This window comes from Manis pentadactyla, chromosome 11 (assembly GCF_030020395.1).
Source record: "Manis pentadactyla isolate mManPen7 chromosome 11, mManPen7.hap1, whole genome shotgun sequence".
NCBI classification, from domain to species: domain Eukaryota; kingdom Metazoa; phylum Chordata; class Mammalia; order Pholidota; family Manidae; genus Manis; species Manis pentadactyla.
The window spans coordinates 31,009,532-31,074,939 of record NC_080029.1 but is presented as its reverse complement, the minus strand read 5'-3'; the positions used below and the strand labels follow the sequence as shown (position 1 = coordinate 31,074,939).

Genomic DNA, 65,408 nt, shown 5'->3' with positions numbered 1-65,408 from the left:
AATTTATATAAGCTCATTTATGAAATATTTATTGGTAGGAAGAAATTTTCTGGATTCATGTTCCGTTTCTGGCCAGATAAAGCGACTCTTTTCTTCATAGATCTCTTTCCTTGTATATGGCTTTATGTGAACCTGCCATATGATGTGAGCTAATTCCTTACTTTCCTGTAAGTGCTCAAGTGTAAGATTCATTGTCATTTCACAGATCGAGATTAAAAGAAGATTAAAATTCACTAATAGCCAAATAAAACTTAAAAACAGAAAAAGGTTTGAAATGATAAACTTGTAATATTTTGTTATTTTCATGTCACCAATCCATACCATAAGACATTCCCAAATTATATGCAAATGAAGAGTATCAATGTATACACTATTTGGATACACAGTACACCTGTGTGAAATGTAAAACCATACTCTATGTGCACTAGAATTCAGGGCTTAGTTTTTTAATATGCTATATTCAAACTGAAGAATATTGTAATTCACTGACAAATCACTCATTTGCCTTCTCAGTATTCATGTTTTCACGCAGCAGTCCGTTGTGCTTGGGTACAGAATGACCATGTAAACCAATATTGTAATATGCAAAGTGAAAAGTGATATAATAAATGTTATAAGTATACAGAAGACAATTTAACTGTAAAGCTCTTGAGAAACTGTAGAATAACAGGGGAAGGCTTCATCCTTAATGTGTTTAAACTTGTATTTTTAGATAAATTAGACACAGATGTATACACTCAAAGATGAAACAAGTAATTCATAATTAATATTTGCTGCAAATTCTATTACCCCTCTCACCAGAAAACCGTGTTTACATATAAGAGTTTGTCAGGACTCAAAAGCTAGCTTAGAAATCACAATGATATCTGTGGCATTTTGATATAGAACAGAAGTAAATTTGATTTTGGTGTGGTATTAAAATTGAGATAATTCAAATTTGAACTAGAATGATTAAGTCCAAAGTGGTATTAAAAATCATACTTGTATGTGTAAAAGTATTTTTCTTCCTATGGACATACTGAACAAAGGTAGAAAGATTTTACAAAGGTAGAGTCTTTAAATTATTTGGTATGTTATTTTTGTTTACTATTAATGCTAAACACTAAAAATACCTGACTGGTCTCCAAGAATCCCCAAATACTAAAGCTTGATCATGGCTTAATAATTCTTGATAGAATTACACTTATAAGCATCACAATTACATGGAAGTTCACTATAACTTGCTCAACTATACTGCATGAGATATAGCTATGGTAAATATTAAGGAATAAATGAACTAGAGTTGGTAATGACTTTTGCCTTTGGTCATTCAATTCACCTAGGCATAAAAGCTAATTAAACCAAAAATATAACCAAGTTAAAATATAATTAAGTTGGAGAAAATGTCAGCAAAAATAGAAATAATAGTTAACATTTATTTATTAAGGTCTTATAATAGGCCAGGCAGTGTGCTAAGCACTTTTAAAAGATTACTGCATTAAATCCTCCCAATAACCTCTTGTGGTAGTTACTATTAAATCTCCAACTCACAGAACTAGAGAGTAGAAGTGATTGCCAGGAGCTGAGGGAAATGGGGAGATGTTGGTTGAAGGGTACAAACTTTCAGTCATAAGAATAATAAGTTCTGGGATTAAAGATGGCAGCGTGAGAGGAGAGACAGAGGCTTCCTCCTAAAACTGGATACAATTAGAAATTTTAATTGGCACAACTAATCTTGAGAGAGCAACAGGAGAGAGGACGGTGTACACACCTGGAGAAAAGAGCAAACCTCACCGAATGGGGTAACGTACCAGAGCTGTGGCTCCGCGGGATCCGAGCCCCTCCCCCACCCCAGCTCACCCGGCGGGAGGAAGAGAAATGGAACAGGGAGGGAGTGGAAGGCCTGGGACTGCTGAATACCTAGCTCCGGAGATCTGCGCTGGAAGCACAAACCTACATTTCATGGTGCTTTTATGAGACTCGCATGACTACCGGGTTGGAAAGTTAATACAGGCGGAGTTCCTGGGGAGACTGGGATTCTGGCTGCTTGTGGAAAGCAGGGATCCATATCTGGCTGCTCTGGGACAAAAACTTATACCTGTGTGACCGGCCCACGGGCTCAGGCAGTGGAGACAGGCACAGCAGCCAGGAGGCGGGGAACAGCTCTTTCCTACCCCCAGTACCGCTCCCCTGCGACCCCTGACATTGCTTCAGGGGCTCAGCAGCTCCAGAATAGAGCTTCTGGACACTAGAGGGCGCCATATACAAACATGAAACTCCAAAGGAACCTTGTCCAGAGTAAAATTGTTAATACAACTCCAGAGAAAGATTTAAATGATATGGACCTTGTGACTCTTCCTGAAAGGGAGTTCAAAATAAAAATCATCAACATTCTAATGGAGGTATGGAAAGACATCCAAGAACTCAGGAATGAATTCAGGTCAGAGATCCTATCGTTGAAGAACATGATGGAGGGTATTAAAAGCAGGTTGGATACGGTGGAGGAGACAATAAATGAAATAGAAACTAGAGAAGAGGAATAGAAAGAAGCTGAGGCACAGAGAGAAAAAAGAATCTCTAAAAATGAAAGAATATTGAGAGAACTCTGTGACCAGTCCAAGTGGAACAATATTCGCATTATAGGGATACCAGAAGAAGAAGAGAGAGAAAGGGATAGAAAGTGTCTTTGAGGAGGTAGTTGCTGAAAACTTCCCCAATCTGGGGAAGGAGATAGTCTCTCAGGCCATGGAGATCCACAGATCCCCCTACACAAGGGACCCAAGGAAGACAACACCAAGACACATAGTAATTAAAATGGGAAAGATCAAGGATAAGGACAGACTGTTAAAAGCAGTCAGAGAGAGAAATAAGATCACATACAAAGGAAAGCCCATCAGACTAACAACAGACTTCTCAGCAGAAACCTTACAGGCCAGAAGGGAGTGGCATGATGTATTTAATGCCATGAAGCAGAAGGGCCTGGAACCAAGATTACTTTATCTGGTGAGATTATCATTTAAATTTGAAGGAGGGATTAAACAACTTCCAGATAAGCAAAAGCTGAGAGAGTTTACCTCCCACAAACCATCTCTGCAGTCTATTTTGGAGGGACTGCTATAGATGGAAGTGTTCCTAGGGGTGGATAGCTGTCACCAGAGATAGTAAAACATGCTAGGGAAGATGGAGCAGCTGATTATGAGGCAAATACAAAATTAAATTGACTATCCCCAAACTCAATCAAGGGATAGACAAAAAGTACAGAATTTGATACCTAATATATAAAGAATGAAGGAGTAAGAAAAAGGAGGAGAAATAGAAAAGAACCTTTAGATTATGTTTGTAACAGCATACTAAGTGAGTTAAGTTAGACTCTTAGATAGTAAGAAAAGTAACCTGGAACCTTTGGTAACCACTAATCTAAATCCTGAAATGACAATAAGTACATACCTATCGATAATCACCCTAAATGTAAATGGACTGAATGCACCAATCAAAAGACATAGAGTCACTGAATGGATAAAAAAACAAGACCCATCTATATGTTGCTTACAAGAGACTCACCTCAAACCCAAAGACATGCACAGACTGAAAGTCAAGGGATGGAAAAAGATATTTCATGCAAACAATAGGGAGAAAAAAGCAGGTGTTGCAGTATTAGTATCAGACAAAATAGACATCAAAACAAAGAAAGTAACAAGAGACAAAGAAGGACATTACATAATGATAAAGGGCTCAGTCCAACAAGAGGATATAACCATTATAAATATATATGCACCCAACACAGGAGCACCAGCATATGTGAAACAAATACTAACAGAACTAAAGGAGGAAATAGAATGCAATTCATTCATTTTAGGAGACTTCAACACACCATTCACTCCAAAGGCCAGATCCACCAGACAGAAAATAAGTAAGGACACAGAGGCACTGAACAACACACTAGAACAGATGGACCTAATAGACATTTATAGAACCCTACGCCCAAAAGCAACAGGATACACATTCTTCTCAAGTGCACATGGAACATTCTCCAGAATAGACCACATACTAGGCCACAAAAAGAGTATCACTAAATTCAAGAAGACTGAAATTCTACCAACCAACTTTTCAGACCACAAAGGTATAAAACTAGAAATAAATTGTACAAAGAAAGCAAAAAGGCTCACAAACACATGGAGGCCTAACAACACACTTCTAAATAGTCAATGGATTAATGACCAAATTAAAATGGAGATCCAGCAATATATGGAAATAAATGACAACAACAATACAAAGCCCCAACTTCTGTGGGACGCAGCAAAAGCAGTCTTAAGAGGAAAGTATATAGCAATCCAGGCATATTTAAAGAAGGAAGAACAAACTCAATGAATAGTCTAAAATCACAATTATCAAAATTGGAAAAAAAAAGAACAAATGAGGCCTAAAGTCAGCAGAAGGAGGGACATAAAAAAGATCAGAGAAGAAATAAACAAAATTGAGAAGAATAAAACAATAGAAAAAAATCAATGAAACCAAGAGCTGGTTCTTTGACAAAATAAACAAAATAGAGAAGCCTCTAGCCAGACTTATCAAGAGAAAAAGAGAATCAACACACATCAACAGAATTAGAAACGAGAAAAAAAACATCACAACGGACCCAACAGAAATACAAAGAATTATTAGAGACTACTATGAAAACCTATACGCTAAGAAGCTGGAAAACCTAGAAGAAATGGACAACTTCCTAGAAAAATACAACCTTCCAAGACTGACCAAGGAAGAAACACAAAATCTAAACAAACCAATTACCAGCAAAGAAATTGAAGTGGTAATCAAAAAACTACCCAAGAAAAAAAACCCCAGGCCAGATGGATTTACCTCGGAATTTTATCAGACATACAGGGAAGACATAATACCCATTCTCCTTAAAGTTTTCCAAAAAATAGTAGAGGAGGGAATACTCCCAAACTCATTCTATGAAGCCAACATCACCCTAATTCCAAAACCAGGCAGAGACCCCACCAAAAAAGAAAATTACAGACCAATATCCCTGATGAACATAGATGCAAAAATACTCAACAAAATATTAGCAAACCGAATTAAAAAATATATCAAAAGGATCATACACCACGACCAAGTGGGATTCATCCCAGGGATGCAAGGATGGTACAACATTCGAAAATCCATCAACATCATCCACCACATCAACAAAAAAAAAAGAAAAAAACCACATGATCATCTCCATAGACACTGAAAAAGCATTCAACAAAATTCAACATCCATTCATGATAAAAACTCTCAGCAAAATGGGTATAGAGGGCAAGTACCTCAACATAATAAAGGCCATATATGATAAACCCACAGCCAACATTATACTGAACAGTGAGAAGCTGAAAGCTTTTCCTCTGAGATCGGGAACAAGACAGGGCTGCCCACTCTCCCCACTGTTATTTAACATAGTACTGGAGGTCCTAGCCATGGCAATTAGACAAAACAAAGAAATACAAGGAATCCAGATTGGTAAAGAAGAAGTTAAACTGTCACTATTTGCAGATGACATGATATTGTACATAAAAAACCCTAAAGACTCCACTCCAAAACTACTAGAACTGATATCAGAGTACAGCAAAGTTTCAGGATACAAAATTAACACAGATATCTATGTCTTCCCTATACACTAACAATGAACCAATAGAAAGAGTAATCAGGAAAACAATTCCATTCACAATAGCATCAAAAAGAATAAAATACCTAGGAATAAACCTAACCAAAGAAGTGAAAGACCTATACTCTGAAAAATATAAGACACTCTTAAGAGAAGTTAAAGAGGACACTAACAAATGGAAACTCATCCCATGCTCTTGGCTAGGAAGAATTAATATCGTCAAAATGGCCATCCTGCCCAAAGCAATATACAGATTTGATGCAATCCCTATCAAATTACCAACAACATTCTTCAACAAACTGGAACAAATAGTTCAAAAATTCATATGGAAACACCAAAGATCCCAAATAGCCAAAGCAATCCTGAGAAAGAAGAATAAAGTAGGGGGACCTCACTCCCCAACTTCAAGCTCTACTATAAAGCCATAGTAATCAAGACAATTTGGTACTGGCACAAGAACAGAGCCACAAACCAGTGGAACAGATTAGAGACTCCAGACATTAACCCAAACATATATAGTCAATTAATATTCAATAAAGGAGCTATGGACATACAATGGGGAAACGACAGTCTCTTCAATAGATGGTGCTGGCAAAACTGGACAGCTACATGTAAGAAAATGAAACTGGATAATTGTCTAACCCCATACGCAAAAGTAAATTTAAAATGGATCGAATACCTGAATGTAAGTCATGAAACCATAAAACTCTTAGAAAAAAACATAGGCAAAAATCTCTTGGACATAAACATTAGCGACTTCTTCATGAACATATCTCCCCGGGCAAGGAAAACAACAGCAAAAATAAACAAGTGGGACTATATCAAGCTGAAAATCTTCTGTACAGCAAAGGACACCATCAATAGAACAAAAAGGTACCCTACAGTATGGGAGAATATATTCATAAATGACAGATCTGATAAAGGCTTGACATCCAAAATATATAAAGAGCTCACACACCTCAACAAACAAAAAGCAAATAATCCAATTAAAAAATGGCAGAGGAGCTGAACAGACAGTTCTCCAAAGAAGAAATTCAGATGGATGGCCAACAGACACATGAAAAGATGCTCCACATCACTAGTTATCAGAGAAATGCAAATTAAAACCACAATGAGATATCACCTCACACCAGTAAGGATCGCCACCATCCAAAAGACAAACAACAGCAAATGTTGGCGGGGTTGTGGAGAAAGGGGAACCCTCCTACACTGCTGGTGGGAATGTAAATTAGTTCAACCATTGTGGAAAACAATATGGAGGTTCCTCAAAATGATCAAAATAGACTTACCATTTGACCCAGGAATTCCACTTCTAGGAATTTACCCTAAGGATGCAGCACTCCAGTCTGAAAAAGACAGATGCACCCCTATGTTTATCACAGCACTATTTACAATAGCCAAGAGATGGAAGCAACCTAAGTGTCCATCAGTAGATGAATGGATAAAGAAGATGTGGTATATATACACAATGGAATATTTTTCAGCCATAAGAAGAAAACAAATCCTACAATTTGCAACAGCATGGATGGAGCTAGAGGGTATTATGCTCAGTGAAATAAGCCAAGCGGAGAAAGACAAATACCAAATGATTTCACTCATCTGTGGAGTGTAAGAACAAAAGACAAACTGAAGGAACAAAACAGCAGCAGAATCACAGAACCCAAGAATGGACTAACAGTTACCAAAGGGAAAGACACTGGAGAGAATGGGAGGGTAGGGAGGGATAAGGGTAGGGAAGAAGAAAGGGGGTATTAGGATTAGCATGTATAATATGGGGGTTGGGGGAAAGGGGAGGGCTTTGCAACACAGAGAAGACAAGTAGTGATTCTACAACATCTTAGTATGCTGATGGACAGTGACTGTTATGGGGTTTGTCGGGGGGACTTGGGGTAGGGGAAAACCTAGTAAACATAATGTTTTTCATGTAATTGTAGATTAATGATAACAACAAAAAAAAGAATAAGTTCTGGGAATCTAATGTACAGCATGGTTATTATAGCTTATAATATTGTATTACATGCTTGAAATTTCTAAGAGAATCCATCTTAGATGATCTTATCACACACATACACAAATGGTAACTATGTGAGGTGATGGATGTGTTAATTAACTTGATTGTGGTTATCATTTCACAGTGTACATGTATATTAAACCATGGCATTATACAGCCTAAATATATACCGTTTTTATTTGTCAATCATACTTCAGTAAAGCTGGGAGGAAAAAGTCATGAACTGACACATGAGGAAACAGAAGCTCAGGGAAGTTAAACAAGTCACTCTAAGTTACAGTGATCACTGGTGGAGCCCAAGTCTCTAGTGCCCTTACTCTTTCACATTTTGCTCTTCTGCCTTTAACATATTGAACACAGTAACTGAAATTTGAACTAGTATCAAAAGATGAACATGATTTTTCCTAGAAGAGGAAAGAGAATGGGCACTTTGCTCTGGGTGGGAAAAGAGCTGGTGCAAGGTCACAGAATTACTTTAAATCCACCGATGGGGTTTTGTTCAAAGGAGAGCAGGTGTATGGTGCCTTGAGCATACACATGATGATGTCGGAAGATGAGAGTGGAAGGGACACATGGGCACAATTTATTTCTGATCATATTTGCCCAGGAATGTTGACTTGATCCTAAAGGCATTGGCTACTCAATGGAGGCTTGTATTTGATAACAGGAACTCAGATATCAGTGTGCAGGGCGAATTGTGCATACTAGTAATAGTTTCTAACAATCCAGACAAGAGTTGATGGTGGACTAAACTAAGGCAGGAGCTATCAAAGTAAGAGAGAAAGAGACTTTGGAGGGGTAAAATAAATTTGTTCTTGTCCTTCCCCAGGCCTACAGGTACAAGCACTTCAATTGGTGGTGGGGGAAGTGCAAAAATGGGAATCGTCAACAAGAGAGGCTGTCCTGAGTTTTTCACACACCAATAATATTTCCTGTTGTGGGTTCTTCTTTATGAATCCAGATGGGGAATAATCACTTGTGGAATTCAGAGGAAAGCATAATTATAAAATTCATTAGGTTTCCTGAATGAAGAAGTGTAATGTCTTCCAAGAAAATAATTAAACCACCATCGGCAAAAAGCCTTATCTGTATCATTTAAACCTATGCAGTAGGTCATTGTTTAGTGTCTCAAATCTAGTCTACATGTAGCTAACTCATAATCATGCTCCATCTGGCAAAAATTAGTCACATTATTCTGTAGGCCAAGCAAAAATATTTTTTTTGTTTTAGAGGTTCCAATATTCTACCTGATGTAGTCTAATGTGCATCTGGATTATCCACTCTCCTTTTCTCAGTATATTTGAATCCTGCTAGAGCAAAGAAAAAGTAGAATATATGGCATATATAATAATAATAATAATAATAAACAACTTTTGTTTCAAAAGCCCAGAACCCTTATTAGAAGGGATTTGGGATGGAATATTCTTCTACTTATTTGAAAGACAGGAAAGCCAAACAGATGTGTGCCAAGCTGCCAGGTGTTGAGGTGGTCGATTAGGATAACAAGCCAAAAACGAAAGTAACCATCAAATCTCTTTATTCACTTACTGTGACTGTGCAGGCAAGAGGCAAAGGGAAGGGCACCAGCTCACTGGGGTTCCATTCCTCCCCGCAGACAGGCACCAGGCAAGGACCAAATGGAAGCACAGATGGGGGTATCATCTCTCTGCCAAGAAGCCTGGAACAAAAAGCTTCTGCTTTTTGTTACCTGTGGGGTCACAGGAAGGAAGAGGGAAAAGGGCCTAGTAAGAAAAGGCGCTGAGACAGAGTGGAGAAAATTGCCTCAGCCAAGGGCCCCAATAACAAGGTCTTGGTGGAAATGCTTGGAAAGTGTCTGCCAAAGCCCCAGTAAAGAGGCCTCCAAATGGCGGTGCCTGGGCTGGGGATGCAGATGTACGTGTGAGCACGGCTGGTCCAAGGGGGCCTGAGTCCTTGACTGCAACTCCCTTCAGGAGACTGTAACACACTGGCTGCATACCGTGTCTGGTGTGGGGAGGGCCAGGTTCCCCCAGGAGGCATTCCCTTTTCCTGATTCTGCCTTGTAACCAGGCATAGGATTCTGTTCTGGAGCTACACTCCTCCATGTGAATTCAGGACACTTCGGTTCTGCTAACAAACTGATTTTCAGATCTGGTAATAAAGTGCATTTAGGTGTCTAGCATGTCAGTCTGCCAAAAGCCATGAATTGGGAATAGAGGGCATAAAGGAAGCTTTGTGGTCTTATGTCATACAATTACTATTACTAAGGGGAGCTGGCAGTTTGGGTTTTATATATTGTATCGGAAAAGCCCAAGACCAAAGACTAGACCCAGGGCTTGGGTAGGAAGAGGAGAAACTAGAGTTTTCCTTCCCTTTTCCTGACTCTGCTGATTTCTCATCCATCTGTACCTCAGACTTTGAGATGAGAAGGGGAGGGAGAAAGGAGTGGTGCTCTGAATATATTTGACCTTCCTCAGTCCTGTGAGCATTCAACGTATCAGCCTTCACCATAGGGAAAGCAGACATCAGCACATACCATGTAATTTCAGAGCACTGGCAAGAGTCTCCCCACCTGGCCTGGATGCAACTCATATCTCAGAGTCTCTTAAATTTGTTCCCTAATTTCCATTCTCACTGCCTCTCACTTAGATTATTATAATAGACTTCTGATTACTGTCCCTGCCTCTGGTTTATTTTTCCCACTGGAATATCTGGTAAGCAATATGAGATACATAATCAGAGCTTCTTTGAAAGTGAGAATTAGAAGTGGAGATGGTAATTGAAGCCCATGAGAATGAACAAGTTCTCCTAGACACTGACAGAGCATTAGAAACAACCACCAAACTCTTCTGCTAATGAACTAAAGGAAAAGCATACACCCTTTTTTCATTTACTCAGTAAATAATTATTATGAATATTTATTATTATACTGCTACTACACTCTAGGGATTAAGAATTATTCCCAGGAAATAATGGGGGCAATGGGGATAGAGTTTTCAGCAAAGATTTCATAAAGGAGATGAAGTTTGAGCTGACTTGAAAGATGAGGATGTTACTCCAGATGGGACAGGAAGGAGAGAGAGTGGGGAGAAGGGAAGAGAAAGGAAGGGAAACAAATATGCAGACATGAAGCATCCTGGCGTATTCAAAGTTTTGCAGATATTTCCCAATGTCTGGATATTGGAGGTAAGGTAGATAGTGAGTGAGAGTATAAGATATGGCAAGAGGCAAATTGAAGCCCAATAACCAGATGGCTTATATTCTCTGATACGTAATTTGAGCTTTATTCTGTAGGCAAGGGGGAACCACTGAAGAATTTTTTACTTAAAATAATAAGAAGGTCAGACTTTTGTTTTCAAAAGGTCCAATCTGGCAATTATATAAAAGATGGGTTGAAGGGTACAAGTGACTAGAGACACAACTGCCTGTAATCTAAGTAAAAAATAATATGGACCTGAATAGGGAAAATAGCAATGGAATGAAGAGAATGAATGGATGCACTAAGCATCAAGAAAGTAGAATTCAAAGGACTTAGTAACTGAACACAAGAGGATGTGAAAAAATCCAGGGTGACTCTCAGTTATTTGGCTTGGGGTGAATGGGTGGATCTCATTAACTGAGATAGGAAATAATGGAGGAGAAGGGGAGTTTTAACATATAGAGCTTGAGAGGACTACAGAACACATAAATAGTGAAATCCAGAGGCAAACGGAATGAGAGCTAGAGGTCAGGGGAAAGCTGTGGATTAGAGTATGCACCTAGGCAAGGTTTGAAGCAGAGAATTCACCTTTCCTCTCCGTAGTCCCGCCAATGACTTGTTCATGACCTAATAGTTTCTCTTTTGGACCATTAAAATAACCTCCTAATTGATCTTCAGTCTCTACCCTCTCTTGTTCATTCTTCACATTCCCATCAGAGTGATATTTCTAAAATACAATTATATACGTCCTGTCACTTAAAACTTCTAGTGGCTACCTACAAATCTGCAAAGAGAAAAACCTGTACTTCTTGCTTTGGTTTTTTTGGCAGTTAGAGAATAGAGAAGCATCACTAAAGACACCCATTTTTATATCATACATTATAAGGACATGACACTTCACAGTTACTTCAAGGATATCTTGGAAAAGCAGTTCCCAAATCCAAATGTAAGTCAATTACTCTCTGGAAAGATGAGGACAGATAGCCAAGACCCCCATATTCTTAACAACTTGTCTTCTACTATCACCATAAGGTCCCAGGCACCAAGAAAATAGTTGCTTTTTATTACCATCTATGACTTTGACTCCAATACCAAGGTATTATTCTGGAGAACTTGAATGGACCATATAAGAACCACCGAGAATAGGCTATCCTCAAAATTCTAGATAAAACACAGGTGGAGAGGCTTCCTTGGCCCCTCACTCCTAAACCTATTCCCTAATCATTACTCTCAAATATTTGTCATCCTCGTGACAATAAAAAAAACAACTAAAAATGACCCAAGGAAATAGAAGTTTCTCATTGCCCCTAAATCTCTAAAATATGAACCAAGATTTTCCACTGGCAGCAGCTAGGCCAAATTCTATTTGTAAATATCTTTTGTTAGCCAACACAGTGGTGCCTACACAATGTTTAAAAAAAAATCTTCATCCCTTCCCTTCTATCAAAACATGAAAATTTGCATTGGGGGTGGGGTGTTCTGTACATTTTGGCATCCACCAGTCAACTGGAGCTAGAACAGTATTCCTCTTTGGATGGGGTATCTGGTTTCCAGTTCATCTCCTCTGGCCCTGTTCCTTCATGTGGGTTAGGCCAGTGCTTCTCAGTCATTAATATGAATGCCAGGCACCTGTGGAGTCATGTTAAAATTTAGGTTGTGATTCAGTAGGTCTTGGGTAAGGCCCAAGATTTGCACCCAGGTAATACTGATGCTGTTGGTCCAAAAACCACACTCTGGGTGACTAAGGGAATAGGTTGACAGCATAGTAGTTAAGGGCTTTTCTGTGAAGCCAGCAGTCTGGTTTTGGATTCTAGTTCAGCACTTACCAGCTGAACCACCCAGGGAAGAGTTCCTGCATTAACTTTGCCTCAGCCTCCTCATTGACAAAATGGCACTAAAATAGTTCTTAATCCAAAGGATTCCAGAAAAGATTGTGTCATTGTATGTGACAGTCAAGACAGTACCTGGCACACAATAAGAAATCAATAGTATTTTTTATTCATTATAGAAGTTACAGTATGTTACACCCTTGCTTAAAATTATGGACTTGTTTTTCATTGTTCTAGGATGAAGCCCCAACTCCTTGGCATGGATTACAATGTCCTTTATGACTTGTCCTCTATTTTCCTTTCCAGCATCATCTGTCTACCTTTTGTCCCTAGCGATGCACTTTAATCTCTCTCATCTTGATCCCTCTGCCTATGGACTTCTCTCCACCTAGAACACCCTTCCCTTTCTTTACCAGACCAACTCCTAGAGATCTGCCAACACTTGTCGAGACAACTCAAGTTAACTGATTTGGAAATCTTCCCAGATCCTCCCCATCACCACTGTGAATTAGGTAGCTCTCTTACATGCCCCCATAGCATCCAGAGAACATCTCTGTCACAACACTTTCCACATTATATTCAAAGAGTCAAACTGTCTGTCTCTCTTCTTTGGGGGAACTCCTGTGGTTGCAAGCTTTCAATAAATGTCCCTTGTGGAATAGAAATGAATAGATGACTGAATATGTTTCTTGGAGCTACTATAGATCTCTACTGGCCTAAATCCTTTTATAAGACCTCTTCTTTTATGAGTCATAGATCTTTGACATTTAAGGATCCAGCCAGGCTATAGCCCCATTCCCCATTCCAGGGATGCATACACACATACTCAGCAATGCCAAGCCCCTGCCAAGTAACTGACCTCACGAAAGCCCTGTGGGTAAACATAACACAGAGAATGCAGCTCTTGCATTTCCAAATTCAAGAATATGGCTAATCAAAGTACGGATGTGGGACTCAATCATCAACTAAGCTACTAACCCAGCCCAGTAGTTTTAAACCTAGATTCAGCAGACTCAATTCAAATTCATGCTAGGGGCTTTCCACAAACCATATTCATTTAACTTTCTTAGCTCATTTTCATGGTCTATGAGACTCTTATGACCTAGCTCAAATCTGCCTCTCTAACCAGGTCTCCCTCCCTCACCGTGCTCCAGTTACACTGGCCTGCTTTTAGTTCCTGGAACAGGCAGCTGCCCTCTGCAGGATCTTCCCACCAGCTTGTTCCTTGGCTGAGATGCACCCTCATCCTACCCACCATGCCTGTACACACACACAGACTCCACACTGGCTCCATCTCATTTTAACTCTCAGAATGCAAGCTCCTTGAGGCCACAACTTTGTTTTCACTGCTCTCATTCTAACACCAAGAATAGTGCTTGGCCCATAGGAAAGGCTCAATAGATTTTTGTTGGATGTTGAGTGAATTAGCACCTCCTATCAGGTCTCTGCTTAACTGTAACCACCATGCTTACCCCATCCACGGGAGCCTCCCACCCCCTTTAATTCTCTCTGAGTCCCTTGCCCAGGGGGGTTGGTTTGTGTCTATGGCACTTATCACTGATCATAAATATTTTCATTTGTTTGTTTGCCTTTCTTTCCCCTAGTGTTCTCCCCAACAGATTCTAAGTTCCGTAAGAGAAGAAATGATACTAGTTTTGTTCGATATTGAGCACCTAGTAATTAGCAGATAAATATTTTGTCTCTGGAGCTGTTCAGTGAAAATTAACTGGCCAAAGAATGGTGGCACTATTATTGTATTTTATTTATCTGATATACAAAATCTTACAAAAGCTTCAAGGTCCCTTTGTAGCTTTAAAATAGAAAGAAATGATTAGTATTAACCATAGAAAGTTGGAATAGAAAAAAGCCTTCAGTGTCAAGGGGCCCATTTGCCTCACTTTGGAAATAAATAAATTAGGGCATAGGAAGGGGAAGGACTTGCATAGCTAGTCAGGGGCAGGTTTTGAAGTAAACCCCAGGCTTTCTAACTACATAATTCATCCATCAATGCATAAGAATGTATTAAGTGCCTACCTTGTCAAGAGGACTTTGACCTCATGCTCAAAGAGTGTTTAGGCTGCCATTCTCAGCTCTGGTTGCACGCTGGAACCACCGGGAGAGCTTTAAAAAGTACTGACGCCTGCGGCCCAACCCCAAAGATTTTCATGAATTAGGTTAAAAATCCTGATGTCCAGGCTACAACGCCATCCAAGTAAATCATATCATCATTTTTAAAGCTCCCCATGTGGTTCCATCCCAGGATGGAGAACCACAATTTAAGAGGAAGAATGAAATGTACTATGTTGATTCACTTGGAAATGGAATTCCAGACTCCTGGCTAATATCAGTCTCACCCCTAGACCAAGTTTTCTTCCCTAATTATCAATCCTTGTAAAAGTCATTTGTAAAAACATCCCCAACTTGTCAGAATAGAGCCAACTGGCCTGGTATTCTGGTTCAATCTTGTAAATAAGGACCTCGGAGATGATCTTCATAGTTGTTTGTAATAATCCAAAGTGGGTAGGTGGCAGGCTTGATTTCCTCATGATATTGTCTGCCCAGGAGAAATTTACAATGGTGAAGAGAAACAAAACATATAAACTTATAGGAAGCAAAAACCTATTGAAAAGAAAATCCTCTAAAAAGGGAGATAGATCTACTGGTATTTTGAGACTTATTCAAATGAGGAATAGGAATATTTTTAAAACCTCAGATTACATTGTTTCAAAGAATTTAAGGTACTTATTAGACTACTTCTATCTTTTTCTTTCGACTTCCTTATATTTTCCCAAACTGCTTCCAGAGTCCGAGAGAGTTTTGGTGGCCAGATGCCATCACCTGGGTGACATCTCGAGGTGCCGTGCTGAGAAAGCTGGCAGGACACTAGAAGTTATTCAGTAAGTCTTCAGAGGCAGATGTAGGTAGAAGTTGGAGTCCATAGTGCTACTTCTCAGAATCAGTTCTTTTCCATTACAAAGTCATATTTGGGCTTAGTCAGGAAATTGCATTCACTTCTATCTTATGTTTAAACTCCTGAAGAGTTCACTAGTAGCCAGTTTCTGGGGGTGGTAGGAATAATTAAAACCAATTACACAAAGACCTCATTTTGATAATCATGTATTGTCAACAAATGACTCACTGTTTCAGTATTTGCAGCTGGTTAGGAATCTGTGCAAGAACTAAGTGCCACCTTGAATCATGCTTTCTTAATGGGGGCAATGAAAACTGGTTCTTGAGTGGGGGTGTAAAAAAGTCTTACTTTATGCATAAAATACAGACACATGCAGCACAGAAACAAATATGTAGTATATCTGTCCTATTACATGGGAACAACATAATATGATTCCTTTTATAGGAAATGCCCAGAAAGCAGATCTATAGCATAGAAAGTGATTGTCTAGGGCTGGGTAGAATGAGGGTTGGGGACTGGAGTGTAACTAATGGGTACAGGGCTTACTTTAGAGTTGGTGAAAATGTTCCAAAATGATGGTACAGCTCTGTGAATATACTAAAAGCCATTGATTTGCACTCTTTAAATGCGTGAATTGTATGGTATGTGAATTATATCTCAATAAAGTTGTTAAAAGAAGTTTACCTCCTTAAAAAAATGTCATAACTTGGTGGGAGTGGTTGTTAGGAAAAATTATCTAAAAAAGCTCCTTAAGGGGCCAATATTGAAAAAGAAGAAGACGACAATAACGAGGAGGACGAGGAAAAACAGCTGCAGCAGAAGCAGCACTGCCTTGGACCACAAACCCATGAATTTCATTTTCAATCTCTGTGTTCCTAGTCCAGACGTCCACAGTGACAGGTCACCCCCACTTAGCCTAAAGAGTTCCTGGGTTGATCCTAGCCGAGCGAGGCAGTATCCTACAGACCTCATTTCTACCAGTAGGTGGGATCTGGAATTTGTTTTGCTGCCCAGAGCCTGTTCTCTAAGAGCAGCTGGACTGAGATAAGGGTTTGGGGAGGCATGTTTTACGGGGATCTGGAATCCTCGTGGCTGCCCTGCAGGAGGCAGATTAGAAACTGTCTCCTAAAAACTGGGCTGCTTGAGACCTCTAGAAGCTCCCTGAGCGCTTAACTGTCTCACTCAGTGTTGCAGGGTAAATTCTCAGAGAAACAGACTTGGAGGTGGCTAGCAAGCATGGGTTTTATTATAAGCACTCTTGGAATCAACTCCTGTGGAAAAGAGAGGAAGGAAACAGGAGTCAGCTGAGTTGTGATGCAAGCTTGACAAGGGCTCAGCCTGCCCAAGAGAAGCTCTGGAGCTGAGATAGCCCTTTGAAGTTGTGCCAACAACTGAGCATAAGCCCTTCACCCCTAAAGGGGTAGCTGGGTGGTACATCATAGCATCCGTCACACTCAGCATTTCACAAGGGACAGAACTGGTGAAGATCACCAGCGGAAGCTCAGGAGATATCTTGGGTGCTGTAACTAAAGTAGACTACAGAAAGTGACCTCCCAGATGAATGCATTCTTTCAGTCACAGACTATAGAGAATGAGTTTGTGTAGTATCATAATGAATATGCAACTAACACTAGCGAATATCATAAATCATATTGATTTTATGGCAAAATAGATGAGCCAGCCATCATCAAAGAAGGCATACCATTAATGTAAGGAAATTTAGAAAATGCTGCCAATAATATGCATTTCAATACTACGTATCTATATGTTATCTGGAATGCAATGTATCAGTTATGATACACTATTTCTTTAAGACAGATCACCACATATTGGGACAGATAATGTAAAAAACTACTATACAAATACTTTTGTTTTTTCACATATATTTAAGAATGTATTCATTAAGATTTCCCATGTTCTGTCAGACACAGTTCTGGAAAACCCTGCTCTTATCAAAAGCTGTTCCCATGTCTATGCCCTCCATACTGAGCTACTACCAGGTCTTCTGGCCCCTCGTTTCTATCTCTACAGAGAACTCTTAGAAGGCATGAAGAATCCAGAGTGCTTTGGACAGAAGGGCTTTGGGGAGACTGGGCTCCCTGGAATTGAATGCACCATTGCCTATGTATATTTTTCTATGACAAAAGACCGTAACTTTCATCAAATTTTCAAATGGATCCATTCCTTTGAGTTTTTTAATCATTTATTTTCCATGATGCTCTTTCTACTGCCTTGTTATATTCACTTCATATTTTTGTACTCCATCAAGTGTTATGATTAATTTCCACATCTCTTCAGGGCTTCCACTAAGGTCCCTCTTTTAACACACTCTGAAGTTCCTCTTTAAAAAAAATATCTGCCACTCATCACGGGTGCCTCTTGAACAGATTTACCTTGACTGAAGGCATACATTAATATTCATTCCAATAGTATGCATATCCCAAGTGGGTCCATTTCTATTACACCCAAGAATCTCCTTAAAGTGGTCGGCATGACTGTCCAAGATGATGGCATGTTCAGGGAGTCCCTTTCCTTGCCTCCATTTCCAAATATCCTTCCTGTCTTGCCCCACAGAGAAATCCAACCAGCCTGGTGAATGACATAAGCAAAGCAAAACAAATTTTGGCATTGAATTTTATCTTTCAGTTATAATTTACCTTTTATTAGCACTTCACTGAATATCAGGCACTGTGCTAAGTACTATATATATATAATCTCATTTAACCCTCATAACAAGCCTATGAGATGGATGCTATTGTTATTCCCATTTATAGAGAAGGAATCTGAGGCTTAGCAAGGTTGGAGTGCCCAAAGTCACACAGCTAATGAGCAGTAGAGGCACATTTGACTGCAAAACTGATCAACTCCAAGGCTCACACTCTTAACCACTAAGCTCACCTGCCTCTGAACTATGCAAGACTGGCTTTTTAACCTTGTTTATTGGGGGGGTTATATACAGAAGTGGGATTTCTGGGTCATGGGGTATGCATATATTCAACTTTAGAAAGCGATGATAATTTATTCATCAAAGTGACTACACTCCCACCTGCAGTGTATGAGGTTTCCCACTGTTCTCTTTGATAATGTTTCCTTAAAAGACAGACTGCAGCTTTGCCTTCTCTGAAGAATCTCAAGGCATATTCAGCTGACTACCGTTCTATCTCACACAGGCACACCTAGGATGCTCTGGTTATTGAACTTTCCATTCTTCAGCCACACTCCTTTTCCCACTTACAGTCTCTTGGGAAAGAAAAATACCTCTGAATTCTTACTGCAAAGCTCACAGAAGGAATGGGAAAAAAGACCAACAGCAGAAATTTCCTAGAAAGAAATTCTCTATCAGTTTAACTGTGCTACACAAGTGTCCCAGACACAAGAAGAATTCTCCACTTTTCAGGTTATAAGAAGCCCAATCCATATGCTGACCAAAACACACAAGTCTAACAAAGTCTTTCCCATGGGTGTTACATGACGATCAGTAATGAGGGATTTAGCAGGCTTGGTTTATCAGAGGATTAAGTAAACCTCAAGAATGAAAGCTCCTGAAAGGAATTTTGTCTGATGTTCACAACAGGATCCAGCACATAGTAGGTGCTCGGTGGGTATTTGTTGATTGTTCGATACAAGCGTGCAGCATAATGTACCAAATGTCATTTCTAAGTATTTCAATGAAAAGCCTAGTGACTTTAGAGGTTCTTAAAATCTATAGGGGATGGAAAGTTTCAACATCTCAAGCTGTTATCACAGTCAAAAAACACTCCTGCACCAACCACTTGGCTCCCTACCTCTTTTCTGTAGGCTACATACACTGGACCGAGTGTGGGATGGGATCATGAGTCCCAGTGACAGACTTGCAGGAGACGCAGAGCAAGAGAGAATTTCAGGGTCTTTCAATATCCAATTACATCCAATTACAAATTCAAGTGTGCCTTATTTTACATGAAGAGAATTACAGTATAATAAAGGATGTTTTTGTATTATGATTCATAATTCATTCAAAAACTATTTAGGATGTAACTTCCTGTGCCAATCACCATGCTAGGTGACATAGAAATAACAGTGAATAAGATAGACATGGTCTCAACATCTCAGTATAGTAAGGGATATGAACAAAAAATACCTGATAATTGAAGTACATTGTAATCAGAGCTATGACAGAGGAGGCAGAGCAGTCTGAGAGCATGAAAAGAGGATAGAAAACCCATGAGGGAGATGGGGTAAGATTTTCTAGAGGAAGAGATGTCTAACCAGAGACACGACAGATGAGTAGAGTTAGCCAACAGGACTGCAGAGGTTAGAAAATGCAAGGCAGAAAGAAGAGCATGAACCAAAGCCAAGAGTCAAGAGAGGAAAGAAAAGTGAAAATTTTTTAGAATGACTGGGGCATAGAATATATGAGAAGATTAGGAGACAAGGCTAGAGCAGAAATTAAGGACAACATCATTAGAGACTACATGAAGAAACTGAGAGCAGACGGGTACTAAAGAAAGATTTGACAGGCGGAGGACCTAGACAGACACTTCTCCAAAGAAGAAATACAGATGGGCAACAGGCACATGAAAAGATGCTCCACATCACTAATCATCAGTGAAATGCAAATTAAAACCACAATGAGATATCAGCTCACACCAGTTAGACGGCCAACAAGAAACAACAAATACTCATGAGGATATGGAGAAAGGGGAACCCTCCTATACTGCTGGTGGAAATGTAAATTGGTTCAACCATGGTGGAAAGCAATATGGAGGTTCCTCAAAAAACTAAAAATAGAAACACCATTTGACCCAGGAATTCCACTCCTAGGAATTTACCTGAAGAAAACAAGATCCCTGATTTGAAAAGACATACGCACCCTTACGTTTATCACTGCACTATTTACAATAGCCAAGATATGGAAGCAACCTAAGTGTCTATCAATAGATGAGTGGATAAGGAGATGTGGTACATATACAATAGAATATTATTCAGCCATAAAAATAAAATAAATCCTACCATTTGCAACAACATGGATGGATCTAGAGGACATTATGCTCAGTGAAATAAGCCAGGCAGAGAAAGACAAATACTTCACTTATTTCTGGAGTATTCAACTCCGAGTTGGCACTAGAAGTTACCAAAGGGGAGGCGCTAGGAAGTGTGGGTGGGAGGGAGAAGGGGATTAAGGGGCATTATAATTCTCAGTCACAATATAGGTAGGTCACAGGGAAGCAGTATAGCATGGAAAAGACAAGTAATGACTCTGTAGCATCTAATGACTTACTACGCTGATAGACAGTGACTGCAACAGAAAGTGTGAGGACTTGATAGTGTGGGTGAATGTTGAAACCACAATGTTGTTTATGTGAAACCATCATAAGATTGTATATCAATGATACTTTAATAAAGAATAAAAGAAAAAGAAAAAGAAGAAAGATCTGAAGGAGGCAATTGACAAGGTCAAATTTTAATTTAGAAATTTGTTACTACAATCTAAGCCTGAAAAGATGATTTATACTAAGGACTTGACACCTAGAAGTGTACCAAAATGATAGATATTTAGGAAATGGAATTGATAGGAATGGGTAAAGAGCCTAGGGTGAGGAGAGGGAGAATTCAAGATATCTAGCTTGGCAGTTGGGTGAATGATTTACTGAGATAGGAAGCTGATGGAAGGGCAGGTTGGAGAAGGAGGTAGAATAGTTGTTTTGTGTGTATGTGTTTGAAGTGCCAGTAGATTAAACAAGTGAATATGCCCAGTGGGCAGATAAAACTAAGGAAAATCAATGAATCTCATATGTAAATTTAGGCTCTCTAGTAGACTGAGTTTATAGTGAAACACTGGGCCTGTATCAAAAATATTAATGGAAACAAGTTTAAAAGGACATTTTTTTTGTCCCATCATGGGGTTTAAGTTGACCTAACATTCTGTTCTGGCTTCCTGGCCTTGCTTGCTGAATAATGACCTCTCAAAACCTGATGTCTGTTATGAAGCAGATCCAACCAAACTCGTCTAGATTATTTTCATTCCAGGAATCTACCTGGGCTACATTCAATACAGGTGACTGAATGAGGGTGTTGATGGAGGTCACATTGTTTGTTAGACACAACACAAATAACAACTAATTTCTGAAGTGTTTGGAACAGGGTAATGCCTAACACACTTTATAACTGCCACAAACAGTCTCACCAACTCCCTCTTCTAATCCTAGTTCATCACTGCAAAAATTTAGGCATTCTCTCATGAAAGAGCCCAGTCTAGACAAGAATGATGGTAGCCCTGGCCTAAATGTAAGTTAGGTTGACCTCTGTGGTTTAAAAAACATGTTCGACCCTTGAATTCCAACTTCAGTGAGCTTCTCTTAACCCCAAACTCTTCTACGTCCCCCTGCCTTTTTAGGGAGTCCTGAAGTGGTTTTCTAGTTTGGCTCTCTAAATTTCATTTATATCTCAGATGGTTAGATGTTGAGCTAAGTAGAGATAATTTTTTTTCACATAAACCTCACAAAAATCCTATGAGAGGACACTGGAGTTTAGGGAGGTTAAATAGCTTTCCAAGGTCACAGAGCCCACATTCTTTAGCAACAATACTACTATATTGGCTCCCATTTTCTACCTATTGTCTTAATCTTGATGGTGACAAAAATCACCACAAAAATAATTAACACATATTGAGCATTTATTATGCCCCAATGAAACTCAGTGAAAATATTTGACATGAATTTTGGCAGGTAATCCTCCCAACAGTTTTATGAAGTACTATTGTCTCCACAATTTAATGTGGCGATAGCTGTATTGGACACCCAGTTGTCCTACACAGCTACCAGCTCCTAGGGCCAGAGGTCTTATTTTTCCACTCTATCTTGGTGCAGACTGGAGGAGATGGTGTCTTTGAAAGTAAGGTAGATTTTTCTTTTTAACCTGCCTTAGTGGGTCCTGCTGTCTGAAAGAAAGACTAGTAATAAATAAAGCCTAGAGAAGTGTCACTTGCTGAATACACACACGTGGTAAGCGGCAGAGCCAGGATCTCACTGTAGTCACTACTCTTGGGTCAGGGTGACCTCTAAGATCCCTGTCCCACTACCCAACCTCTTGCTGCCACCTGTCAAAGATTCAGCAATTTGTTCCTGTACTGTGGAGGCTTATCACATTTCATTTCACCTAAGTCACAGCATTAAAATTATGGTTTTGAGTGGTTACACTGAGTTTATCTGGTTTAACAACTTTTTATTAACCCTAAGCACTGGAAGTAGCTAAGGAAGAAGCTGGTAGAGCCAGTCACAGGTTGGCCCAGGAGGAAGCTGAGGCAGAGACATTTATTTTTCAACCCTGAAAGTGCAGGGAAAGGGCTGAGTCTTGGCTTCCCAGTCCACATCTTGGCAGAGCCTCGGGCCTCCCATATTGCAGAAGCCACCTTTGCCAGCAGGCGTCTCTGCTTCACAAAACAATAGTCTATTAGCTCTTTGGCTCCAGAAACATGAGGCTGGCTGGATTTCCTTCTCAGCACTCAGGAGGAACTCTAGAGCCCAGATTTACCAAGACAAAACACAAACTAAAACACTTATTCCTTCTCTGGATTTTTCTTTTTTAACAGAAATAAGATTGCTAACATAGGCAGCTATAATAAAAAAGTATTTTTTAAAATAAATCCTGATCATGGTACTCCCAAAGTCTTCAAGCTAATGCACCAGACTTGGAAATGAACACTCAGCTTGCTTTTTTGTACTCTCCCCTAGCTGTCTGATAGTCCTCAACTCCCACAACACCTTTGCACTGCCCTTCCAGGCCCCATTCTGGTCTCTCTGCTTTGATTCTGAACTCTTCTCCAGACCTCCCCCCTCTTCTCCCACATGCTAATGTGGCCCTGATAGTGCTAGTAGGTTGTGAATTAAATAATAGCCAACTCAAAATATTGTAGTATCTTACTTTCTCAGCACAGAAAACACTTGATGAATATAGAGTGAATCTATTAACTATAATGCGACTTGTTTGCTAGAAAACAGACATAAAGAAAGATTGAAAGGAAAGAAAAGGGAAGAGGTAAAGAAAGAAGGGAAACTAAATTAACTCCCTCTTTTGGTGTAATATGTTCTTTCACATGTTTCTCTCCTAATATTAGATTCAAGTAGCTTCCTTAATCCCTACCAGTGAGCTTGATCTTTGATTTATTGAAAAAGTTCAGAGAGCCCTGGAATTCTGATCTTGATAGGTCAGATATTTTATACATCCAGTGTAAGATTATCAGGTACATGTAAGAGAAATAAGTGTAAATGAACCTGTATATTCATCCTGATTATTTCTTCTCAGTCCTACCTACCCTTATATCCAAAAAACTCCTTCCCAGGCCCACACCTCAGCCATGAATTTACTGGCAAAGTCTCTGCAGGCTGTGAGTGGGAGGGCTGGGGCAGAACGTAAGGAAAGGAACTAAATAATGGATGATAAGCTTGGCTGCTGACAGAATGTTGCAGCAGCAGCAGAATCTGCAGGAGTTTAGATACAATTCTGCAGATCTAAAGAGATCTTCAGTACAAGAGAAGGGAAAGAAAATCTGGCCATCTTCAGCAGCTCTGTAATTATGATCCCACACTTTACAACTGTCACAAGGCAACCAGAAGGGTTCCACACAATCCAAACATTTGTGGTGGTTGAAGTGTGATTTGAGGCACATGAGAACAGCTATTGCTCAGAAAAAGCTCCCTTTCTCTGGGCCTGAAATGCTCCACTCCCTCATCAATCACTGATGACTTCCAACCTCATGACACACCAGGGGAACCAGACTGTACCAGTCATGCATTCAAACTATATTTGAGTGGAAAAGGGACTGATTAAAAGACTATGAGGGGAGAGAGTGATGTCAGCAAGATGGTAGACTAAGAACAGGCCCTCCTTCCCACAGAAACACCAAGTTAACAATACACAGAGTAGAACACCTCTATGAGAACTCTAAAGACCAGTCAAGAAGCTACAGCACCCAGGTCATTATAAAACCAAGAAGGGATTCAACAAAAGGGTAGAAAAATACACAGCATTTGCCATACCCATCCTTGCCCTTCCCCCATGCAGCACAGTGCTGAGCAGCCAGGGATACCCCTCCAGCAAGGGCTGCCCCACAGGAGAAAACAGACAAGTGGACCATAAGTATGATATTTTAGCTTGTCTGGGGGTCATCGGAGGGACTGGTTTCTAACTTGCCTGACTCAGGCCACTGAAGGGACTGGCACCTGAGTTTGGAAGCCACTGAAAACAGAGAGGAGCAGCACAGTAGAGCTGCAGAACCACAGGCAGACACCAGGGGAACAATATGTGAGAAAAGGTTTAAGATGTCCTAGAATCTGCAGCTGAGCTGATGGTGAAGGTCTTCCCTGGCATGAAGGGAAAGACTGGGAGAGGTGGTTGTTTTTACAAGGCAAACAAAGAAACATGCAGACATGGACCAAAGGACCAAAATAAAACTCCAGAAATGGACTCTAAAGAAACACATATCCATGAGCTGTCTGACAAAGAATTTAAAATGACTGTCATACAGATGCTTAATGAGCTAAAAGAGAAAACAGACAACTAAGTGAAATCAAGACAATGATGCATGAGCAAAATGAGATTATCAACAAAAAAACTATGAAAAAAAGAACCACACAGAAACTCTGGAGCTTAAAAATACAGTAATACACTGAAAAATTCATTAGAGGAGTTCAACCTCAGACTTGATAAAGTGCAAGAAAGAATTAGTGAACTTGAAGACAAGTCATTTGAAATCACTGAGTCAGAGGAGTAAAAAAAATGAATTAAGAAAAGCAAAAAGTACATAAGGTAGCTATGGGATACTATCCAAGAGAACTAATATGCATATTAAGGAATCCCCAAAGAATGACAGAAAGGTACTGAGAGCTTACTTGATGAAGTAATGGCCAAAATGTCCCAAATTGGAGGAAAGAAGTGGGTATGCAGATTCAAGAAGCTTAAGGATTCCAACACAGATAAATGCCAAAAGAACTACATTGAGACATCAAATGGCCTAAGTCTAAGATATAGAGAGAATCTTGAAAGTAGCAACAGAAAAGCAATTTGTAACATACAAGGGACTTTCCATAAGCTTATTAGTGGATTTCTCAGCAGACTTTTTGCAGGCCAAAACAAAATGGCATGATATAGTCAAAGTGCTGAAAGAAAAAGTATCTGTCACACAAAAATACTGTATTCAGCAGAATTGTCCTTCAAAATTTCTGAAGAAATTAAGACTTTATCAGAAAAACAAAAGCTGAGGGAGTTTATTACTATTAGACCTGCTGTACAAGACTTACTATAAAGGGTTCCTCAAGTTGAAACAAAAAGAAAGTAGACAGCAACACAAAGAGGTATGAAAATGTAAGATTCTCCAGTAAAGGTAAAAACACAATATAGTAAATTAAATTCTGGTACATAGAATTTAAATGACAAATACATTTTTAAAAACTGTAAGTCTATGTTCACAGGTATATAATATATGAAAATATCATTTGTGACATTAAGAACACAAATTAGAGGGGGGTGCTATAAAGGAGTGGAATTTTTACATGCAGTTGATCAGTTTAAAATAAGTGCTATAACTTTAAGATGTTTTTATGTATTACAACGGCAACCACAAAGGAAATACTACGTAAAGTATGCAGCCAAATTCATAAAAACCAAAAGTGGAATACCAGGGGCTGGGGAAGAGTGGGAGTGAGTTGTTTAATGGGTACAGAGTTTCAGATTTGCAATATGAGCAAGTTCTGGAATTTGTTTCATACATAACAAATTATGAATATACTTAACACAACTGAAAAACACACTTTAAAATGGCTAAGATGGTAAAGTTTATGTTTTTTTTTAATCCACAATAGAAAAAAAAAACCTATGGGGGGTGAGGGGAGAGGTCATTTTTAATGGGTACAGGGTTTCAGTTTTGCAAGATGGAAAGTGTTTAGGAGATGGGTGGTGGTGACGGTTGCATAACAAAATACATATGTTATATGCCACTGAAATGTATGCTTACAAATGGTTAGGATGGTAAACCTTATGTTATATGTATTTTACCACAATTAAAAAAGAAACCACAGACTCCGAAATAACCAATAAGTGTGATCATATCAATGAATTTGCTTCAATCTAAATTGTGTTCCACTTTCCCTGGCATAGCAACTTCAGAATCCATTACATAAATATTCCCAAAGATTTGCCCATAGAAATAAACAAAATGCTGCCAAAAATGCCACGGGAATAACTCGCAGAAACACCAGGACTAGACTCAGGGCTACATAGGCCACAATAGCACCCTCAAATCACACCACTAAATAAACCTGAAGTGCAGGCAGCACACTACCACCATATAGCACTGGCCCCTCAACCTGCACCACTACCACTAGATTCTGTCGCTGGCAGCACTGGTCACAGCATGCCTTATTCCCCCAGAAGATTAAGAACCAATGGACCATAAGGTAACAGTTGATAGAATATTATGGAAACTTCCTATGAGCAGAGTAGCTTCAAAGCAATGTTCCAGGAATCAATGATATTTTAACATCTTAAAAATGCAGTGATAATACTTTACAATTTTAAAATTAGAAAGTTAAATTTACAGAAAAACAAAAAAACCTTAAAAAGCTTTGTGTTCTAAATTCCTTTCAAAACCATGAATTTCATCTGACATTTGTAATAAAAATACATGCTTTTTATGCACATTGTGATCAATGGTCAGCTTACCTCATTTGATTTTTCTTCTGGTATTACAGACATGTTCTCTTAAGCTCTAGCAGGTAGCTAGGTATAATAAAAATCATAATACCTACTTTTCTCTTGAGGTAGCCAGCCTCCAAACTGTTCTCCCAACATTCCCTACCTCCTGGTATTTATACCCCGTATAGTCCCCTACCACCTTGTACAAGGTTTAGTCTATGTGACCAATAGAATATGGCAGAAATAATGATAATTCACTTTCAAGGTTAGATTTTAGAAGACTATGGATCTCTTAGACCTTTTTCTCTGTGGGAAGCCAGGTACCATGGCATAAGGATACTCAAGAAACCTATGGAAAGACCTATCTGGGGAGGAATTAAGATGTCCAGCCAACAGCCAGCAAAGAATACAGGCCTGCCGACAATGATGTGAGAAAGCTTGGAACTGGCATCTCCTCTGGCAGAGCCTTCAGGTAACTTCAGTGCTGGCCAACAGCTGGATCACAACTTCCTGAAAGACCTTGAGCTGGAACCACCCAACAAAGATGCTCCCCAGAAACTGCAAATGATATTTTAAGATGCTAAGTTTCAGAATTATTTGTTACATAGCTATAGATAACTAAGACATCTCTCCAGCAATTCTGTAGGGGGGAAAAAGGTGTGTGTGTGTGTGTTTCACAAAAGGCTGTTAAACTGTTAAATGCCTGCAGACACACATAAAATTATGAGAAACAGAATAACAAAAAAAATCTACATACTCATAACCTCATATACCAACAACAGAGCAGGTCTCACCTGGCAAAAAAAGCTGCTGCCAAGAAGAAGGATTTGAGTGTAAAATGGTCCAGATTAGCTCTAAATAGCTCACCCTACTAACCTGAAATTTTATCATTAGAGATAAATTTCACTGGATCTTATAGTATCGTGTCTTTAAGAGTCCCCTGGAAGGCATAATATCTTAAAATAGTATTTATAATGGGTCATGATAGGGACAAAATCTAACTCTAATGTTCATCTGAAAAGATTTTCAATGCAGAGATTATTTGCAAAAGTATGGGCATGGTTATAGGAACCAAGAAAGAATGGTGAAGGATCTAGACACTAGCAAGCTAGGGAAGATATCTGAGCAAAAGGCAGAAATTATGTTACCAGAGTCCATTGACACTTGGACCCAAGAAGGGGGCATCCAATCATTACTATTGTAATGATAGGACACAGCCACCTCCAAAATCATTGTGCCAAAGCAGGGAGGGAGTGAGAAAGAAATACATTAATCTCTCTCTTCTCCCATCCTCTAGTCTCATGTTGGACTTTCCTTTGGACAGAGCTGCCTCGCAGCAAGAGGGCAAAGGAACCCAGTTGGTGCAGAAAACCATCTCCCAGGGCACAAAACCAGATAAAAGGGATGGAGAATGTGTGGTGAGAGGTGGCACAGCATTTCCAGATTTCTAGAGAACTTTTAAGATTATCTAAGATATTCCATCAGGTGGTCTGTATAAATCCTCTTTATTTCATCCCTAGCAGAAATACCCCAAACTCCAAAGGTGACAAAGGCACGAACTTTGGAGTTAGGCAGGTCTGTTCTCAGCTTTCCAAGATGTGTGACTGTGGGCAAATTACCTAACCTCTGAAAACCTCAGGTTTCTTCTTTGTAAAGTGAGCATCATCAGGTTGTGGTAAAATTAAATGACATATGGAGAGGCGACAAGACCGGCCTCCCAGAGGGAGCTGTTGATGTAGTTAAGCATGAAATAGTTGATCGTCAGATTCACAGTGTAACCTGACTTTCCCCGAACTTGAGTGGTTCATCAAATACATCTTTGTTGCTATTAAATATCCGTCAACTGAAGCCTGGTAAAATCCTTTCTGTCACATCTGTACAAATACTGAATACCTATATGTTCAAATATGGCAGTTCAATATATAATGAAATATGATAATTTTCAAGATAATACTTATAATTTGAGATAGATAATCTCTGGAGTGATACATAAGATACAAATAACAGTGGATGCCATTAGGAAAGATTTTGGAAGACTGGGTGCAGAGGTAGAAAGAAACTTGAATTTTTAGTATTTACTTTTTTATAGAGTACTATTCGAATCTTTTCCCATGTATATATGTAGTATCTTTTTAAAAACTTCCTTGACCCTTTTGAGTTGGTGTCTTTTATTCTTCTGTTTATTTCATTTATACCACAACCATTAAAAATGCTTACTACTATACTAGGTGCTGGGGCTACAAAAAGTACATGATACAATCCTTGCTTTCAAGTAGCTATAGTCTAGTTGTAGAGACCAAAGAAAAAGCAAGCAGATAGCCATTATGCAGTACAATAAATGTGACCTATCTGATTTTCCTTATTTAAAATGTGAAGACACACACACACATACCTCCAAACCCCCTAAAGCTCCCCCTCCTTTCATTGTATTTAATGCATTCTAACATCCTATACCATTTATTGACCTATGATGCTCATTGTCGGTGTCCCTCAACTCCAAAAAGGTGAGAAATTTTGCCTGTTTTGTTCACTGACAGATCTCCAATGTCTGAAATGGTGGAATTTTTCAGTGGATGTTTGTTGAATGAGTGTTGAATGAATAAATGCTATGTAATATAAAAGTATGAAAAAGGAGCTATCAGAACACAGCATAAGGAACACCAAACTTACACATGGAGGTCAGGAAGGCTTCACAGTAGAGGTGACACTTGTACTAAATCTTGAAGCATATCTGGGTGAGTTTGAAAGACCTAATGTTCTAAGAGCAAGAAAATGAGAAATTCAGAAAGATGAACACATAGGAAACTGCAAGTCCAAAGGCACAGAGATACAAGGCAGAAGGGCATGTATGGAAACCTGAACATATAGCAATGAATATAGGTTGCTGTTGTTTTTCCTGGCTGGAGGAGTTCTTAAAGATTTGTTATACTGTTCTTTCTTTTGTGTCTGTTTAATATTTTCTATGAATCAAAGAATAAATGAATAAGTAAACTATTTTTAATGAGTATGAAAGAATTTTATAGGGAATATTTTCTAGGCAGAAGGATATGACTAGAGGTACCAGCCACATATAACAGCAGTAAACTGGGAAGCCAATAGGTGGTGGGTGAAAAGGGTAAATATCTGAAAAGGAATACACCAGTCACTAGTTTTTCAATTGTAAATGACAACTTAAACTAGCTCAAGTGTAAAAGGGAATTCATTGGTTCATATACTCGGCAGTATCTGGCATTGAAAAGCGCTGGATCTAAGAACTTAACTGATACCACCAGAGCTCTGTCCCTCCTTCTTATCCTTTTGCCTCTGTTCAAATTATTTTTCAGATAGGCCTTCTCCAAGTGATGAGCATGATGGCCCCCTGATAGTCCCAACTTCAAGTTCTCCTGACTTTTAGAACTTTTTTCTCCTAATGTCTGTATGAAAATCTCCTGGAAATTTCTGATTGTTTCTACTTGGGTCATATGCCCGTCTCTGAATCAATCACTGAGGGAATGGAATGATATGATTGACCAAGCCTGAAATAGCAAGTAAGTCGCTTGGGTGGGGATCAGGTGTGACTCAGTCACCATGATTGACAGCTCTACCAGGATCACATGGAGTAGGGGTACGAAGAGTCCCCTAAGGAAGGGGTGATAGCAGATCCAAGGAACTGACATCATAGCTCTCACAGAAGCCTACAGTTGATACTGGAGATGAGGTGGTCAGTGAACGCAGAGTGCACTGAGTAGTAGGATAGAGTAGTGATAGGCAGGAAAGAGGGATATTTAGAAAAACAAGGCCAGACTGAACTGGGCAGTGGAATTACAGAGAAAACTGTTGTTGGGGTGTGAGTGAGGACACAGATATGGGATGAACAAAAATATGAAGTTCACATTGAACTATTGCTATATGGCTAATGCTACATCTGGGCACGAAATAGTTTGATAGCTCCCACTCTTCCATAAAGAGATGATTGGAGATTGAATATGAATAGAAACTGGTGATGGAAATGCTGTCATATTCTCAGGTTAATTGTGAACTTGAATGAGATTAGAAAAACATCCCCAAAATAGTTTTGGTTTGGTTGGCATGTGGCCAAACCCTGAACAGTTCAGATTAGTATAAAAGAGATTCAAATATATGTCTTCCGCATATGCTTAGACACTGAGCTAAAAGAAGAGAAAAAGCAGTACATGCCATCTGTTTAGGTGGTATACAAGCTCCAGAGTGAGTTTGGAAAGAAAGGGGGCTTGAATCTTCTAAGACCAGGAGACAGTGAGAAAGGCAGAGACTCAGAGAAGCAGAAACAAGGTCAGAACAGAGGGCACATACAGTCTGAGAGCCACAAAGTCAGCAGGAGCACTGTACCTTCTGCTGCATATGTGCCACATCAAGCCCTTTCCATCAAAATAGTTCCGATTACATCTTCTGTAAGACATTGTCCAGCATATCTCAGCACTAAGGAGTTATTCTATTAGTGGCATGATCCTCCATAGGATTTACTGGCCTGGGCCCAGGACTTGCCTGTTAGGAATGAAGGGAGAGGTTTTGATGACATTGAACCAAAGGACCATAAGTACTAGACACCTACTGTGGCTCAATAACCATCTTTCTCCCCTATGAGGTTCATGAGCAAGCAATATATTCAAGGGCCATCAACAGATGAGAAATCAAAATACCACTTGATTTTTACCTGAATAGATGCCTAATTTCTTAGTGCAGAGCTATCTTGTGGAAACAAAGTGGGAGCAAGCAGCCTACAGTAAAGGCCCCCAAGCCTTTCCTTCTCCAATGCACATTAAAATCTTCTCACCCTCCATCCTGCCACATTGGGCCAGAAATGGAAGCAATAAAACAGATGCTTGGCTATGCATCTGAGGAAGGACAAGAAGATGGCCAGATCCCAAAGGGAGGCCCTAGCTTAGTGTACCTATTCCTGCCACAAGAAGCAGAAGAGCAAGCTGCATGGAGGTTCCTAACCCTGCCCTTGTTAAATATGACCCAATTAATTTCCTGGAATCTGACCAATCTAATGAACAAGTCCTCTCATAGAGGGCAAAGGCCAGGAGAGATGGGAAGAGAGATGTAACTTCCCTTTCTTCTAAATACTTGCTCCTCAAAATATGGGCCACAGACCAGCAGTACTAGCATCACCTGGTAGCTTGCTAGAATTGCATGATCTTGGGCCCCACCCTAGGTTAATGGAATCAAGGAATTGCATTTTGGTAAGCTTGCCAAGGGATTCATATGCACATTAAAGTTTGAGATGCACCGAGTATCTGATTCCTAAATCCATGCCCAAATTATCTATCATTTGGATCTTTGCTCACTTCCTAAAATAGCGCTCTGCATATGGTCAATAGTTAATGAGAGGATGTTTGAGAAATTCTCTTTGGCACCAATTTAATTCCATTTGAAAGGAGACCATTTCTGAGACAGCAGCACACATTTACCAATGAGCATCTTACTCAGAGACAGAAGCATACTAAAAACAAGCAAACAAAACAGTTCTAGGCATACACATTCAGCTCTGAGGAGCAGGACAGATGGGCGTAGTAAGTCCCCTCACACTCCATCCTCCCTTTCCCATACGACTCCCTCCCTAACTCACTCTGTTCTCCTTCCACCAAGCTACTATTAACCTCTTCTGTTGAGCTCTGTTTCACACAAAGGCAGTACCACGTGGATTACATGTCTCTTCCAGCCCTGTCCTCAACCCCCAAATCTAAGAAGAAGATACTGTACTATTAAGCTAGAACACAGTAGGAAAACAAAAAGCAACTGGCACATCACTGTTTCTCACCTTTAAATAGTTGTGACTGTCATGACCCAATTCACGTCTTATTTATGACAGTAGCCAAATCCCAAGCCTGGATCTTTGTCAATATTTGCCTTTAGTAGCTCTTCCTACCTGTGTAAAAAGTTAATGATAAAAACTCAGAGTACACAAACCCCAATTTCTTTTCTTTGCTTTACCTAACATATACCTTAAAATAAAAGGAGGCAGGTTTTGGCAAATATTTGTGGATTAACTAGAATCTGCCATAACATTATTTCGGGATCCAATAATACCAGGATCTAATGAGTAATAAAGTTACCATCTGTTGAGCACTTACAAATGTGCTTCACATCAACCCTATGAAGTAAGCAGTATTCCCACTTAATGAGTGAGGAACTTTGAAGTTTTTAGAAATTGGATAACTTTCCCAGGAAGCAGCAAATATAGAAATCCAGCACACACCTGTCAGAGTCCAAAGCCTCTTAAGCACTAAACTAATTTGATATCTTACTGGTCAGAAACCATTGTAAACTCACTATGTGAGTAGAAATTCCATTTTCCTTCTCTTGGGCTAATAGGATTAAATCAGATTAAGGATGTAAAAGCACTTGGAAAAGTAAGATACTGAAACATATAAGGTATACTTTAGTATATCAAGATTGTGTCCAAATAAAAGTTCTCAGGACTATATAAATGGCAAGTATACATGTGAAAAATGTTCACTCTTGTAATGGAAGATATCCCAGTTCATTCAATATACAATTCTCACAGAATTAGAAAATATTTTTAAAAGCTTAACCCTCGATGTTGGCAAGGATGGTGAGTGCAAGTTAGCACAACCTTTCTAAAAAACAAATTGACAATATGTTTCAAGACCTTTTTAAAAATTCATAATTTCTTGTAAGGAAAAATAAATCAGGACAAAAATTAAAGTATAAATATAGTTAAGAACATAGATTCTGAAGCCAGGTTGTTTGGATCTAAATCCCAGCTCCACTACTTATTAGCAGTGTGAACTTGGGCAAGTCTTTATGACCTGGCGTCCAAAATGGGGATAATAATAGTGCCTATTTCACTGGTTTGTTATAAGGATGAAATTAATTTTTATATGTGAAGTGCTTAACCCAGTGCCTGGCACTATAACCCACTAAACACTACATGTAAATGGTATCTATTATTTTTATCTCAGTGTTAGTTAAAATAGCAAACAATTGTAATCAATCTGACCACAGAAAAATGGTTTCCTTCACTACGGCACAGATATGAGTATTTTAAAGCCATTAAAAATGAGGCTTTACAAAGACTATTTTATCACATACAATGTGAAGTAGAAAGACCACTCATGTTTGTTCAAAGAACACTTTGTTCAACTATAGATGTGTAGAAAACAAAAGGTAGGAATTACATCAAAATATTAACAAACAATGTATCTGGGTGACTGTGTAGGGTTGGGGGTTTTTCTTCCTTGTGTATTTCTGTCAAACCTTCTTGGGTAGTGCTTCTCACACTCTAGTATCTTCACCCCTTAGCTCAGCAAATCCCCAGCAGACGGCCCGCTCTCAGGCTGACTGAAAAACTGAATGAAGTTAAGAATGGAACCTCCTGAGGAAGGGCACGGAACTGTCCTGCAAATGGAAACTTAGAGGCGTGCACACCAAGCCTGCTGACCAACAGTAACAGGTGTTTTCCATCTCTGATATCTGTGATTCATCCTGCACAGCTGCCCGCACACCGAGGTGTCAGCACGAGGCGGCTCCAGGAGTACAACGCCCCACAAGCTGAAATGCACGCTGTTTTGGGCGCCCGGACAGCCACACACGGAGACACACCTCAACGAAAACCTGGATTCACAAAAAGGAGGCCTTGCCACCTTAAAAACAATGTCTTACTGCAAAAGACAAGAAGCTATCTATGGCTTGCGCCTACGCCCCTTGCTCCCCACCGCAGCTTTCTTTTTAGTTGTTAAGAAATCTGTTGAGGGCGAGTGCACGCGTTTCGTCGCTGGCGTCCTCCGTCCCTAAACACACACACACCCCTTCCCCCATTCCTCTCTCTCAGACCAGGCGCGTCTCCGAGGGCTGGATTGAATGGGGCCGTCTTTGTCATGAATCCTTCCCTCCTTCGGGCGAGCCAAGCTTCTTCCGGGTCAGCGACAGTCACCACCACCCCAGCCGGGCCCGCGGGCCCCCACGCCGCTGGCCCGGAGCGCGCCCGGCTAGGTCGCCGCCGCCCGCAGGTTGCGGGCGGGGAGGAGGGCGGGCGGCGCGGGAGCCGGGGAGGGAGGGAGGGAGGGAGGGAAGGAGGGGAAGGCACTCCGAGGAGGAGGAGGAGAGAACAGCCTCCAGCAGCCGCCGAGGAGAATGGCAGTGGGGGGCGGCAGACGGCCGCGGGGACTCACGGCCGCGGCCACGCTCGCCAGGCGCGGGGCAGGCGCCCGCCGCTTTTAAACCCGGAGGGCGCGGCGGCGGCGGCAGCGGGCGGATCGCGGCGCGCGCGGGGCGCCGGGCAGCGGCCGAATGGAGAGAAAGGGCTCGGCGGCCGGGGCCAAAGGGAACCCGAGCCCGCCCGCGGCCGGCGAGGCGCCGCGGCCGCCACTGTGCGTCCCGGGCGGCGGCGGAGGAGCCCCGGCGCGGGGCCCGGCTGGGGCGGCGGCCGAGCCAGCCGAGTTCATTCGGCGCGCGCACGAGTTCAAGAGCCAAGGGACGCAGTGCTACAAGGACAAGAAATTCCGCGAAGCCATCGGCAAATACCACCGGGCGTTGCTGGAGCTGAAGGGGCTGCTGCCGGCCCCCAGGGAACAGGAGCGGGACTCGGGCTCGGCCTCCCCGGCCGGGCCCCCCAACCCCGGCCGCCTCACGGAGGAGCAGACCCAGACGGTGGAAGCCATCGAGGTCGACTGCTACAACAGCCTGGCAGGTGAGCTGCGCGGCGCCGCGCGCCCGGCCCCTCCTCCCCCGCCCTCCCGGCCTCGCGCCCCGCGCGGGTCCCCGGGCCCGGGCTGGCGCCCCGGGTCCGAGCCGACCTCTGCGGCGCGCGCGCGATGCGCTGCCCCGCTGGCACCGTGCTGCCCTGGGAAGGAGAGCTGGGAGGGGGGCGCTTTGGGAAAAGTGTGACTTTCAGGATTCTCCCTTCCAAAACTCGTTGTCATCCCTCTTCCTTTCCCCCGCATCATCGTAAATCTCAACTAAAAATAACTGGACAGGCAGCAGGAATCCAGGTGGCCCGGTGGCGGCCGCTGTTGCTACTGCTCCCCAGTGGACCTGGGTCCAAATGCGGGAAGTAGCTCCCAAGGTGGACCGCCCGCACCCACCGCCTGACCGGTGGCTGCCCTGCTCAGGCATCCTGGGCGCCAGAGCTCGCCTTCACCTTCCTCGTAATTGACAGCACGCATCGCTCTGGGTAGGTCCTTCCTCAAGTTCCTTCGGCTTCCTTAGCAAAGGGCAGTTTGCCACGATGCCTTCAGCATCTTCGGTAAAATGGGTTCCAGAATGCCCCTTTCTTCCCTCCGAGCTCGGCTTGGGGCCCCCGGTTGCCAAGTGAAAAGAGCGATCTCCAAGGGAAGCCAGTGCCTGGCTGGGCTTGAGCTGTGCAACATTCTCGCTCTGCGCCGGGAGCCCTGCTCCTGAGGACGGCGGGCTGCTAGGCAAGAGGAGGAAGGGGGCCCTTCGGTTGGGATGAGCCGGTGAGATACATATTCCAGAGTTCACTTTGGGGATTTAGGTCAAAGTCAGGCATTAAAAGAATTTAACTTCGGCACAGGAAATTCTAAAGTCACCTAAAAAGCAAAAGTCTGTTTTTTTCCAGGGCTTTCCTGTGATAAGGTGGGAGATGTTGGCAGAGCCAATGGTCTTTATTTGAAAAGCATTGTCTCCTCTGTCACCCCATTTGGTGTGATTTCGACATGGTTCTGTTCCTCTGACCAAATAAAAGATCATTATTTCTAGTCCTTACCCTTGAAGTTGCCTAAATTAGCTATGGACAGTTGGAGCGGAACAGTGAAAGGAGAGTGACTGCTTGTGTCTGGTGATGGTGGGTGTGTCTGGGGCCCAGGCAATTGGGAATGAAGAAAAATATGGATAGTTCTGCTCTTGTCCCTTTGAGATACCTAGTGCCAGCCTGCCTCTGCCTTTCCATCACGCCATGTCCAGTATCATCTTAAGTCAGGCAAAACCCAGGCACTTTATAAATAGCAGTGTACAAACTTAAAGGATTAATAGTAACAGCAGCAGCTGTGAAAAAAAAAGGAGGAACTGGAAGCAGTACTAGTAATAAGGGCAGCAGTTAAAGTAGTAGATGGATTTCAATCCATCACCAGGTACAGCCTGATTCCCTGTATTTCCTGTAAGGCTCTGGCATACTTGCTACTGCATGATGAATAGTTAAAAGGCAGAGTGGCCATGGGTGGAGGAAGAGGATCACTAATGCAGTGATTTCGGAGAGGTAATGGAGTCTTGCATTTAGTATTGTCCCTGGGCTTCCTAGGGTTGCCCCTCACCCCATGCTTTTGGCTGCTGGCCTGTGGCTAGCACTACCTGTCTTCTATGCCAGCAGTGGTTACATTTCCATGGTGAAACCAAAGATGTGCCCTTGGTCAGGCCAGCCCAGTCAGGGCGGGGCTAAGATCGAGACAGCGCCTCCACACCCCATGCACTTTGGAAAACTTCACTGGGGAGAGGATGGAGAGTAGCAGCAGACTTTCTCCCTCTGCTGCCTTCTCCAGTGCTCACCCCTTATTAATAATCCACTGTGTGCACTGAGCTAGGCACTCTTCATACATTATCTTTTTTAATCTCTAAAACAATTTGATAAGAGAAATATGACCATTAGTGTTGCAGAGAAACCCTGAGGTTCCAGAGCCTGATCAACTTCAAAATCCACATTATCATCACACCTTGATGCACAAAGTCCGTGTCCTCTAGGCCTCTGTATCTCTTGAGTTCAGTCTCAGGTGATCTCCAGGGCCCTGCACTTGGAAAATTCTCTTGGGAGTTCTCAGTCCTGGTAACTGAGAAAGAAATATGGTACCTTGACTCAAGACTGTGCTAGGGCTATTTCCAAATATTGTCGAGTTTCACATAAAAAAAGAGAGAGTAATTACAAACTGAGCAGTCTTGTCAAAGCCAAAATCTGTATCCTGTATAGAAAATTCATGTGGGAGAAGGGATCCACATAGAACTGACCTAGAGAAGAAATATAAGCCTGATGTTGATTTCCTTTGGGACAATGCATAAAATCGGTTACTACCATCTCAGAAATCTTAGCTAGTAGTGAAGTGTCCTCTCATGTTGGTTTACAAAAGTAATACATATTTGTAAAATGTATTTTCTTTTAGAAAATATCAAAATGTTTAAAGAAGAAAATACAAAATTACCTTTAATCCCACCACCTAAAGAAACCCATTGTGATATATTTCCTTCCTATATTTTTTTCTGTACATAAATGTAAACTATTTACAAAACTAAGGACCTCCTGTATCCTGCTTTTATTCCTACTTACCATTATGTCAGAAGCATTTTTACATTTCATTCAAATATTTTTGTGAAGATTATTTAAAATGGCAACATAAAATCTTTAAATGTGTGTTTATAATTGTCATTTGATGGAAAGGGAAGGAAAAGATGCTCACTGTTGTTGTTGTTAGAGCCAAGACAGTGAAGCATGGCCCATAAGATATTCTTTCCCCCTTGTGCCTGCTAAAAGGAGGGAGCCAGCAACTCCAAGTTCATTCTGGCAAGAAGGCAACTGACCGGTGGGCTGCAGGAGCTCATTAGCTCCAAGTGGGGAGAGTCTGAGGATGCTCATTTTCTCAGTGATCTGCCTTTCTACTCAGCTGTGCCTAGAGGGAAAAGGTTTGGGGTTTAGGAGGAACTTGGATAGCCCAGAAGTACCTAGAGGATTAGGCTGTGTTGCTAAGGGCATCTCAGCAGCAAACAAAAGGCTGTTGTGAGGCTTCAGGAGGAAACCTAGGCTCAGTGGACCCTTGTACTCTGTATGGAAGGCTGCTGCAGCCCCCACTCTGCAAGGGGGCAGCTCGAATGTGCTAAGAGATGTTAGTCTAAAAATTCATTTGGATGATTGGAGGGGATCACTTGAAGAGTGTGCAGGCAGTTACCAAAATGCCCATGGTTATGTTCTCTTCTAGCTGGGAGCTCCTTCTGATTAGGAGGGATTTTGCTAGTGGTACCAGACCCCCATACTTGTCTTAATCTCTAAGTAATTGCATGGCTTATTCTCTAAGAAATGCAAGGAAGACATGGGAAGCATCCTGTTCCTTCAGAATTTCTAATGACTTTGATATAATGATTAGAAAAGACCTGTTTTGGATGATGTAGGAATCTAATCCTTTCAAAGGCTGCAAAGGAAGCATGTATTGGCCTGTAGATCAACTCCTGTTGACCTTGAAAAGACACAGGACTCCCCTGGGGCCTTGGAATAGTCTGTTCAGAACCTCTTGAAGCACAGAGCCTTTTACTCTGCATCTGTTCCTGTGGGGCTCTGGCAGCCCGAGCTGGGGTGTGATCAAAAGACCGCACCACATAATGACTTTGTTGGTGTTTTCAAATGATGTTCTGAGACTCAAATGCCAGCAGTAGAGAGGGGTGCTGACAGGCCATGGTATTGTACCTGAAGGCTAGATGAGAGTCATCCTATGGCCCTATCCCTGGCATACTCTGAATTTGGAAAAGCTCCTACCATGTAATTTTACCTCTGTTTTCCCATCCATTTGAGGAGGTTTTTTGTGGTTTTTTTTTCCTAACCAAAGGGGCAGATAATATCCATTGATCCTAATTGAAGCCCCAGGACAAGGACATGACATGGCCTAGAGAAGTCACCCTGGGAAGAGGCCTGAGGTAGAAACCAGCTTTGTACCAGTTCTTGTGAATGGGTGTTGAAGCCATAGGGCCAGGGCCAGCCACATGATTTGTGGTGCCCAGTGCAAAAGGAGTATGTGGGGCTCCTGGTTCAAAAAGCAAGGGAGAAGTGTCATGAGACTCAAAGAGAGTTTTCCCCCCTCTTTTATGGTCTCTCTCCTTGACATGGTGCTGTTATTTGCTATTTAATGTCATTACAAGAAAGTTAAAATTTTTAATTATTGGCATGAATTTTACTGTTCATTCATCTTTGTATTTAGTGCAATGCCAGTTTTAAATGGAAATATAAGAATAGTTGTATGCAAAATCATATAAATTACACATTTCACGTTTTGTAGCTTATATGTGCATATGTAGTTTATTCTTACTAGAACCGTGAAAATGCTGACAAAATGAACTCAACTGTTCTTATTTCACTTCATTATATGCATACTTTATATGTGCATTTTCTACCAAGCTTGGCTTTCTGATGAGTAAGGAAAGGAAAAGGAACTTTTCCTGACTCTTACCCTACTCTTTCCTTCTCTGTCATCATTTTCAGCATAAGTGGTTGTCTATTAAAGGAAGTAACACAAGTAAGAAAGGATATGATGGGGCTTTCAGTCATTTGTATTTCTTAGAACACTACTGGTTTCTTTCTGCATTTGAAGCAATTTCTGGGTTGAATGGAAAGCATGGCCTCTTGGCGCAGTCAGCATGTCTTCTTCCTTAGTTATAGATCAAACTTTCTTACCTTGTACTCGAGTTGGGTCTTGCTGAACTCTCATGTATTGTAGATGCACTGGAATTCTGTGCTCATGGGGCATCATGAATGCATTATGCAAGGGGGGCTGCAAAGAATGGTTGTGCCTTTCTCCATTGTTCATGTACATGCTCCATTGTCCCACTTACAACTTTGAAGATAAAATTGTTAAGAATTTCAGGAAGACAACAGTGATAAACCCAATACAGGGCCCTTCTGAGCATGGGTCCTCTGTGACTGTGTAAGTTGCCCACCTTTGAAGCTGGCCCTCAGTGGGACACCAGAAGATGATTGGGAAGATACATCTAAGGTGGACAGAACTAGATATAGACTCTAAGGAAGATTCTAAGACAAAGGATACCCACTAGAAATTGGTGTGGAATCAGAGAACCAAGCATAAAAATAGATGAATTACAAACGCATACACTCAGTGGTTAAAAAGAAGGTTAGGAGCCAGAGGCAGTGGTAACCTGGTAGCCAGAAGATGAGTTTGCGGAGTAAGAATTGGTCAAAGGAGGGGAAAGAAGAGGGGCTTCACACTAAGATGCCCAGCCAAGATCCTGCCCTCTGGACGGGAAAGCTTGCCTGACCAAGCCATTGTGGACATGAGGCTGTTTCCTGGGCAGCACCTTGGCCCATAGATCTTAAGCCTGTAAATGTGTCTTCTAAGATCATCTTCCAAGAAAGGATATGAGAATTGAAACTTGTAGTATGCTTTCAAGGAAAGAATATTCTGAATGTAGACTTTGGGCTGAGTTTCTAAAGTGGATTCTGAAACTTCTTAGTTTACTTGCGAGGGAAATGAGTTGAGTGGCTCTTAGTCAGAAGCTCTTTAGAACATCTTGAAGTCAGAGTCCATCAGTCAAAATACATGGGAGGATATATTCCCAAGCAACAGGACTCAGCTGCAGTGTGGACAGGAAGGCCAAGATGCAGAGCAACCAAACGCTGCTTCCAGAGCTTTGCATGTTGTGAGTGACCTCCAGATGGGACATCCTGTTCTTCCAGCCTTTCCTTTACCAGCATGCTATGCTCACTCCAAACAGCTAGGATGAAAACCAAATATCTCAACCAACCAATCAGCAATTCCCTAATTCTCAGGTATTTGGCTTTGGGAGGTCAGATGGCCTTGTTGGAACAGAGTTTTCCATTTTCACTGAGTACACACATTTTTCATATTAGCAATGAAATGATGCCATGTCTGGTAGCATCTAAAACCTACAGTTCCCAAATGTTTTGAAAAGGAAACAGAAGGTGTAGTGCCAAGAGGATTGACTTGAACTAGAAGAATCCCAGGTTGAAGTATATCTTCCCTTCTCTTTCTGCCAAAGAACTTTAAAAGACCACTTAAATTACAGGCAAGGTTTAATAGAAGCTCATGAGGCAAAAAGCATGGGCCTTCACGGGGTTTCTGTGCGTAAAGAACAAAAGTGAGAAGTGGTGCTAAATGGCTAGCTCAAGAGTTATGTAAAATCAGAATTATGATTTCAGATTTGGATATGACCCCAAACTTTCACACAGGTGCATGAATTTCCTCGTCAACATTACCAACTTGTTATCCAGCCTGAACTTAGCTAGGCACTCCAATGACAGGGATTCTCACCTCAATCGGAAGTGACCCATTTAACAACCACCACCACAAAACAACTAACATAATAATAGTAACAAGAATGGCAGTAAAGAATACTGTAATGAGCCCAGTTCTAGGCACCCAGTAGAAGTTCCATGAATGTGTTTGAAATGAAAGAAAACTCTAATCCCAGCATATGTCTCATTTTAAGGATCCAGTAAATTCAATCATTTCATTAATATTAATTGAGTACCTAATGTGTGCTACACCCTAGGCTTGGGGGTTGGGTATACAAGAGTAAAGGTGAAGGACAAGGTCCCTGCGTGTAATGAACTTACATATATATATATATATATATATATATATATAATTTCATTTCATCTATCTACAAATTTTTGAGAGCGAAACTCGAGTTTGAAACAGTTAAGTCACTTGCCCACAGTGATGTGGTAGTACGTGGCAAACTGGGATTTCTCACCTGCCAGATCTGTAATTCCAAAGCTTTCAGTCCCAGCCATTCACCCTACAGCCCCCATCTTCAGGAGTTTCTTCCTTAAGCACTAAATTGTGCCTCCTTGAAATTTCTATTGATCCCTATTCTCTCTACCTTTTGAAGCAACAGAGAATATATCTCATCACTGCAATAAGGACAAGCCTTGGCATTCTTAGGGCAACTCGCTTGCCCATCCTCCAGTCTAGTCCTCTGTAGGTTGAATATCCTTTTACTGTTTGTGCCTTGTGTGGTTAGGACTCCCATTCTATGTCCATCCTGAGTAGGTAAGAGGAAAGCGTCCTGCATTCTGTAACCAGGTCATAGTTTCCCTAGGTAAGGTGACCTGGATTTGTGCGGACAGAGAGGTGTGAGGAGCTGGTGAGTCATAATTTCTGATGTGCCTGGAGGCTGCAAAAGCCCCACCTATACTTCCTCTTTTCTATCCCCCTTGCTCCAGAGTATGTGAATTCCCCAGTTGAGAGGTCTTGGGAAATTTATGTGGAAATGTTAAGAACAGGAGTTCATTTTGGCCATTACTGTTGCAGGAACCACTTTGTGGCTACAATGAGGGGAAATGACCCACTAGAAGAATAACATTGGGAGTTGTCCAAATGCATTACTCCAGACCCAGTCAGTTTTAATTTCATGAGAGTGATGATACCATCATTTTAAAATACGTTTCAGTCTAAGTGCCCAATAAGGTTGGACATGGTATGGAATATTTGCTCTCCAAACATCCTGAAAAGTAACATTTATTTTTTTTGTTTGTGTTTTTATGACTGGCTGATACTAGGTTCTCACTCTGTGGGCAAAAACCTCTCTCAAGAAACAAAAACAAAAACGAAAACCCTAAACCCAGCACTGAACTGCTCAGCCAGCCCCGTGTCTAGTGGAACACTACTGAGGTACATTCGCATGACAGCTGGCAGCACATTCACTGCACTTGTGAAAATCTGGTTACAAGATCTCTGACCTGGAGTTTCCTCACTTATTAAGTGGGTTTGACTGCGCCAGCCTGACTCACAGGGTGAGGACAAGGAGCACGAAGATATGTATGTGAATGTATTTTATAAACAACAAAGTATTAGAAGAGTAATCATCTTAAGTGGATAGGGATATGCAGGAGAAAAAAAAGACATAAGAAGTAGGACCTACCCAAAAAAGGAAACTCTCAGCTAATTTTAACAATTTTAGAATAAAAGGGATACTTAGTGTCTACTAGGACAACTCTCTTGGTGCCTGGTTTCTGTATTAAATATCTATTGACTCTCCCATACTGTCTCAAACACACACAATAAAATGGTTCTCAAAAAAAAAGAATGCATCTAATGAAGAGAAGGCAATGAGTATATCCCCCAGAAGGCTAAGATATCCCCCATTGTCTTCAGACGGCCCGCCTTGAAGAATACAGCAGAAGCGTGATTTGGTGAGCAAGAACTTGAACTGCAGGTTCTCCCATGTGCTGGTGCCCTGGGTCCAGGGGTTTCACCTCTTGGGCTGTGGTTTTCTTGTTTATAAAAACTAGGGCTGGATTCCAAGATCTCTAAGGTGCTTTCCAGCTCCTAAAAGAAAAATTCTTCATGCCATTCTTTTGGCACTGTGTGGCCATTACACAGAATGGGGGTAGTTCTGTGTGTGCTGACCAGCCTCCAGTTTCTGTTATTACATCAACAGACAGAATACATAATTTATTTGATTCCCTTACATAAAAAAAAAAGATACAAAGTAGCATAAACATATATGCTGATACAGTATTTTCATTTAAGAACATTATCTGAAATAATACAATTGAAGCTGTTAATTTCCCATGAAAAAGGGACTGGGCAGAGGAATTGTAGAGAGAGACTTTCACATTTTTGGAATTATTAAGGCTATTGTTTTTAGATCATTTTAAGGTTCACAGCAAAACTGAGGGGAAGGTACAGAGATTTCCCATATATTTCGTGCCCCACACATGCACAGCCTCCCCCATTATCAACATCCTTCACCAGAGTGGGGCATTTGTTACAGTTGATGAACCTACATCTAATACATCATAATCACCCAAAGTCCGTAGTTATCCTTGGCATTCACTCTCGGGTTGTACATTCTGTTGGTTTCGACAAATACAGAATAACATATAGCCGCTATTATGGTATCACACGGTGTTTCCACTGCCCTGGAAATCCTCTGTGCTCTGCCTATTCATCTCTTACTCCCCGCCCCCACCCCTTGGCAAGCACTGATCTTTACTGTCTCCACAGTTTCACCTTTTCCAGAATGTCATAAAGTTGGAATCATACAGTATGAAGCCTTTTCACACTGGCTTCTTTCACTTAGTGTTACGGTTATTTAAGGACCACCTTAAAAAAGACCACCATGTCTTTTTTAACTTTTTATCTTAAATCTTTCTGTAGTGTTTGACTTTTCCAACTATATGCAATATTGCTTTTGTTTTATAAGAAAAATGATGACAGGATTATCTGTGTAGAGAAATTGTGGGTAGTTTTTCTTTTTTCTTTTTCTTTTCCTGAAGAAAACCTACCTTATAAACATAATCTTTATGAATATCATCTATGCCTTGTCTATCCTTGTCAAATTTGTCAAACGTAATTATCCCAAGCCCCAAACTTTCTCTTAATATTCCATAAAAGGACCCCTCACCCTTTCTGCAATGCCCATCACCCCAGTCCACACACAGGGCCAGATCCTGGCCACATGGTATCCCCTCATCAGAGATTCCCCTCTGGACTCAGTGGCACATTAGCGACACTTTGAATCTGCTGGTAAGGCGTGGATGAGTAGAGTCGGAGCTTGTGATATTAGCTGGTCATGAACATTAATGATGTGCCTCTGCTGGGAGGAAAGGATGATACGGGAAATCCTGGGAAATTCTGGCCATTGGCAGCTCAGACACAGCAGCCCGAGCATCAGAAGGAAACTCATTCATTGAACCTTTACTGCACACTTGCCATGGCTCTTCATGACCCAAATCTCAATCCTCTTAGCCTCCTCAAAACATGGCATTGGGGCAGGGAGAACCGGGACTCTAATCCACACTCTGCTGCCAACTTGCTCTGTCACTTGGGAGCCTCAGTTTCCCTATGTGTAAACAGTGGGGTTTGGTCAGATACCCTCCAAGCCTTCTTTTAGAAGTGTAGAACTGTCTAGGATTTTGAAGGCCCTCTACCCATTCCTCCCGCTTTGGCTTCTCTCTCTGAGAGCAGCTAGATTTAGGAAGAAAACAGGAAACAGGCTCTCTTTTATTCTAGTTTAATGGTGTGTGCTAACATATAACCATTAAAAGATCTCAACTAAGATTTCCAAGGCAACCTTTGTAAACTTGGGGGCAAACCAAAGTAAGGGATCTCACAGCTTCCCAGATGGTAGAGGAAGACAGAGGTTCTCTTCTAACCAGAGGTTGGAAACCTATATAAAATGTTATCTGGGCCCTGGAATCTAAATTGATGCCATTAAATATTACCTATTACTGCCCTAAATTCCCAGATTATTCCAAAATTCAGACTTCAATTCTAAGCAGGAGGTAATTAACCATTAGCAACGTGGCAATATGGGCAATATGAGGCTAGAAAGTCCTGGTGGCAAGAAGAAAAAAAAACACTTTTAAGAAACAGTCTTTCAGGGAAGAGTTGACTAAATTAAAGAGTCTCAGAGAGTTGCCACCCTTGGCCTAAAAGGCTGAAGATCCCTGAGGAGTGTGGGCCAGATACAACATTTTGGGATGTGATTCTGTGCCTACAGCTCACACTGAGTCAGAACTGAGCTTTTATTGAATGGACCTACACGCCCAGGTTGTGGAGGGCACTGGATCATTGGGAACTTGTGCAGACTCTTCCCTGATACCTATATAGGGAGAAGGGCTGTATCCCTGTGTGTGCTGTTGAGGATGGGGGCGAGGAAAGAGAACACAGAAGAACATGCAGCAGACCTAGACCCCAGAAAACCTGCAGGGCAATGTGGCCTAATGAAAAACAACTGTACTTAGCATAATAGGACCTGAATTTGAATCCTGCTTTCCCATTTGACTCTTCCATTAACCTTGGACAGGTCCAAAACAGTAGGAACTTCTCTTTCCATTACAGCATGGGAGTAAAAATATGTACCACACAGGATTGTGATGGTGATAGAAATTAAAAACATGCCCATAAGCCTAGTACAGTTCCTGGCACATAACAGGTGCTTAGTAAATGATGGTTCTGTATAAATCCAACCCCTATTCCAGGAGGTACTAAAGCAGGAAAGTATGTAAGAGGGGAGGAAGAAAGCATTCAGTAAAGGGGGCCAGAGGAGAATTTGGGGAGTGAGGGGGCAAACAAGAGGACCAAAGAGGGGTCAGGGGAAGTTTCTTCCCCCCGAGTAGCTGCAGGGCAGGGGAGGTGATGTGGGTGCTTCCTACATGGTGTGTTCCTGGATCCAGGAGGCTCAGTGAACAAGTAACCCTCCTGACTTCCTGTGAAGAGCACCTGGGCCCCAGCAGAACCAGGGGTCCTTAGGCCATGGGGTCTGTGCGTCCTTCCAGCTTCTCAGGATACTAGTCAGTCCAGCAACACTCAAAAGCTGCTGGGTTCTCAACAGATGTGGTGCAAGCAAATAAGCCTCAGTTAGACAGTGTCTGTTCTCTGCCACTTCCCATACTCTGCCCTAGAATTCTCTGACCCTTCCTTTGAGCTGAACTAGTGGCAAAAGAACCTCAGGCTCTCTCACAAGTCAGACCAGTTCAGAGTCTGAGAGCAGAGAATCAGGATTTGCCAGGAAGAGAAGATACACACTGTGATCAGTTGGTTCCCCCCTGGGGAGCTTAACAAGCAAGAAGGCTTAGTGGTGGGAAGGGGAAATGGAGGAAGGCCAGGCCTCTGTGAGAGGGACATGTCCAAGGAGAGGCGCACGGCTGGCAGCCTCATGCCTGCTCTGCCTGCCCTCTTGTGCCAGGCTGCCACCAGCTTACTGAGCTTCCTTCCTGGTGTCAGTCGAGGAGAGCTCCTGGCTTGACCGGGCATCCTGAGAGTACAAACGTGTCCCTTGGCCCTCCTTTTAATCCCCCCTTGCTGATGTGCCTCCACTGTAATGCCCAGCGGCCTCTCAATACCCTATGTCTGTCTCCCCATGGCAGTGCACCTGGAACAGGCTATGCTTTTTGCTCAGGAAACCCTTTAGAAGCCTTCTCCTCACCTCTCCTCACAGGTTCCACCCCTATTCTCTCTGAAGAGAAAATGGACAGAGGTGATTTTTTTCATAGCTTTCTAATTATGAAAGTAAAACAGCGTAAATACAGAAGATATTGAAAATAAAGTAAATTCAAAGAAGAAATGAAAATTCACTTGTCGTCGACTAACCCAAGATGCCAGCTCTTTCCTATCTGGGTTTATTTCCTTCCAGTCTCTCTTCTGTGAGTACATATGTGGATATGTAGAGCAAACATCAGCAAGCCCACTTCAAGCTCTACCTTTCTCCAGTCTATTTAGGGAAGAAGGAGTTTGTCTTGTACATGCTGGGGCCTCTGCTGGGAAACCCTGGTCTCCTTTCTTCCCTCTGCCCCCAGGATGCTGCTCACTCTACCTGGGTGTCAACCAGGGAACAGTTCTGCTCCCCCCCAACATTGCCTCCTCCCTTTCACATCCTACACTGCCAGCACATCTAGCTATACAGTCACACCAGATTTTACTAAACGTTATGGGATACAGAAGAAGCTTACATCTCAAAAATTGAATATTCAGAACTCTTTTCTCTAAAACTCATTTGGCCAACAAACAAACCCCTAGGAATATCTCATTGGCCACTTACCTTTTTTTGGCAAGTTCCAGCTGATCACACTTCTCAGACTCTTTTTTCCCCTCCAGCCCTTCCCCACTTCTTAGGTTCTCCCACTCTCAAATGCCTGTCATTTCAGACACAGAGCAGTTTGGCCTCTTCATCTACTTCCTTTGCCTCCAACTGATCTCAAAGCTTATTTTCTCCATTGAATAGTTAATAAAAGTATTCTTTAAAAAAAACAATTTCTTTCCTAAGAGGAACTCTGATGCCTGCTATTACAAATTTTTGAGCCTGAAACACACACACACACACACACACACACACACACACACACAATTTTTCATAAGTTTCAGGTCATACTACACAAACTTTTACAACCTTAACTTTTTCTACCAGTATTTTCCAAGGGGACATTTTTCAGTGTCATTATTTTCTACAACATGATTTAATGTATGTATAATGTCCCATTGTACCAATGTCCCATTATTTATTGAACCAATTGCCTACTGATGTATATTAAGCTATTTCCAACACAATGCTGCCACAGAGAGGCCACAGAACTGCTCTTTGTGCTGCACGTGTGCCTGGTAACTGACTCATCCCCAAACGTGTCTGGTTTTGTGGTGTTTGCACTGGTGTCGTGGAAGGATGTTGGGAGAGGTGACCCATCGTGGCTCAGAATTTCTGCCACTGGGCATGAAGTGCCCTTGGCCAGAGTCAACAAAGTAAAGATAATATCAGGCAGTGGGTTTCGTCTGTATATTTCTGGGTATATGCTCATCATCACATTTCACATGGCCCAGCTGGCTCCTCCAAAGTCCCACTTCCAACCCATGAAAGGGGTGTTAATGAAGATTCCAACAAATGATATTCCTGCCCTGCCTTCTTCCGACGACCCCTCCCTGTGGGTACCGCAGTGAGGTCGAGAGTGAGAGCTGGGGGCCATGGATGGGTAACTTGTAACTCTGGTGTTACGGCACCCGGGTCTATGCCTTCCCTCGTGAACAGTGGCATGTGACACACCAAAAGGCAGAGCAGACCTCAGGCTTTGACGCTGCAACTCCCCTGAGCAGATTCCCAGATCCCTTAAAGGGCTGTCAACAAAGCCTTTAGCTTAGAAGGTCTTTAGACTGGGTTTTCATCTTAGCTCTTTCACCTGCCACTTTGACATCTAAGTACCAGCCAAGAAAGGGTGAAAAAGAAGGATATAAACTCCTTGAAGATACTGTTGTCTTTTGATTGCTCTCCATTTGCCTTATGAAACTTGAGGCATAGGCCACGATTCTCCCTGTAAGTCAAGCGGCCTTATCAAGTCACTTCACTTCCTTGAGCCACAGCTTCTGGAAGCTAGAAAAATAATGCCTATTTCCCAAAGTCACTGTGAAGGTCAAGTGAGTTGTAAAACACTACACAAGTGTTAGGTTTTGCTTCTTACTGGGCATACAATATGTGCAAACCACTGTGATGTGGTTTTGTTGTGTGGAGATTTAAAGATGCCCTACAGATGCTTGTCAGAAGGGCAAAGAAAACATGTTTCATACATAACTGTGATGATGATGATGATGGGCATGGTCTGAGTACGCAGCTGTGAAAAATAATTTTCTTTGGAAAATTAAAGGGTCTGCCTAATGATCATACCTGTAGATCTGACTTCATTTTAAAAAGCCTACCCAACATGTTCTGTGAAAACATTAGCATTAGAGAGGAGCATGCTATAATTCACAGATATTAGAAAAATAACAATTTCTCAGCGAGTTAGAAATAGAAGGAAATTAGATCTTGATAAAGAAATGTATAAAAAACTAAAGCCCAGAGTCCTTCAGTAGGATCTGTGAATGGTATCAGTGTCAACATTATAGTCAATATATTGTACTATAGTTTGTCAAGATGTTACCACTGGGGGAAAACTGGGTAAAGGGTACAGGGGATCCTCTGTGTTATTTCTTACAACCACATGTGAATCTACAATTATCTCAATAAAAATTCCAATAAAAAAATAGTGTTGTAGGGGTAAGTTTTACAAGCACCAGCTAAGGCAGGGGTTGTTTCAAGAAGAAACCAGAGACGTGTCATGTTAGCCCTATTAGGATGACAGTAAACTCTCAGTGGAATTGGAGATGCTGGTGGTTTTAGAACTTAGAAAACAAAAAAGCCTTAATGGAAACTCTGCCCTTGTTTTTCTCCTTGAATGCAGAGCAACAAGTAGGCTAGAGGGTCCTGGAGAGTTACCCAGGATGATAAGTATACATATAAAGTGAGCACAGTCTGACAACATCAGAGTCTCACACTTATGCCTCACAAGAAGCAGAACTCATGCCTCAAGTCTGTCTAATGAAGAAAATGAGTTAAATTCATTCATTCATGATTCGTTATAAGCAGTTAAGCATCCAGGAGGACTGTGTGGGTAATGTTTATGAGCACAGGGCCAGATAGTGTAGGTTCAAATATTGGCCCCAATGCTTATTAGCTTTGTGACCTTGGTTGGGCAGGTGGCTGAACTTCCTTGATCCTCAGTTTCCCCAACTGGAAAATGGGCAAAATACTAGAACCTACCTTGAGGCTGTTGTCAAGATTAAATGAGTTAACGCTTAGAACATTGCCTGGCCTGCTCATGCTTATTACATTTACCTGATTATACTTTCTGGGAGGATACTTCCTGCTGGGGTGGGGCTGGGTTCTCCTGAGTTCATAATGAAGCATCTCAGCCTTCTGCCATGTCTCCCCATTCCCCTGGCCTGAGCTCCTGTAGTCCAGTGAGAAAACTAATCACTAAGAAGAGAAAAATCCAAAATCTCACAAGTTGACCATCTGTCTGAGAACAGTTGTTTGCCCACATACGCAGATTTCCCAGCTCTAGGACTTGGCCATCTGGGACCCATTTGCCCTTGTGGGTAATTCTGGAGTTCTCCATAGTTGTCCTGTGCTCTCCTGGTCTAACCAGCTGGGAGGTCCCTAATGAACATATATCCAACGTGCTCGAATAGATCCAATGGGAAGTACCAGCTCCAGAGGTGAGGAGGCCCACCTGCTGGGGACTTACTAAAATGTGGGTTACTGGGCTCCACCCTAGCCCTCTGGAGTCTGCAGCACTGGGCATGGGGTCTGAGAACCCCTACGTTAAAGAAGTTTCCATGAGTGATTTAATGGTAAACACTTGTCTGGGGTTCTCATCAGATGTCGGACTTTTGTCATCCTACCAACAAGCCTTCAAGGAAAAGATAAATAGTAACCATAATAATTTCATTTTACCCTGAGAGGGGTGAGGGGTTTTATTTAACCGAAGGACACTAAGCGAATGCCAGTGCTGGGGACATTGTCATGAGTCAACTAGCTCAGAAGCACTGAAACTGGCCAGCAACTCCTCCACTAAAAATACTTCCCTCTTCCCTCAGGCCCACTTGTGTCCTGAAGTCAGGAACCAGGCCTATTGACTTTCCTGCTACAGCTGGCTTTTAGAGCTCCTACCACTCCTGAATTACTAGACTCCAGATGAGTCCAGCGACTTTGGGTCCATCCCCACCCCATCCATAAAGCTGTCAGCCAGATACCAACTATGGAATCCATTCATCCATTCCTCTTGAGGGAAGGCGCTGTGAACAGGCCGCAGGCAGTACTAGTGCTTGCAGTGTGGGGGTGCAGAGGGATGGGAGGAGAACCAACTGTTGACTCAGAGGCTCTCTAATCTGTAAGTGAGAAGAAAACGGGCCCAGAACCCCACCCCATTCTTTTCCTCAAGCCCCTTTTTCTGCTTGCCAAGCTACATTTGTTACATTCTCTGCATATACTCACCCTTCCCCAATAGGGAAAACATACCTTTGAAAGGAAAACTGCTAAGTGAAACCATGCATCAAGCATAGTTTTGGGAAACATTTGGGACAAGTGTGCTTATATACTCCCTAGACCATGAAACCAAAATGAGAAATCCAAAACCAGAGTTGTTTTCAGAACTCTGATTGCAAGCATTTGTGTATACAGGAGGGAAAATCAGCACTTCCGTGGAGGGATGAAATTGGGTGGGTCACTGCAGTCCTGGGTGTGGACTGTCATTTCACTGTACATACTACATTCCCCATTGCTCTGTCAGAAATACTATCTAAATCACCCTCCAAAATATATCTGACCTAATCTTCAAAATTTGCTTTAAAGTAAGCTGTGTATGTGAGTGGGACTCAAAATGGAAAATTTATCTGATGAATGTACATGTTGCCAGGGAAACCATATTTGACAAATGGCTTCCTGAAGAACTAGCACTTATGAGAATTGGTTTTTGTGCCCAACACTGTGTGAGGCATATAACACACATTAATTATCTCATTTTATCATCACAAGAGTTCCCACAAAATAAGTATTATTTTCTCCATTTAACACAGGAGAAGAACAAGACCAGTGGAGATTAAGTCACATGCCCCAGGGCCTGGGCTGGTAGGTGGTAGAGCTTGGATTCCAGCCCCGGACCATCTCCAGACCCAGTATTGATGCTCAGCCAGAACACCCCAGAATTGGCCCAGTACTAAGTGCCTATTCAGTGTGGTTATGACCTATACCAGTTGTTAAATATTTTGAATGTCACCTTTGTCCAGATCTGAGCTCCTTCTACTTTATTACTACGCCATTGCCCCTTGAAATAAATTTGAAAACCTACCAAATAATTTTGTTAACTTTGGGGAAATTTCCCCCAGTAATGTGATAATAGACATTTCCTGGGCCCACTGCCACAGGAATGACCAGCCAAATGTATGAGTTTCCTAAGGTTGCTGAAATAAAGTACCACAAACTAGGTGGCTTAGAATAACAGAAATTTATTGTCACCCAGCTCTGGAGGCTTGGAGTCCAAGGTCAAGGTTGTTTCCTTCGGAGGCCTATGTGGGTCCTATGAATCTCCCCTAGCATCTGTAGCCTCAGCTGTTCCCTGGCTTGTAACGGCCATCTTCTCTGTGTCTCTTTACCTGACCTTTCCTCTGTGTGCGTCTGTCCCTGTGTCCAAATTTCTCCTCTTTATAAGAACACCAGCCATATTGAATTAGGGACTATCTAATGACCTCATTTTGACTTGATTACCTCTGTAAAGACCCTCTCTCCAAAGGGGATCATATTCTGAAGTCCTGAGGATTAGGACTCCAACACATCTTTTTGGGGGGACACAATTTAACCCACAGCAGTAAGGCAGCCTCATAGAATGGTTTGCTGCTCCTCACTCGTGGCCCCAGATGGGGCTTTCCTTCCCCTCATCCAGCCCATGCTTCCCTTCTGTTCAGCAGATAAGGGCAAACTATATTGAATCAACTGTAAGAAGAAAACCAATGGCTACTTGAACTTGTTCTTTCCCCTTTCAACCAGTTTCCCTTCATCTCATGCCAGTGAGTGGCATTCTGCCCAGGCAGTCACTCTGCCCTGTGTGCACCAGGAAAAACAAAAACAAAACAGGTGCACAAGCCAGGAGAAAATGTGACACATTCTAGCCTGAGGTCTCCGTGTGGTTGCTTTGGGGAACATCAAACATATGATTTCCAAACATATGATTTCACTCAGTGCATGAGTGCAATGGGGTTCTTAAGTTGCTGACTCTCTTTTTCCTACCACAGACCCAATTGTGGAGCTAAAAAAGCCTGGCAGCTCTTTTCATAAAAACACACCCTAACCAAGGTTGGCAGTGGAAGAGGAATCTCTATGTGGGAAGGATGGTTGTAGATGTACAGCCCAATTCTCACCCCCAAGTCTACAGTTCTCTTGTAAGTTGCACTGGTCACCACTACTGTCGCCATGTTAGGCCCAGGGAAGGCTGTTTCTCTTCTAGCACTTCTTCCCAAGCAGGAATAGATGCTTGTCTTAATTCTCCTCAGCTTGGCTGATGCCAGGCTGCATCATTTATTCAACTTGTCAGTGGGCTCAGAGACCAGAAGGTGGACATTTCTTTCCAAAGGGCTTCTAAATGAGGTTGTTTGGGAGGCCAGCCCCACTGTGAATGTGTCTCTCCACCCTGCACCCATTCTGCTCCCAAAAGACTGCATCTTTGAATCCAAAGGTGTACTTAGGGTCAAGACCATAGACGGGAGCAAGCTCCCTCTCCATCCAGCCTGAGACCTGCCTTGCCAGATCCACAGCCTCCTCTGCTGAGACTGACTGGCAAGCCCTTGCTCCCTTCAGGGAAGATCCTGCCCCAGGGCCCTGCCACATCAGAACATAATCCAATCTCTAGGTAGGTAGCAGAATTGCCTTACAGAAGCCCTTCTGATCATTGCCCTACCAGTTCTGATTGTAAGGTGCCTCACCACAAATAAGAGAGAATAGAATTCCTTTTGGAGAGGAACCAGTGAAACAATTTCATCCTTCTATCAAGTGATGGATGTTTGTATTCACAAGCTGGTAGATTAAAACAGATGGTAGAGATTATTCAGTGAAGTACAGGCCACATGTCTTACAGATAGGAAACCAAGGCTCAGAAAGAGAAAGTGAATTTCATATCATTGGCTAGTGGCAAAGGTGGGACTAGAATCCAGCCCTTCCAATTCACAGACCAGTACTCTTTAAAAATATTGATCCCTGATCTGTGGCATCTTGCTGCACTGATGGACAGTGACTGCATTGGGGTATGGGTGGGACTTGATAATATGGGTAAATGTAGTAACCACATTGTTTTTTCATGTGAAACCTTCATAAGAGTGTATATCAATCATACCTGAATAAAATATATATATATATATATTGATCCCTGCCCTAGAGCTGAGCACAGAGACTGTCATATTATAAACCTTTATTCAAATAAAGAATAGGACACAACAACATGGAAGAACACTCCTGAATCATCAGCGAGTTTGAAAGACAATCTGAGACCTCCTGGATGAGGGGATCCAACCACGTGAATGTAACAGCAGAGGGAAGGTATTTCAGAGGTTCCCTGATGCTGGTCAAGTCTATCTGTTAGGGGCCACTTAAATTGATTCCTTTCTCCTGCTGTTCTACCTCCACTTGAGTCAACCTAGTCACTATCATATTTCATCATCCAAATCCACTCTTGCCCTAAGAATAAAGTCCCAGATCCTCAACAGAGACCAGAAGGGCCTGGGAGTCTTGGTTTCATCTTTCTTCCAGCTTCCCTCCTTTCAGTCTCTGCTCCAGCCAGGCACAGCTTGAAGCTCCTCAAATAAGCCATTCTCTCCCCTTTGCCTCCTCTTCTCTCAACTCTGCCTAGAAAACTTTTTCTCCTTTCCAGCTAGGTCATTGGTTCTCAAAGAGAAGTGATTTTACCCTGCCATGGGACATTTGGCAATATCTAGAGACACTTCTTTAGGTTGTCATAACTGGCATCCAATGAGTAGAAGCCAGAGATATTGCTTAACATCCCACATGCACGGGACAGCCCCCCATGGCCAAAAATTATCCAACCTGAGATGTTTGCAGTGCTGAGGTTGAGAAAACTCAGTCTTTGGACCTCAGTTTAAATATCACTTCCTCCCATGATGTTTTATATTCGTTGAGGCCCTTCCCCCCTCAGTATACCCCCAATCTGCCTTCCCCACCAGCCCATGAGCTTTAGGATGGCATAGAGTGTCTGGTTCATCCCAGGACCCTGTATACGGTGCTCAGTGCAGTTAGGAGTTGCCTCTTTGACCCTGGAACACAGAGCAAGGTGCTTTACACATCTAGCAGGGGCCCTGGGGTTGCCAAGGGCTTCAGGTGCAGACCCACAGATACCCATGATCAAGAGCACAGCCTTGGGAGCCTGACAAAAGTGGGTGGGTGTCATCATTCTACTGCCTCCTAGTTGAACGACCTTCAGCAGATTACTTAATTTCTCTGGAACTAGGTTTCATCATCTGTAAACGCAGCATAAAAATAGAACCTGTTTCACAGAGCTGCTATGAAGATTAAATGTACATATAAGGTACTGAGTACCCCCTCTGATGTAGGGTAAAGGAGTAAGTGAAGGAAAAATGGGCAGTGGGGCAGTGGGACCTATTCGAAGTGTCCACTGAAGCCCCCAGCCCTGCATAGTGGGCATAGGGATGGAGCACCTGCAGACTGCTGGTCATCTTCTCCTGACATTCCTCAGTTCTAAACTGTGGGCTTACTGTCACGTGGGCTTGTTAAGTGAACCCCAAATAGCTCCCTACCCAAGGTAGGGAGGTTCTTAAAAACCACCTGTAGATAGGCTGAGGGCAGCTTTCCAGACTATTTCTTGCCCCCTTCACCCTGGGCCCCCTTAAGAGCTCTGGTCGGACACCCTGGTTTCTTATCAGGATTCTACCTCACCCAGGCTTTCAGGGCAGCAGCCCATTTGGACCTGAGCTAATTGTTGATTTCTCTGTGTTCCTGGACTCAGCCTCTGGTGCCATCAGGGGTCCCACACCCTGTAACCTGCCTGACCCCACCTCCCACCAGCTCTCGACCCTGGTCCACAGCCAGGTATCACAGTTCTCACCTAGATCTGCAGGGGAATCTGAAAGATTTTCACAGAATGAGTTCCAGAAATTGATTGCTGTCTTTCTTTTGCCCTGTGGGGAGGAGGAATCTTTACCATTTCCAGGACTCCTTGCTTCCTGCCCCACCCAATTTTTGATATTTCCATTTCCTAGACTGCTCAGGTCAGGAAACAAGTGTCTGTCTGAAGATGAAGGGCTAGATAGGAAGAGCCCGGGCAGAAAGGACATCAGACCATCAGACGGGGCATATGGAAGGAAGTCCTTTAGCTCTGGGAGCAGGTGCTGGAACAAGTCCCACGTGGGTAACAGCCCGTGAGGTTCCCACACAGGGACCTCTTCTCAGAACCCCTTGTCTGCAGAGCTGTGTAGGCACCAGGCAGACCCCAACATCATGGGGGTGAGGTGGGGAGAAGAGGGGCCTGAGACCCCACAGCTAAGGGAGGAGCGGGGAGGGCAGCTGGTGGCGCCAGCTCTGTGGATGAACCCATGGTGTGCCAGCAAACAGTGGTTCTCTGCGACAACGGCCGCCCACGCCCGGAGTTAGCAGCCTGTTGCTTCTGTCGACTTGCTTGGCTTTCTGCTTTGCAGCCGGTGAAACCTGATGGGTCACTTTCTACATCTGGGCTGCTTCACTTCCACTTCCTGGTTCTTCCACCTTCAACTTGGTTCACCTGCCACTCTTTTTTTGTCCAAAATGTTCAGCGAAAGGTCTGGTCTCTTAATCAGTAATTCTGATCCTTAATAACAATTATGTTATTTGAGGGATTACAACAGCTGGAAGATTAAAATCAGTGACTCGCCTCTGTCCCCAGGGTGGTTCTTCCAGTGTGGGAGAAACCTGAGCACAAAGGAGCAGTGCTCAGCCTCTGGCCTCAGCGCTCCCCGCCAGGCGGGGAGGCAGCAGGTTGCCTCCTAGGTCCCTGGTTTTATTTGTTTGGAAGCAGCAGACAGGTGCCTTTCTTCTCTCTTTCTCTCTCTTTCTGGTAACCCCTCTGACATGTCTAACACACTCTTTGCTCTTGGAGCCTACTAAATATCTGAGTGATTGACTGGAGGAGGAGGTAGCTCGCAGGTCCGGGATTCACGTGGGGCACGTGAGGCAACCGAGGCACAAGATTCCGGGAGTTGCCGCTCTTGCTGCTCATGTGAGCTTCTTTACCTGGGCCTGGGCCTGTGGCCGATCACTGGCGAAAGCTCCGAGGGGAGACGGTTTACTCCAGATAGCAGACTATGGAATAGGAAGGGGCCCCACCTATAGGCACCTGCCAGCCTTGGCTTCCTCTTGCCTGGGACACCCAGGCCTCTCGTGTCCAGAGTGTGCCCTGTATGAGGCTGGTCACTAGTCTGGCAGAAGGTCCCGGTTCCCAGGACCTGCAGAGACAAGTGTGTGTGAAAGAGAACTTGAAAAAAAGCCAGAGGCAGTTGTCACTGCAGGGGTGCAGGGCTGAAAAGAATTATAATTAATATTGAATGACACTTTGGTAGCCATTATGTGCCAAACCCTGGGTTAAATACTTTATGGTCATTGAACAACGCAATACAAACTTGGGCTCTGGACCAAGATAGTTTTAATTTAAATCTCAACCTTGCCTCTTTCATGTTGTGTAACCTTGGGAAATTACAACCTCTCTGGGCCTCAACCTCCTCATCTGTCAAATGGGAGTAATAATAGGACCAATCATAGTATTTCGAGCATTATATCAGGTAATACAAGTAAATACAAAAACATGTGTCAAGCACAAGGTAAGCACTCAGCGAGTATTAGCTATGGTTAATACTGTTACTGCTTCTTGTAACTTATTCCTGGGGCCACCACAACAAACGTCTCACAAACTGGTGGCATAAGCAAGAGAATCTATTGTCTCAAGGTTCTGGAAACTAAGAGTCCAAGATCTAGGCGTTGGCAGGGTGGCTTCCTCTTCGAGCTTCTCTCCTACCTCCTTGTGGCCTCAGGTGTTCATTGTCTGTAGATGGCTGTCTGCTCCCTGTGTCACTTCACATAGTCTTTTCTCTCTGTGTGTATGTCTCTGTGTCCAAACTTACCCTTTGTCTTAGTCCATCAGGGCTGCTGTAACAAAAACATCACAAACTAGCCAGCTCAAACAACAACCCCTTATCTCTCACAGTTGTGGAGGCTGGGAAGCCCAAGATCATGGTGTCAGCAGACTCGGTGTCTGGTGAGAGCCTGCTTCCTGGTCCGCCGGCAGCTGTCTTCTCGCTGTGTCCTCTCAGGGTGGAAGGGGCAAGGGAGATCTCTGGCATCTTTTTAATAAAAGCACTCTTCCCAGTCAGAAGGGCTCCACCCTCCTGACTGCTCTCCTCCCAGAGACCCCACCTCCAAATACCATCACACGGGGACTAGTTTTCAAAATACAAATTTTGTGGGGACACATTCAATCCATAGTGCACTTTTTATAAGTACGCCAGCCATACTGGATTAGACCCACTCACTGACCTAATTTTAACTTGATTACATTTATAAAGCCCTATTCCCAAAGAAGGTCACATTCCGAGTTCCTGGGTGGTGGGGCTCCAACAAAGCTTTTTGAAGGGACACAACCCATAACACAAGGTTGAGTAACCTATTCAAGGTCACACAGCTTATTGGTAATTAAAGTAGGTCCCAGAACACAGGATTATTTTAGGACAAATTCCACGGCTTTAATCCCAGTGTGAAGCCCCAACACTGCTAAACTTTCTCTGGATGGAGCAAAGAACCAGAGACACCCAGAGCCTGCTGCTGTTGTGTTGATGGCATTTCTCTCTCCCTTCCTCCACAGCCTGCCTGCTCCAGGCTGAGCTGGTAAATTATGAGCGAGTCAAGGAATATTGCCTCAAAGTCCTGAAGAAGGAAGGAGAGAACTTCAAGGCCCTTTACCGGTCAGGTGTGGCCTTCTACCACCTTGGGGACTATGACAAAGCGCTATATTACCTGAAAGAAGCAAGGACCCGACAACCAACAGGTAAGGCAGCCCCTGCCACTTTCTTCCTTCAGCCCCCTGCAGCCACTCCCGAGGCATCGGAATGAGGAAGAGAGCTCTCAATGCTGGCAGGGTCAGGTGGGGGCAGGAGTGGCAAAGCAGGGGTCAAATGTGTGGCAGGACCTGGAATGAAGAGAACACACATTTATGTCTTTGCCTGGGGTCTGGGTTCCAGAGAGCCTGGGCACCTTTTCCCTTCAAATAGAATATGCAATTCTTCATCTTCTCCAACCCAGAATCCAGCTCTCCTCCCTTATGCAATAAATACATATTGAATTCTTACTTTGTGTCAAGATTTGTGCTGGGCACCAGGGATGTAGATGAGAAGATATGGTCCCTTCTTGTGAGGAGCTCACAGTGTGGGTGGCAAGACAGAATACAAATAATTTTGGTGCTGAGCCCAGCATCTTCCAGGAAGCATGCTCTGACTTCCCCAGCCAGAAGTCAGGTGGAAGTTTTAATGGAAGAAGATGGACAGTAAACAAATGCATGATAGATAATGTAGTGTTTAGTAGTGGTAAGTGTTCTGAACAAAATAAAGCAGAGTAAAATCATCAAGAGAAAAGAGGGTGCTAGTTTAGACCAGGGGGTGGTAGTTAGACCTCTCTGACGTGGTAACATTTCAACAATGACATGATGTTGCCTTTGTTCATATGGCCAATTTTTTTAAATGCAGTTCTTCTGAGAAGCCTGAGAGCTTTAGGATCAATTTGCAAATATCCAAATAGATACATATGTATTTTTTTAAGAAGACCAATATTTTCAGGTGTTGTTGATCTGTTTTGTGTAGATTAATTGTGTTCCCTCACTATCCTGTAAGGAACTTGAATACTAAGAACTGGATCCATTCAACAGAATTTTCTTGAACACCTACCATATGCCAGCACTGTTTTGGATGTTGTGCCTGGCAGTCTTTGAATATTACATGACATTCATTTCTACTTCTGGAAGTAAACGTCTCAGGCAGCCCCATGACTCTTCGGCTCTGCTGTGTGCAGAGCTAAGCAGTTGTTCCCTGTCATGCCCTGGTCACTAATTTAAGGACTGGAATTGGGGGGGGAAATCCCCAGTTTTTGGTGAGGCAGCTGCCTGACCCTACTAATGAGGACAAAAGTAAGACAATGAAGCAAAGTCATTTAAAATTCTTCAACTAAAAAAATACATTCAACTAACATTTACTGCTCATTGGAGTGAGCACTTTTAGACTTACCTATTTTGGTCCTCATAACAGTTTTATGAGGAAGTTATTATGATCCCCAGGAGTGGCAGGCTTTGGAGACAGATGCCACTTACCATGTGTCTCTGTGGCCATCTTACTTAATGTCTTCAGAGCCCAGTTTTCCCTTTTGTCACAATGAGGATGATGATACATACCTTGCAGGACTGTAATGAGGGTTAGATGAGGTGAAGGTAAAAAACATGGAACAAGGTAAGCATTCAAAAGTGAAGGTTGTTTCTGGCAGACATGAGGCTCAGAGAAGTTGGTAATTTGCCTGAGGTTAATCTGCTAGCAGAGTCTCAACTAACCGTGCTGACTTGGGACCACTGGGCTAGAGTGCTGCATAGACATGAGGAGAGACTCCCCCTCCACCCTTCTCCTTTCTGTCTGTCCCCCAGGTAATGGTGACCGGTCCACATTTGCTAGGGGGAAGCCATGGAGGAGAGGGCTGACATCCTGGTTGCCCTCACTGCCACCACGGACTGTGGCTGAGTGGGTCGCACCTGTCCATGATCTGCAGACAAAGGCTTGGCCTGATTCTGTGCAGACCCAATAGTTTCACCAGGTGTCCCCTAAGGTGTGTTTCTCTCCTCACAGACACCAATGTGATTCGGTATATCCAGCTGACGGAGATGAAGCTCAGCAGATGCTCCCAGAGAGAGAAGGAGGCCGTATAAGAAGAACACCCTTCTAGGGCTGCGCTGCACCTGACCTGGCCCTTCGAGAAACCCTGGTGGAGAGCCCCCTGCAGGGTTCTTTCTCCCCTCTGGCTCTCCCTTCTTCCTCTTGCTGCCCCTCAACTCTTTTACCTGCTCCCCGTGTGAGAAGGAGACATGCAAATTTGGAATCTGGTGGGTTGCCCCGACAATGAGACATCCTCTTCACTAGTAGGGCAGCTACTGAGAGGGATCTAACTTGTTCAGAGACAGCTGGAGCGTACTCTCACAGGCCAGGAAAGCCGTTGCAGCTTTGACCTCACCCAGAGCTTCTGACAGAGGCAGAGCCTGGCAGGTGCACCATCCCAAAGGCAGCAGGCACAAAGCCCATGGGCTGGACCCCTCCACACCTTCCTGACAGATCAGAGCATCTCAAGGCAACTGTGGCAAATCCTGGGACGACACAAACACCAGGAGCAGTTGCTTAAGCCAACAGAGGGACCGTGGATTTGTATACACTGGATTTCCCCCTACTCCCCAGCCCCAGTACCTCAGCCGCTGCCTCCGTCCCTCACTTGCTGTCTTGGCTTGTGCTATCTTCACTCCCCCTCGGGGATCTGAGACTCTGCCAGGACTCACATGCCACTGAAGCCCACTCTCAGTGTCCTCTGGTGACCACACATACCATTCCCCCACACGCCCACCCAGCAGGCAGCTGTGACAGCAAAAGGGCAGGGCAAAGAGGGCCAAGGGTTGACCATATAGAGGATCGGCGAGGGAGAGATGACATCTAGGGGCAAGAGCATTGTATAGACTGGGGGGATTGAACTGTGGACTAATTAAGTGTAAATAAAAATTAATTAACAGGCAACAGTTCCTGTCATTTGTGTTGGAAGCAGCCCGCTCCCTCACTTTTACTTCCCACCCACCCCCACAACTCTCAGTCAGAGCTACTCAGAGCCAGGCAGGATGGGGCTTCCCCACAAGCAATGGGCCATTTGTCCAGCGGTTTACAATGTTGGCTGCCACCTTTGTGCTTTTAGAGTAGGCTGGGTCAGGGACCTGCCCAGAGGTTTGGCTTTGTGGGAACTTGTACAGCCCCCTTTGGATGGAATTATCTGGACTCAATATCTAGCACATAGAATGTGTTCAACAAATATTTGTTGAATGAATAAATTATGACTGCAGACTGGCTCTCCTGCCTTAAACTAATTTTTCCAGCCTAGTCTCCTGATATCTATGCTCTTTATGCTACACCATGTTGCTTCAGTCAAATAAGAAATGGCTTTTACTGAGGGCTTTTTGTTTCCTGTCATTGTGCAATTTGCTGTGGGACATAGGATGCAGTCCCGGTCTTCAAGGAGATGGAAGACTTGAAAAATACTCATATGAGATTATTACCAGTGACACCTGTAATGTATATGATGCTTTAAAATTTTCAAAGCACTTTCATGTATTTTTCATGTGATTAGTCAGAGATAATATTGTACAAATTAAAATATATACCGATGCAATAATGTTAATAGCATTTATTAAATGCACTATCCTCAGATCTTTCCATGTATAATCTCATTTTTTTCATTCAATTACCCTATGAGATACTATTCCCACTTGACAGATAAGAAAACTGAAAACCAGAAAATTATCTCAAGGTTGCATGGCCTTAAGGGACATAGCTAGAATTTGAAACAGGTCTAACAACTCCAGAGCTCTAGCTATTAATGACTCTATGGTTGCTTCTGTACAAAGTATTATACTGAGTAGTTATAACCTTCAAGAGCAGGATGTGTGTCTTAAGTTGAAAAGCCTTGACTATGTCATTGGTGGTACCTGGGCTGCCTCTTGTATTTAGCCCAAGGTAGTAAAAGATCCCCAACACTAGACTCCCTAGTGGTCAGAGCAGTGACAGGCCAGGAAAAGGAAGCTGAGGCCCAACAGTTACTTCTGTGTATTGTTCATGCCACTTGCTGGTGGGGCCAACACGTATCCAAACAACCCCCCTAGCATTCCTCATTCCATCTCCAGCACTAGGGAAGAGTCACAAGTACAGGCAGAGACTGAAAGGAAACACAAAGTTAATTATGGGTTATTTGCTGATCAGAGGCTCCACCACTGCAGGATCCAATTGCTGCTGAGGGGTCTGGAGCCAGCAGCACAGGTTATATTCACAGAGCTCTTTAAAGGATTCCAATGGGCTGCAAGAAGGTGCTAGAATATCCAAGGGCCCACAATTGCTTGCCTGTAGCTCACCCTGTGGAGAAGAGGAAAAGGAAAAAGCTGTTACAGCGGTCATATTCTCCCCCACCCCTACCGTGTCCTTCTCTGTGCCCTCCTCCTCAACCCAGGTGGCTCCACGGGACCCCAGCTCAAAACCAACCTGAAGCATACATAGCCTGGGAAAATGTAAAACTGCCCTGCTCCCAAGCTTCCATGCCAGAAAGCTTGTGAGTTGGCAGACTGCTTGTTAGGATCTGAAGGACAAAGATGAGGTCAGAGGCGGCCTTCATGCCATAAGGAAGGACCCAGAGCGGCTGCTCCCAACATGGAGCAGGACAGAGGTCTCGCCTCAGTGGGTGAGTTGGGGCAGGGCTGGACGCGCAGGGATAGGACTGTTGCCATCCTTCTGAAGAGAAAGGTCGTAATCCAAAACTACATGAGGACAATTTCATAGGACCTCATAGAACAAGTGTACAGGCCATCTGCTTGTCTGGTGACCTAGGTACACATGCTTGTCGGACCTCCATTCACTGTTAACTGAAGTTAAGTTCTCCCAAAGGAAAAAGCTGCCTGAGGGTATTGGTTGATGTTTTGGGTGGTAAGGCTGAATTTTCTGTGCATTTATCCAACAGAGACTTCAGAGAACTGTTAAGTGAAATCAAGTCTGTTCACCTTACCCAACCTTCAGCTTCCTTCTCCTCGCTCCCCAAATGGGGGACTGTCACTCAACTACATGCTTTGTTTACAGCTGTCACTGCTGAACTCTACATGGAGCACTAATCCTGGATCTAGCCTGTTTTTTCATCTCCTGCTTGGACTTTTGTGATAAACCCTTTGGGGGGGAAATTATGCTTTTCTTGTAATTATTATGAAATCTTCATGTGTGTGTTATAGAAATTTAGAAAAAAAACGGGGCAGGGCAAACTCCAACACATGGCCCTCCCACCCAAGACAAACATTTTATCCTTTCAGTTGTCTTTTGAATGTATCTTTTGGTTCTTTTTGGTATAAATGTACACAGGCACATGCAGTTTTTTTTTAAACAAAAATTGGATCACACTGTATATACTGTTTAAAAATTTCCTTTTCAGGATGTGTATTTATATTTTAGAATATGTAATACATACACAGATACAAAATTCAAAAAGTACAAAAACCTCTATAAGAAGTCAATCTCCTTCCCACTCTGTCAGCCAGCATCTTGCTTCCCTCCAATTACCTGTATGTCCTTCCAGAGACACAAATGTGTTTTCGAAGATATGTATATATATACTTCTGTCACACATAAATGGCATATTGGACACACTTTTTTGACCTTGTGCCACTGCACTTACAGTATCAAGAATGAAAGTTTTTGTGTCTCCCAAACTTTTCCAATAGCATCCTCATTAGATGGATGGACCCTCTTTTGGTAACCAATTTCCTCATAAAGATTACTGCATTTTTTCCCAAATCTTTACAGTAAATAATGTTGCAGCAGACATTCTTGTAGCAAAATTTTGCACAT

The 65,408-nt window shown here is 42.6% G+C and overlaps 1 protein-coding gene and 1 long non-coding RNA gene across 3 annotated transcripts; one reads left to right on the top strand and one right to left on the bottom strand.

Annotated features, from left to right (window-relative positions):
* Positions 1–17,707: 17,707 nt before the first annotated feature.
* On the bottom strand, positions 17,708–35,243 carry LOC130679485 (uncharacterized). 2 transcript variants are annotated; one of them, XR_008992447.1, is made up of 5 exons: positions 35,041–35,243; positions 33,005–33,112; positions 31,570–31,725; positions 29,893–29,980; positions 17,708–18,141 (listed from the first exon to the last, which is right to left on the bottom strand). It is a non-coding gene; the product is annotated as an uncharacterized LOC130679485 (long non-coding RNA). The 2 variants fall into 2 exon arrangements; XR_008992448.1 differs by lacking the exon at positions 29,893–29,980 and having other exon boundaries at positions 35,041–35,238.
* A 62-nt stretch (positions 35,244–35,305) lies between these two features.
* TTC9 (tetratricopeptide repeat domain 9) lies at positions 35,306–63,236 on the top strand. The gene is made up of 3 exons (XM_036913333.2): positions 35,306–35,896; positions 59,609–59,791; positions 61,626–63,236. The coding sequence occupies exons 1-3, from the start codon at positions 35,497–35,499 to the stop codon at positions 61,703–61,705; spliced, it is 663 nt and encodes a 220-aa protein (XP_036769228.2). The 5' UTR covers positions 35,306–35,496; the 3' UTR covers positions 61,706–63,236.
* Positions 63,237–65,408: the final 2,172 nt, after the last annotated feature.

What these genes read in the sequence shown, in the direction of transcription:
- TTC9 (XM_036913333.2), top strand. Translation starts at nt 35,497, where the DNA reads ATGGAGAGAAAGGGCTCGGCGGCCGGGGCCAAAGGGAACCCGAGCCCG. An exon ending in CTGCTACAACAGCCTGGCAG is followed by an intron (nt 35,897 to 59,608) that starts GTGAGCTGCGCG and finishes CTTCCTCCACAG; the next exon opens with CCTGCCTGCTCCAGGCTGAG. An exon ending in AAGGACCCGACAACCAACAG is followed by an intron (nt 59,792 to 61,625) that starts GTAAGGCAGCCC and finishes CTCTCCTCACAG; the next exon opens with ACACCAATGTGATTCGGTAT.